This window comes from Ammospiza nelsoni, chromosome 7, assembly GCF_027579445.1.
Source record: "Ammospiza nelsoni isolate bAmmNel1 chromosome 7, bAmmNel1.pri, whole genome shotgun sequence".
Lineage (NCBI taxonomy): Eukaryota > Metazoa > Chordata > Aves > Passeriformes > Passerellidae > Ammospiza > Ammospiza nelsoni.
This window is the reverse complement of record NC_080639.1, coordinates 3,086,381-3,156,039: the sequence shown is the minus strand read 5'-3', so window position 1 is coordinate 3,156,039 and position 69,659 is coordinate 3,086,381. Positions and strand designations below refer to the sequence as shown.

The following is a 69,659-nucleotide window of genomic DNA, read 5'->3' as shown; positions in this document are numbered from 1 at the left end:
TCCTCATCAGATTTGTGCTCCAGTCCATTCCCCAGCTCTGTTCCCTTCACTGGACATGCTCCAGCCCCTCAATGTCTTTCATACTGTGAGGGGCCAAAATTGAACACAGGATCCAAGATGTGGCCTCAGCAATGCTCAGCCCAGGGGACAGTCACTGCCCTGCCCTTGTGGCCACAGCATGGCCTTCCTGACCACCTGGGCACATGCTGGCAGCAGCAGCAGAACTGTGCCCTGCACAGGAGGCACTGCAGCAAATCCCAGCATCAGGAATGTGCCATTTTGAAGGACACAGCTCAGCCAGTGTCTCGTTACAGTTCAGGAACCCAGTGGGTTTACTCAACCAAATTAAGGCAAGCCACAGCTCACAGTGGGGAAAAAAAAAAAAAAAAAAAAAAAAAAAAAAAAAAAAAAAAAAAAAAAAAAAAAAAAAAAACCACAGAAAACACAGAGATGCAGACACAGAGATCCAATAGTGGTCCATACACAATCCACGCGCATGAGGGAATCTGTCACTCAGCTGAGCTGAAGGATGTGCCCCTAAATTTTGTTCTGTACTCCCCAAGAGAACAGTTCCTGGGGATATTTCAGTGTAAGGGTAAGATGACAACAAGCCTGTGCATGACAGGCCCATCCAGAGGAACTCACAGGAAAGCTGGGAAGCCTCCTGCCAGCACCACGAGGACAGAGGACAGCATTTGGCTGCTGGTAAACCTGCTGCTCCCACTGGGATCTGGGAGGAAAGATGTGAAACGCCAGCTGCAGCACCACTGTGGCCTGCCAGCTCACAGAGGGAGCAAGAGCTCTCTTGGATCTGCCTTTGCCAGCTCCTGGACAGGAGGAGGGCTGCCCTGGGAGCAGCAAGTGGACTCTGGAAGCAATAGGACAGCAAGTCAGCAGGCAACAGCCACCAGCACATAAACAAAGCCAGGCTCTGTAACAGGCTCTGCTCTCCCTGGGCTGTGCTGAAGCAGCTGCTGAAACTCAGCTCCTCCATCTGCACAGAGCTGATCCTGAAGGATCTCAGATGCTGCAAAAGGCAGATGTTCCAGAGTCAGGCTCTGGGGACAAAGTTCTTCCACTAAGGCACAGGACCATCCCAAAGATCAACTTTGCTCTGTAACCAAAGGCAAAGCACAGCCCAGTTCTGACACTTACAGGAAAACACCTGACACAGCAGCAATCCCACTGCTTCTGGGAGCTCTGGAGAACTCCCCGAGCTCAGCCTGCCCAGGCTATTTCAGGAGCTGGCCAGGGATGGGCTGACACCAGGACTGAGGTTACAGCAGTGCTTGCACAACTGTGGGTCGGGCCCGAGCCAGCTGGGGTGGACACACACACAGGCTGCTGTGGCCTCACCCTTTCACACCCCGAGGGACCACTGGGATCCCCTGTCCAGACTGGAGCACACATAAAACCTCAGGGAGGAACAGGCCATTGGGATGAGAGAGGCCACAACACCCAGGCAGGGCCCTGTGGCGTGGAAGGAGCAGGTTTGTGCCAGCAGCCTTCCAGCAGCTTGCTTTTCTGATTGCTGGGAGTGAAATGTGGGAGCTATGAATTATTAAAGGTCTCCTCTGTGAGCTCCCAGCCTGCTGCGCTGGAGGTGAGAGATAAAAATAAACGTGGCTGAGAGGAGAGCAGCTAAAGGTGCTGCCCTCTGCTCAGGGCTCTGGTTTAATTGCTCAATATCACCCCTGCAAACAGAAATCTTCATCTCAACCACTGCCTAAAACCAGGCTATGCTATCAGCATCTGGGCTGTGGGGCCAGAGGAGACACACTGACAGCAGAGGACAGTCCTGTGTCCTCTGTGGGGATGTCTGCCACTGCTGAAGATTGCAATGCAAGATGTTTTCCATTCCCATCTGTATGGCAGATCACCTTTGTCAAGTGGGCAGTTTGCTTTATCTCTCTCTCTGAGTGACCACATTCACACCTCCCTGGGGAGGGGACATTGCTGATAACAGACTATTGAATGTCACTGCATGGCTGATAAGAACTAGAACATCCCATTGGGAGATGTGAGCCCAGAGGGAGGAGCCAAGCATTGCTACCCAAATATAATCCAGAGGTGTTTGGGACACCAGCACGGCTTTCTCCACGGGATTCCCCAGAGGAACAGCAGCTGCCTCTCCTTCCACTGGATCTTCAGAGGAAGAATACATCCTTCTCTACAGATCCCCCTGCTCCAACAGAACCACCCCTGACACTGCAGGAGGGCTGAGCCACATTTCCAATGGGACTGCCACCAACAGCCTGACCCACAGGGTGTCAGGCTGGGTTCTGACTCTGTCACTGTTGTTCTAGTGTACTGCATTGTTTGTTTCATCCTTTTACTTTTCTTCTTCCCTATTAAAGAACTGTTATTTCTGCTCCCATATTTTTACTTGGGAGCCCCTTAAATTAAAATTTATAGCAATTGGGAGGGGTGGGGAGGGTTTACATTCTCCATTTCAGGGGAGGCTCCTGCCTTCCTTAGCAGACTCCTGTCTTTCCAAACCAAGACAGCCACCAAACACAATTCAACCACCAGGGTGTGAGGGTTAAATCAGAATTCCAGTGGAGGCTCCCCAAAGAGGACAGGCTCCTGGCTGTGGCCACAGCAGGCTGGCACCCTGCCCGGTGTCCCCCAGCTTTGTGTGTCCATAAATAGCCCCGTGCAGCCCCTGGGGTCAGCAATTCAGCAGAACTGTCACAGCACATCAGGCTGACGGAGCAGAAGGAGCCGGGGAACCGCCACATCCTCTCTGCTGCGCGCATCCTGCCTAGAGCTGGGACCAGGAAAAGGGGATCCATCCCAGGCACAGGGCTCTCCTTCACCCACGGCAGCAAGACCAGGTGCAGCCTTTGCCCCTCCTGCACAACTGGGGACAGGCACTTGCAGGGAAAAAAGAGAATAAAAACGAGAGAAGTGGCTTTCCCTCCCTCTGGCCACCAGTGTCACGTCTGTGTGGTATTCACATTCTTTGGAAAAATCCCTTTGCCCAGGATTTTTCTCCTAGGAAGCTGAGAAGGCTCAGAGCAAAAAAAAAAATTATTTTATTTGATTCTCTTCTGTTTTGTTCGTGTGGAACGTGTTTAGAGATTGTTTCATTAGATTCTGACGTGAATTGTTTTCATCCATGAGCTAATTAGTGCCAAGCTGTGTGGGGACTCTGAAAAGAGTCACAAGTTTTCATTATTATCCTTTTAGCATTTTGCAAGTATCCTTTCTGTATTCTTTTGGTATAGTATTCTTTAATATAATATAGCACCATAAAATAATTAATTAGCTTTCTGAGAACACAGTCAGATTCATCATTTCTGCCTTCATCTGAGCACCCCTCAAATACAACACCTTTGTTGCTGGAGGTGAGAAAGGTGAGAAGCTGGTCACCTGAAAGCAGCAAGGCTTGCACAAATTTCATGCTATTTCTTCCAAGAAACAGCTCCTGCCAGGCCCTGCAGGCTATTTGGCCACAAAGAGCTCCATCTCTAGATGCTTGAGCCTGGGAATCTGTTTCATGTGGCGCTGCAGGGACACCTCACTGCCTACAGAGTTTGCCAGTGAACTCCTGAACCTGCCAGGGCTTTGCAGACCTGGGAAATCCCTGCAGCACCAAGCAGGAATTAACATTTTTGAGAGGATATCTCCCAGGCCCCTTCCCTCCACACAGCAAAAGCTCCTGGTGGGAGCAGGGCTTCCATCAGCCAATGACTGCAAAGGAGAAAAATGAAAACAACTCGATCCCAAACCTGCTCCAGGTGTTGATGAAGGAGAAGGACTGAGCAGGCAGTGAGGACAGAGCGGAACAGAGAAGGATTTTGGTAATGATGCTCCCTACAAACCTTCTGCCAAACACCCCAGAGTGCACAAACCACTCTGGGGGAAGGATTGACTGATTTCTTAACAAAACTGCCTTTTATCCACCTCTCTCCTTCTGTGATTTGTGCCAATCCCCTGAAGAACTGGTCTTACCTCACAGTAAAGTCTCTACTCCCACAAGTGCATCTCCAGATCTCCCTTTTCCATCCACTTCTCCAGCTTCTCCTTGCTCATGGGCAGAGGGACCTGCAGCTCTGTTGCTCACATCAAATAACCCCCTCAACATTGCTTTTTCCTACTTTTTATTGTTAGTAAGAGAGAAAATATTGGAAATTCAGAAAACATCATGTAAATGGTGAGGGAAGTGGGCACAGGTTTGCTGACATCAGAGCCATATTTTTCCTGCCTTGCTGAACCATCAGCTGGATTCTCATCAGTGCTGTTCAAATCCCATTTTCCAGCCACTCGCAAACAGTTCCTGACTTTCCATTTGTTAATTCATAATGGATACCGGGGTTTTTCTTAACTTCGGACCTGCCACAGTTCCCTGTTGGCAAAAATTTCATTAAACAGATGCATTATTTATCCCTGCCTGAATGGTGTGGATGCCCTGCTTTCCAAGAACCACACTCGTGGTTAATAATGGATGGCCTCTTAAAAGATCTCACTGTGCTTCTAGAACCAAGGAGGCCTTGGCTACATGGAGCTTTTGGTTGTGTCACTTGGGTCTCAAAGGGAGAAAAGCACGTGCAGGAGTTGAAACAAGGACAAAGATGACAAGGACCTGACAGATTTTCCTTCTTCCTGCAGCATCACCAACTGTCTGAACCCTCCCTCTCCCAGTGCTCCTCCCTCAGGAGCTTTAGTGTCCATCACAGAAGGGTTTGGGTTGGAAGGACTTTAAACACCACCTGGTTCCACTCCCCTCCTGTGGAGAGGGACCTCTTCCACCAGACCAGGAAGGATCATCCCAGCCCAAAGCCTCAGCCTGGGGTTTCTTCCCAGTCCTGCTCCCCTGCCAGCCCCCAGGAGCCTGCTGTGAGCCCCAACAGCTTCCCTGAGAGTCAGGGGGAAACACCTGGCAAGGAAAGCACACAGCGGGAAAACTGCCTGCCTAAGGAAGTCACAAGAATTCTCTGCCTTGAATTGCGCCTCCAAGGTCAGCTCATTACCCAGGCAATTAAGAGAGCACAGTGATCACAGGACCAGGCTTTGTTTTTCTTAAACCAGCCCTCAGGCTTCGCTGCTACAGCTCTCTGCTGTGTTTGACAGCTCAGGAGGAGGGAAGGCTCACAAGTGAAGGGATGAGCAGCCTTAGTCCCACACACCCCATCTCGAGCCCTCATCCCTACGCAGAGGTTTCAGGGGCACGCTCATATAGCCTGTAATAATTATATAATTAAAAGCACTTTTCCAGCCTGACCTGACTGCAGCTCAGGCACTTTTGGGGCCACCACAGCTCCAGCAATAACAATCTGGGTTCATATCGCAGTTCAAAGGGTGAGGCTGAGCCCGGAGGCTGCACATTGATCCTGCAGCAGCCACCAACGATTATAAGAGGACTCTGGGAAAATCCCAAGCCCCCAACAACCCCAAGAGTGTTATCTTTTAAAGACATGGGAGAGAAAAACTGCTTAAGTTCTGGATACACGACCTTAAGCTTCTGTATGGAAGAGACCCATGCAGAGCTCAAACCAACACAGAGCCCAGAACAACTCTGACCCACAATCACAGACTGTGCAACCAAAAGTTTGTGAGGTGTTTCCCCCTCTCCTCCCAGTGATGCACAGAGAGCCAGGCAGGATGCTGCACACAGGCAGAGGTGCATCTGCATCCCCTGAGGATTCCCACTTCAAGGCAGGCCTAGCCCATTGCTATGGGGTTCAAACTGCTCCTGGCACCACAGACTGACCTCTTCCTACAGCTCATAAACCCTTGACTTGATTCAGAGCATCAAGAGGAATCCCACAGATGAATCACTGAGCATCAGGCACAGGGCTGTGACAGGCATAGGGCGCCCTGGGGACACCCAGGGACAGGTGAGTGCCCAGCAGGGGCTACACTCACACACCAGAAGGGCCAGTCTTGCTATAGGATGGGAAGCACAGCTCGGACGAGCTTCCCAGCACTCTGCAGGAACAAACTGCTAGAGATGCTTCTCTAAAGTGAGCCCTTGACCACTGTGACATCTACCAGCTGGCCTCTCACCAGGAGTTCAAGTGGCCCAAGACACAGAGATGGCACCTGACAGACACACCACAAGGCGCCTTTGAAGCATCTTTTTTTTTTGGTAAGAAATGTTCTCGCAGAGCAAGACAGCAAACCTTCCCCTGGAGCACCCTTCCTTCTCTCTCCATTTCCAGAGGGTGAAGGAGGTGGAAAAGACAGGGACCCCTCCTCCTCTCCCAGCAGCGTTTGTTTGGCCCTTGCTCCAGGAGGTGGAACAGGGAGGGATTAGAGGGGAGCAGCCCGGCCAGGCACCACCACCGGGATAAGCTGCTGGCACACAGCTGGTGTGACAAGCTGTGCACCCCCTGGAGCAGTGACAGCAGCGCACGGGCTGGGAGGGGACAGGGAGGGGCCCTGCAGCACAGCCCCACCTCCACCAAACCCCAGGAGTGAAAGAGCCTCCAGCAGAGAAGGGAGGAAGGTGAAGGCAGTGAAAGAGAATTAAAAATACTTGTGAGCCAAGGTGTGATGGTGTTCACAGGGGTTCTTGGATGAGGGAAGAGATGAGGATCTGACTCCATGTTTCAGAAGGTTTGATCTATTATTTTATGATATATATTACATTAAAACTATACTAGAAGAATAGAATAAAAGGTTTCATCAGAAGGCCAGATAACAATAGAAAAAGAAAGAATGATAACAAAGGTTTGTGGCTCGAACTCTCTGTCTGAGCCAGCTGGGCTGACTGGTCATTAATTACAAACATCCAACATGAGACCCATCACAGATCCACCTGTTGCATTCCACAGCAGCAGACAATCAATGTTTACATTTTGTTCCTGAGGCTTCTCAGCTTCTCAGGAGGAAAAATCCTAAGGAAAGGATTTTCCATAAAATATGTCTGTGACACCAAGGCGGAGAAGAAACAAGGCATTTGGGAGGACTGCTGTAAGGGAAGAAACCTGGATGGGAAAGGAGGACAGACAAGCCTTTAAATCAGCTGGCACTGATGTTTGGATAGGACCCTCAGCTTGGAAGCAACCTCAGCTCCTTTTGGCCCTTCTAGTCCAGGTGCTGGGTTCTGGTCAGTGCTGCTTCTCCAGCAGGATGGATGTCAGATGGGCTGGGTATCTTGCTCCCTAGCAGGACACCTCTCCCAGCGTCTCCATCCCTCCTATGCTCACCTCTTCCATGGCAAGGAAGCACTTGTGTGAACCTGGGATTGCAAAGTCAGGCAATGAGGGAAGGGAGAGGCGCCTGAGAATCTCACAGAGGACAGCACTGCTGCCCCATCACAAAGGGAGCCTCTTCCACCTGGCGTGGATCGGGAGCAGACCTTGGCTGAGATCCCACCTCCCCCCGAACCACCGGACACAGCTGGCACTGAGCTGCTTCCTGCTTTGTTCAACTGGAGAGATGCGAGTGGGAAAAACGGAGTGGAATCAGCCCACAATCACACAGAGGATGCTCCTGCCCGCTGCTCTCCCAAAGCCCTGCAGAAAGCTGGCACCAGGCTGGCAGCAGAGCCACCAACACACAGCACATCAGCCTGCTGGGGGATGTTTTGGGTCTGTTTGGGTAAATGACCCCGCTCAGCACAGGCAGTGCTTGATGATCCTAAACCACTCCAGAGATAAAACAACACTGAGCAGCCTTAAATCCTCCGATTCCTGTTGCTGAACTGCAGGCCTTGAGTGATGCCCCCACACAGGCACAGCTCCCTTGGGGCCACAGAAAGAATAAAAATCCTCATGTCCTCGGGAAAAACACATCCTTATAAAGCTCAAAGACCTTCAAGCCCATACAAACTTCCACACATATCAGCTACGCATAAATCGAGATGGCGAAGTAACATTATGTGCTGTTAATTATTAAACCGATTAATAATTAATAAATCAATGATTATTTATTTATTCCGGCTGGGGATGGGCTGGCATACACCTGCTGGGTGAATTGCTGTCAGCAATCATGGGCAACACCTGAGACCTGCTCCAGCTGTTTCTCCTCACAATCCATGGCAGCACATCCCAGGTTTTGTCCTTGCTTTCCTGAAATCTTATCTTAGGGAGCACTCAAGCAGGGTGGATAGATAAATAAAGTCGGTTAAAATCAATTATTTTGTTGATAAGCTTGCCCAGAGTTCCATTTAAGGATTCTTTTTTAATTGGTATTAAGCATCACAAAGGACTCAGCTTGGTCTGCAATCTCTGCTTGCATCTGAAAGGCTGAAGCTCTCCTCCTTCTTTGCCACACCTGCCTCAAAGCCATCCAAACTGGATGGACAAACTGGAAATCGGTGTCATGGAATTAAACCAGGTGGAACGACAAGGCGGGGAAAAAGGACCCAGAACAAATGAGACGCTCTCAGAACAGTAAATGATGAGCTGGCTCTGCCTCAACCCTCCCGCTAAAAACAGAATTTTACCTCAGGAGAACCCACAAATAATCAATTTCACCCCTCCAGACCCCTCTGATCCCACGGCAGGGTGGAACACAGCTCCAGCCCGGCAGCTGAAGACGGCACAGCAATGAAATGTTGGCTAGAAAAGGGGGGAAAGCAATTCCAGGGAAAAGAAACCAAACTTCTGAGGGGTAAAAAGATTAAATTCTAGGGCAGGTAAAGAACAAAATACTCGCGGGGGAGAGGAAAACAAAATTCATGGGGGGCACGGCAAAATTCCAGAGGTGTAAAGCAGGAACGACACAAAATTCGAGGGGGTAAAACCCACCAGAATTTGAAGTGGAAAAAATAAATAAGGGTGGGAGGGAGCCCCCAAAATCCAAGGGGGACGGGGAGGGGAGAAACCAAACCCAAAATTCGAGGGGAAAAAACCCAACCCAAAATTGCAGGAGAAGAGAGAAGTCCCACAAAATTCAAGGCGGAAGGAGGGGATCAATTTCAATGGGAAACAAAAAAAAAAAAAAAAAAACCCAAAACAAAAATCATTGACGCGGTTAGAGACACAAACATTCGAGGGCGGAAAACCCACACAATTCAAGTGGGGGAAACCCGTCAAAATTCGAGGAGGGGGGAAAAAAAAAAATCCCACAAAATTCGAGGCGGGATCGACACGAAGCTCCTGAAAGTGCAGAGGAAACCCCAAAATACTACGGGAAAAAAAAAAAAAAAGGCACGATTCTGGGAGGTAAAGAAAACAAGTTTTTGGTTGCAACAACATCCCGGGAGGGGTGACAGGGCTGTAGGAGGAGGCAGCCGTGAGGGAGGAGGGACAGCACAGAGCTCCGGGCGAGAATTGCGGCAGGGGAAGCGGGGAAGGCACTCATCCCTTACCGCCCAAGAAGCTCCTGGCACGCAGAAAGCCGGCGCTGAGGCGGAGCACCGAGAGCTTGTCCAGTCCGGCCACTACGTCGGGCGGGAAGGGCAGCAGCCCCGCCAGCCGCTCCAGCTCCCGGTTTAGCCGCTCCCGGTGCCGCTTGGACGGGTTGGAGCCGCCGCCTTCGGCCGGGCCCGGTCGCGTCCTGCCGGGCAGAGCCGCGTTAGCGGGGACACCCCTCAGCCCTGCCCCGGTCCCCTCGCCCTCACTCACGCCCGCGGCACCGGCTTCCTCCGCCTGCGGCCCGCGTACATGGCCGGGCCGGCAGCGCCCGAGCGCCCGCCACTCCCTCAGGGAGAGAGGCAGCGACAGGGGCAGCGGGAATGGGAGCGGGAATGGGAACGGGAACGGCCCGCCCCCGGCGAGGGGGGAGACGGGGGATGGACGGGGATTTGGGGCTGCGGGGGGTTGGTGTATGATGGAGCTGAGAAGGGATTTGGGGGCTGAAGAGGGAGTGGGAGCTGGCGGAGGGAAAGGGTGATGGGCGGGAGGGATAGCGAGGGTTAACGAGGAGGTGGAGGGGATGGTGAAGGGGGATGAAGGAGGATTTGGGGCGTGAAGGGGCTGTGGGTGGGGATGGTGAAGGGGGATGAAGGAGGATTTGGGGCGTGAAGGGGCTGTGGGTGGGGATGGTGAAGGGGGATGAAGGAGGATTTGGGGCGTGGAGGGCTGTGCGTGGGGATGGTGAAGGGGATTATTGCAGGCTGTAGGTGGGGATTTGGGGCGCTGAGGGGAGGTGCGGACCGGGCCGTGGGTGCTGATGGCTCGAACAATCCCCCTGGTGCTCTGCCAGGTGCAGAAGGGCGCACACCTGAGGCTTGCGGGTAAGCGAAGAGGCTGATAAGAGGCAAATCCTGCGATGTGCAGTAAGGCTTTATCATGCCAATGTTCTCCCTCACGTCATGGCTCAGCTGTGAGAACTCCTGTTCCTAAGTCCGGGGACATTCACACACAAGCTGAAGGTGCCCATCCCGACTGATGGGCCATAATTAATTTAACTACTCTCACTTGTAGACAGCTGCGACATCTCAGAAGGTGTAAAGAGTCCCCAGGTGTCCCGTGATGCACAGTATTATCCAGTGTGAAGCTCCCCGCCCCAGGGAGATGTTCCCACCTAGCCTCAGCAGGACATAAATCCCATGGATGTGATGTGTGTTGGACTCTTTCCCTTCACTCGATGGATGTAGTCTGCAGTCACTTTCCACCCTCCTATCTTTTCCCTCTCTCTTCCCCCCCCCCCCCCCGCGCCCTCACGCTTGCTGTTAAATAAAAATCCATGCTATTGGCATTCATATAAGGTGTCGTTTACACCTTATTTTGGGCAGAGGCATCTCTGTAATAATTTTTAGTAGTCGGATATTTAAAACCACGTGTGTCAATGCCGAGTGTAACCCTGCCTGTGAGTCCCACAACCCCACAGGGCAGTTTGAGGGTGCAAAGGGGGGACACTGTCACACCTCTGCTGCCGTGCATGCCCACAGTAGCTGGGGACAGTGACGAGAGTGTCACACACCCAGCACCAGGTGTGTGCTTGGGCTTTTCCCAGCACTTGCTCAGTCAAGGAAGAAATGGAGAGACATGGTTTTGCTATAGATGGATCATGAGATGATTGGCTCTCGCAGTTAAGGGATAACTATTGTGTGAATATTCAGAAAGGCTGTAGTGATGTGTAATTATGTTATTGTGGTTTAGATGCCCTCTGTTCTCCCCACAGTTCCCTTTCCCCCCTGTATTGTTGCCATCAGACAGCCTGGGCTGTCTGGGACAGGTACAATGAAGGCTACACATGTGTCCCTTGCATGGGGCAGCTGGGAATGGAAAAGCTTGGTGCTTAGGGGGTGCAGCATGGCAACACCTGACCCCCAATCCAGTTATAAAGCAGTCTGCACTGATAAATGGCAAGGAAGAGCTGACTGACAGACTTTGGGAGGGCCAGGGCTGGCTGATGCAACCCCCAGGTGTACAAAAGGCTGAGCATCCATCTTGAAGACAAACCAGCCACAATGTTATACACGAGGGGCAGTTCCCAGCACTGCAAATTTTCCCTTATGTAGTCCTTTGTTGTATTTCTGTCAAGGCTTAATAAACCTTTTTAAATTTTCAAAGTGAGCAGTGGTTTCTCACAGTTTCGGATCAAAACAGACATCAGCACGAAGCAAATCACCCTTTAATCCATCACCAAACACAGGCTATGGACAGCTCTTTTCTCCTCAGCACCTTCCAGCTGCCACCAGCAGCACAAAGAAATCACAGAGCAGAAAATGAGATGCTGCCACTAGAACAGACTTTATCTGTACAGCCACGAGGTACAGAGAGATCAGAGCACATGGGGGGACTGTCACAGCCCCAAGCAGCAGTGCCCCACCCCAAGGCCCATCTCTGGCAGCACTGGGAGCCCCTGGTATGCCCCCAAAACCATCTCACCAGTGCCAGAACAACAGAGGCTGGTGAGCAGAGTCCATCCTGCTGCTTTTTGGATCTGGGTCATGGCCAGTCAACTCCTTGCCCATCCAAGGTGCTCCTCAAAGCCACCTCAGAGTGGTCCAGCACGTTTCAGCATTGCTCTGCTCCCAGCCTGCAGAGAGGAGCTTGACCTTTCCCAGGCCCCATGAGCAGAGGCAAAGCTGGGCATGAAGGAAGAGACCCAGGGAGATGAGGCCACGCTACACCAGGACATGTGGGCTTGCTGCTGGCCCTGCACTAATTACCTGATTTAATTTGATCTGTAAATACCTAACACTGGTGTGCCAGGCAGATGTGATGCTCAGGGTGCATCAGGGGAAGGTGTGAATGTCCCCGAGCACTCTGGTCTCTCTGACCCAATGTTGCAAGTCATTGTGGTCTCAAATCATCCCCACCCTCCCCAGTCATTGCTTTTTTTTGTGGGTTTCCCTGATGGATCTGCAAGACTTTGCATTCATGGTGGGGAAAAAACAATTCATTCACATTACAGGTTACATATATAGAAAAGGAAGAGAATTCAACAAAGTGGTTGCTCTGGGCTGCAGAAAAAATGGTTTGAGGGGCATCAAGTGGGTCTGAAGTGGAGAGGCAGCCAGTGGTCACCGCATCCCTTCCTGCCTTTCCTTCCCACTGTTTTGGCAAAACCACAGGGGGAACCCCGACCCTTCTCTGTCCCACAGCACCGTGGAGCAAAGAGGACGACAAGGACAAGCCAGTGACAAACCCAAGCGGAGCTTGGCTGGACCTTCCCCACTCTGCATCCCAGAGAGGTTACAATGGCCTGGTACCCACCTCCCCCAAATTCCCCTGGGAGGCTGCTGGAGAGCCCAAATCCCCAAGATGCCTCCACTCCCATCAAGACCCTTCAATGCTGCTGAGCTTCTTGAAGTGCTTGGTAACATCTTTTCCAAAGGATTCGGGAGGGTCTCTGGAGGAGATGGAGAGCAGAGGAGGAAAAGAGGCTCAGGTTGGCAGAGATGATGCAGGGGACTAAGCAGCATGACAAGGGTGGTCCAACACAGGAGATGAGGAGACCACGCTGTTTTGCTGAGGAACAGCAGTTCAGTGCTATCTGCCTGTGAGGCAGCAGCTCCATCCCCAAGAGGCTGCCCCTGGCCCAGCAGCATCTCCCTGAAAGACTCCTCATGGAACAAACCACTCAATCTTAGACTGCCTGACAGCATTGGATGACAAAATCCTGAGAGACCAAGGGGCACCACTGGCAGGTACGACAAGAGCTCGCAGCTGCTGGTGGTTTTCCAAGACAGGGCTCCTGGTTCACAGTGAGCTCCAAACCAGGCTGCCCACAAAGGATGGCATGGCTGCGCCCCTGGCAGACCCCTTGCTCCCTCCTCAGGTCCTGCAGCCCTCACACCTCACCTTGAGCTGAATCTCACAGGCACAGAGGGGCTGCCCAGCTGAGAGGGGAACTGATGGGCAGCCAGGGCCCTGCCCGGAGCACGGGGGGGCTCCTGCACCCACCTTCACAGGGAGAGCTGCTGAGCACCTTGGAACTGAGCCTGGTGAGGAGCAGGGTGCTCCAGGGCGGTTCTCAGCAGGGCAAGGCAAAGCACCTGGCTGCTGGGGAAGGGGTGTTTGAGCAACATCCCTCAGGAACATGCTGTCATGCCTGAAAAGGCTGTTTCCATACTGGCACTCGGACAGCACAAGGCAGTCCATCTGGTGGGCACTGGGATCCGTGCTGGAGCCCGGCTGGAGCCCACTGTGGTGCACTGGAGCTGCCCCAGCCTGCAGGAGCCACGGCTGTGAGAACCACTTCTCCTCTAGGGGCACTGCCTGCTGCCCCTCCCAGGAAAAGCTGGGCTCTGCATGGCCTGCCAGGGGCTGTTTGGGGAAGCCACCATGCCCTGGCAGCTGCCTGGCTCCTAAGGGGGCAGGGAGAGCTACCTCCACCTCACAGAGCTTCCCATCCCCAGAGAACAGGGACTCATGCAAGCCCTGGGCAGGGCAAGGAAAAGATTGGGAGGGGGGTGGCAGCCACAGCCCAGCCCCTGGGGGATTCTCAGGGCTGCCACCTGGCAGAGTCTGGGACTCCAGGTATGCTCCTGCAGCTTCCAGCTGTTTTGGAGCTACGGCCAGCGAAGCCTCTGATGGGCAAGTGGCTGGGTTTGCCTGGAGGGGGACACTGTGGCACAGAGTCCCCAAGGTGTTTGAGTGCACCAGCTGGCACCCAGGCTGGCTCTGAGCATCAGGAAGAGTGTTATCTACAGGAGCAGAGAGGGTGGCTTCTGCCTGAAGGGCTTGGTTTGCCAGCTGCAGTGCTGCAGAGGATTTGCTGCTGGAGATGGGGACACCCAGCACAGTCCCTGCCACCAGCCTGGCTGGGTTGAACGGGACCTGCTGCTCTGGCTGGGCAAAGCTGCCCTCAGAGGGAGCAGAGCCCATGGAGCCCACAGCCCCCTGGCCTCCCCATGTGCCCGCTGCCTGGGGCTCTGCTGGGAATGCTGAGCCAGCTGCCCAGCAGCGCTGGAAGTGAGCCACAGCACTGCTTTCCCCATGGCAGCGTGGGAACTCCAGGCTCTTTCCAGCACCCTCCCTGAGGAGCACCTGCCCCACACAGGATGGCACCTTGGTGCCAAGCCCCTGAGCTGGTGGCTCCTCCTGTGCCCCCAGGCTGAGCACAGCCTCCTCCCACTGCTGCAGCTCCATGCTGTCCACATTCAGGCTCTGACAGGCGTTTCCATCCACCTCGCTCTTCTCAAAGAGGGTTTCAATGACCACCAGGAGGGAGTTGCTCTCCTCCTTGGCACTGCTGGTGTCCTCATTCTGGGTCAGCCCATCAGGCTCAGGGATGAAACCTGGCAGGGAGAACTGAGGCACGTTATCCGTGTGGGAGTTGTATATGGATGCATCCTGCTTCATCATGGCCCCAAGGAGAGAGTTGGGGTCTACCAAGCACTGCTCTGAGCTGGAGTTTGCTTGCACCTGCAGCTCCTCCTTGGCTTGGAACGAATCCAAGAACCCAGGAAGGGCATTCCCATACAAGACTGCTTCCCCTGTGGCAAAGCTGAAAGGCAGCTGCAGGTTTCTCTTGTGGAGATGCTCCTCCCCTTCTTCATTCCTTCGGCGTGGAGGCAAAAAGGGATGGAAAAACAGCATGAGCATCTCCTCCAGGCCAGGCAAAACCACCCTTCTAACATCAAGGGGGTGGGGAACTCACAGCTTTGCCCTGGCTTTTCTAGAGGAAAAGGGGGCTGGATTGGGCTGGCTACAAGAGGGCTCTGGGGAGCCCACAGAGAGGTCTGCATCACTCAGGAGGACAAATGCCGCAAAGTGCCAACCTCACCTACACTTCCCTCCCCCTCCACAGCCACTGCAGGCCTCGGGCAGCCCCTCAGGCCCAGAGCGGCTGAAGGGGAACAGCAATACTCACGACAGGGCTCGCTGGCGGGCGATGATGCAGTCGGGCCTGTCCCCTTTGTAGACCAGCCGTGCGTTGGCCTGCACCCACACCCAGCTGCCCCTCTTGGTCAGCAGCCGGAACACCGTCAGCCCGCTCTCGCCCGTCTTCATCACTGGGGCAGGGACACAAAAGAAGTGCCACATGCAGAGATCCTCCATGGGGGCAGACAAATGACACGTGCTGTGATGCCACAAGGTTGGGTATTGCCTCGTGGCCGTGCTACAGGAGCAGGAGATGCAGCATGCTGTCCCTCTGCCAACTCCCTGAGCTCATCCAGGAGGAAGAGCCTTTGTCACAGCTGCTCCAGCCCCAGGACAGACAGCACCAAGGAGCAATAGTACAGCCAGGCCAGAGCCTTGAGGCACCCCACAAACACCCCCCAGCACTCACTTCTCACGTGGTGCTCTGCGCAGTGCATCATGTCGGCCGCGTGCACAAACTGGTATCCGGATCCCCTCCTGCACAGCTCCACCTCCGTGTATCCCAGGACAACCTTCCCCCTGGAGACAGCACAGCAATGCAGTGACACCAGGGATGCATCCCCCACAGCTGCACCCCACTGGCCAGACCCTGCTTTGGGTGGGGCAATGCTCCACCCTGGGCTGAGCTGCATCCCCTGTTCCACAAAGCACCCAAACCACAGCAGACAAGAAGTGCTGGTGCCCAGTTAACCTGCTCCCCCCCGTGTTACTGGGGGCCTGCAGTAGAGAGACAAATACATCAGGCCATGGGAGCTGGGTCAGGTGTTCCTCGTCCCCACCAGGTCTAGTTTTCTGTCCAGCACCAGGATTTTGCCGCAGGGAAAGTGTGAGATGCCTTACCGGGAATCACAGGCCATGGGAGTGAAGTCCAGCTTGTGCTTTGTCTGGAAGATCAGCGTTTTGGTCCGGAGCTCCAGGATGGAGAGAGGCTGGAGGAGTGTGGCAATGGCAAAGAGAGCAACCGGGGACTTGTCTGCTGCTGACTTTTGCTGCCCAAGAAGGAACTTCAGGCGCCCATGGAAATTCAAGGCCTTACATGGATTAGAAAACATGGGTGTGAAGCAAACAGGGTGGTGGAAACTGGCTGTGCTCTCATCCCTATGGGACACAAGAGGCTCTGCGGGCCCAGGAGGAGCAGAGGGGTGTCCCAGCATTACCAGGAATCCCGAGGAGTTATCCAGCAGGCAGCGGAAGCGGCAGGTGAAGCTCCTCTCCACAAAGGATCGCTTCTCAGCACAGAGGCGCTGCGAGCCGGCGAGCAGCAGCTGTTCAGGGGGAAAAGCTGGAAAAGCAAAGGCAACAGGAAGCTCTCCAAGCTGTGCTGCACACACCCTGAGCTCCTGGATCAGAAGTGCTCGAGTGAAGTGCTGCAGGATCAGCCTGGCACTCACTGTCAGCAGCATGCACCGGGGGCCCGTGCAGCTGGCGGCGGAAGGAGGCCCTGTCGTCCGCATGGATCAGCTCGTACACGCTCTGGTAGATGAGATCCGACTGGAATGACAAAATAGAACAGTGTCTGCTCCTGGACAGGCTGGCACAGGTGTCAGGAGGAGGGCAGGGCAGAAGGTTTCCCTTCCTGAGAACTAAAAGTGCAGGATTGAGTGTGAACAACAGGCAAATTCCAGCTCCTTCCCCTTTGGAAGGAGCTGGTGCCCTTTGGGAAGCTTTGCTCTCCATCTGCACCTCCTTCCCACACCAGGACTGCATCCATCTGTTTCCAGCCAGGAGAACACGGTGCTCACCTGGTGGAAGCCCAGGTAGTCCTGCACGGTGGGGGAGATGTAGAAGATGTATCCGTCCCCAGTCACAGCGATGACAAATCCATTGAGTGCCTGAAAGCAAAAGTTCAGCCCAAACTTACTCTGCCCAGCTTCCATCCAGCTGCTGAACCATGAAATCCCCCCCAGCTGTTTCTTCAGCATCCTTCTTCCCCAACAAGGAACCCCACAAAGGACAGCACTTGATAGCCATGCAAGATCCACTTCTGTGGAGTTTCTCGTTCTCAGCACGAGCAATGATCCAAGCTGGACTGACCACTTTCTCCAAACCCTCCATGGAACCCCCTCTCACTGCAGGGCAGCTCCTGCATCAGGAGGGACCAGCTAAGGAGAGGTTCCGTGGAGGATCTGGAGTCCTCGTTTCCATCTGGGAATAGCTACACTCTCCTAGGGCTGTGCTTTGGACATGATCATCCTCGTGGGTCCCTTCCAGCTCTGGATATTCTATGATTCCGGTGACCATTTCAGGCTGATTTCTCCCAAAAGCAAAACACTGCACTAGGTAGTAACTCATGCCCCCTGTTCTTGGCTGTGATATGTTTAATTTATTAGTGAATGGAAGGAGAGAAATTAGGGAAAGAACACCCTAAATGGAAACCTAGCATACAGATCCAGCTTGCTGAGGGACTAGTTCCTTCCCTTTGTGTGCTACAGCCCCCTGAGGGATCCCAAGCCAGAGATTTCTGCAAATCACAATATATGCTTAAAATGATCTTCGTGGGGAGGAAAAAAAGCCACCAGACAGCTCAGCAGGGGGATTTCTGTCACAGTAACACCTCATAAGCTCTCCAGATGTCTTCAATCACTCCAGCCTGCCAATGCTCTGATGTTGATGGCTCAACAAATTGCCATCACATGGTCCAAGCCCAAAGCCCTGGGGAGTGCTCGGGAGCAGATCCAGGCTGGGGCAGCCACGGGCTCCCTGCTGGTATCCAGCTGCTCCTCTGTGACCATCACACTCACACACAGCTGGCACCGTGGGGGACCTCGTGTGGTGCAGGATTCACTGCCAGAAGTCACACGGAGCTCCCAGGAGTCACTGCCTGGCCAAAACCCCACATGGAGACTCCTGCTGGGGGGGTCTGCTCACACTGCCTGCTGCCTGGAAGGGAGGGCCCTGCAGGAGCAGGGCTGAAGCGACCAAAGCCAGGCTTAAAGAGAGCCAAGCATCCATCTGCCGGTGTCTGGAGAGGTGGGAGAAGAGGACTGAAGGCCCAGAAAGCCTACAGGAGAGCTGAGGGTGGGCAGGCCCTGGCAGCACAGGGTGTCCAGAGCAGCTGTGGCTGCCCCTGGATCCCTGGAAGCGCCCAAGGCAAGGCTGAACATTGGGGCTTGGAGCAGCCTGGGACAGTGGAAGGTGTCCCTGCCCATGGCAGCTCATCACAAGATGAGCTTTGAGGTCCCTTCCCACCCAAACCATTCTGGGATTCTCTGAGAGCCCAGGCACAGGAGATGGCAAGAACATGGCATGATTGAAGACCTTGGCCAGACTCGCCCTGCAGCCCCAGTGAGCCCCACGTTCCTCAGCTGATGTGCCCAGATGTTTGCTCAGCAGTCAGCCTTTCCACGTGACCTGCCATGCCAGGCCCTTCCAGCTCACACTTACAAATGGCAGCCCCAACCAGCAGCGCTGTGGGAGGCTGATTCACCAGCCCCTGGTGCTCTGAGCTTCACTGTCAGCTGTTTGATGAGACACACGTGGCCTTTCTACAAAGCACAGCTCTCACTTCCCACTGGCTTTGTCCACCACTGTTTTCCAACATCCAACTGCTCTTCTTTTCTCCCCCACAACCTACAAAGCTGGCTTTTCCCATCCCAGGCAGGCTGTGAACTCATCCCCACAGAGCTCACACAATGCCCCAGTAGGGCAAGGAGTTCCTGGGGGTTGTTTTGTCCCATAGCTCTCAACATTCTCCTCTTGCCCTTTGCTAAAGATAATGAACCAGCCCAGCACCTTGGGAACTACTCAGGGATCCATCCTCACACCACCACATGACATCCCTGAACCTCCTGGTTGGGATAGAGCTTGTGTCCATGAGATGTAACACAATCAAAGGGGCAGCAAATTGCAGTGGGATGAGAGGAAACGTTGGGAATGGGGATCCGGACCCATCCCAGCCAGGCAGTGCCACTGGTCTCTGTCCCCAGGAACTCAGTGCCTGCTGGAATCACAGTGAAGCAGCTCTGGGCAAGGCAGGGTCTCTTCCCACTCCACAAAAAGCTCCAGAGCAGTTTGGGCAGACCCCAAATGACCAAGCCATACCTGGAGCAGCAGCTCTCCCTCAGGGAACAGCTCCCTGTCACCCTGCAGCTCCGTCCATCTGTCCCCTCCTGGGTGTCTGGGCTGACCCACGCAGTTGCCAACGTTTGGAGCTGTGGCTGCAAGTGAGAAGGCAAGAAATCAGTGTGGAACAGGTGTGACGGTGTTCACAGCGGTCTGAGGATGACAGGAAGAGATGAGGGTCTGACTCCATGTTTCAGAAGGCTTGAGTTATTATTTTATGATATATATTACATTAAAACTATACTAAAAGAATAGAAGAAAGGATTTCATCAGAAGGCAGCTAAGAATAGAATAGAAAGGAATGATAACAAAAGCTTGTGGCTTGGACTCTCTGTCCGAGCCAGCTGACTGTGATTGGCCATTAATTAGAAACATCCAACATGGGCCAATCATAGATCCACCTGTTGCATTCCACAGCAGCAGATAACCATCGTTTATATTTTGTTCCTGAGGCTTCTCAGCTTCTCAGGAGGAAAAAATCCTAAAGAAAGGATTTTCCATAAAAGAAGCCTGTGACAGAAGAGGCAAACCAGGAGCCTCCTGCTCCTCCTCCCCACCCCAGGGCTGCTCATGCAGCTGCTGGGTGGAAGGCGTGACCATCACTGGGAACTGGCACAGAGCCCACTCACAGAGCCATGCCCAGCTTCTGGGCTGCCCAGGCTGGAGAATGTCAGGAGCCAGGACATCCCTCTGGCTGTCCTGAGCAGCCAAGACCCTTGCCAGGGGGCTCAGAGACCCTGGCACAGAGCCCAAAATGCCCCTGTGGTTTTGATTATGACCCGTGGAGCAAATGACCAACCTTGTATGAAGATCAGCAAGCCACAACAGTTTAAGTAGGATATCAGTGAAGTTATCATGGGGTGGAAAAGTAGATTTTAGGGTTTTTGGTATGGGGGTTCAGGAGGCAAGATGGAGGGAACTGGGTATGTCCAGCCTAGCTCCTTCTTTTTCTTGGCCTCCATCTTCTGCTGTGATGGTGGCACTTTTAGATTGGTTTAGAGTAGAAGCTCACTGTCTAACATAGGTCATAGGCATTGGAAAGTAATTGTAAACATTGTACAAGTAGTTTTTAGTATAAAGACATAACACAGCTCTGTGGGCAGGCAGAGTGCCTGGAACTGATTTGCTGAGCAGGGCAGGAGAAAATTTTTTATAGATAAGATAAAATAAACAACCTTGAGACTGAGAAATTAAGAGCCCTGACTCCTTCTTCAAGCGCTGGGCTGGGAAAAGAGACTTTTGAACTTATCTTGGGGTCACTCTGACCAGCTAGAGATCCCAACACTGAATCAGCCTGGGGAGCTCATGGCAGCAACTCCTTGCTTCCAACCAATCTAAAAGTGCCAACATCACAGCAGAAGATGGAGGCCAAGAAGAAGAAGGAGAAAGGCTGGACATGCCCAGATCCCTCCATCTTGCTTCTTGAACTCCCATACCAAAAACCCCAAAATCTACTTTTCCACCCCGTGATAACTTCACTAATATTCTGGTTAAACTGTTGTAGCTTGCTGATCTTCATACAAAGTTAGTAATTTGCTCCACAAGTCATAATCAAAACCACAAGCATTTTGGGCTCTGAGACCCCTGGCAGGAGTCTTGGCTGCTCAGGACAGCCAGAGGGATGTCCTGGCTCCTGACAATTCAGGAGCCTCCTCATACTTCAGCACTGGATGCCTTCCACCCTTGGGTGCAGCCAGCATGAAGCTCCTGCTGCCCTGCTCACAGGACTCCCACAGAACCAGCTCTTGAGGGAACAGGAATGAGCACAGAGGCTCCCAGGGACATCTCCAGCACGATCCTTTATCTGCTGATTATCACTGGAAAAAAAAAAAACTCAAACCAGCAAAAGGATGATTTTCAAGGCATGTTTTTGCGCCAGCTCACACCAAAAACAAAACAAAACAAAACAAAAAAAAAAAAAAAAAAAAAAAAAAGAGAAAATCACAGAAAGGCTCAAAGCAGCTCCTGTGTAGGAACCACCCCACCCCTGCCACCACCAGCAGCTTGTGTAGCTCCCTGAGGTCTGATACCCTGTGTAACTCACATCCCAGCAGAGAGCACTGCCTGCCCAGCTCAGCCCTGGGTGTCAGGTGGTGCTGGAAGCAAAGGGAAAAGATCCTCTGAATTCTGGATATGAGGAGGCACCTCAAACTATCCATACATTTAGTTTTCTCCATGGCAGAAGCTCTCACTGCACCACTGAAATGCTTTAAATGTTTGTTTGGTTTCTTCTCTGGTAACCAAAACAATTTGGAATCTAAAGAAGTTTCACGTGCAACTGCTGATCTGGGACACTTTGCTCTGCAGAAAAAAAAATGGATTGGCATGTTTGAATTCAAAACTAACTTGGAATGAAAGCATCCCTGGGATGTATTTACACCTGGAGCCTGAGTGCCCACAAGCACCCACCCGTGGAGGTTTCATCATGCAGGGCATGGATGCAGCAGGGTTAGGGTAACCAGCTGCAGGTCTTGCACAGGGTGACACAAACAGCAGTGCAGAGGGTGCTCTGGAGCAGAGTCAGCCCCCATCTCCATTGCTGCCAGAGCTGGGGCATTTCCTGCTCCCTCTGACCTTCAGCACTCCTTGGGGATGCTCAGGCAGCATCTCCACCTCGTCCATCAGCCACGGCTTCTGCTCTTTTCCCTCCTGTGCTGTCAGACCTGCCTGCTCAGGGCATGTGAGACCTCTGGGAAAGATGAGAGTCAACAGAATCTTTGCTTACAGACACCAGGCAAAAAGTGTGATTGCCATGCGATCCCCAAGGGAAAAAAATCCCATCTGGACCACATGGCTTCAATTTGCACCTCATGGAGCCTAATAGTTTCAAAATGAAACATCGATTCTCATTTAAAATTTGATTTCTTTTGAAGGGCTGACTCCTCTCTAAAGCATTGAAATGAGGCAGGCTGGCAGGGGATTTCAAAAAGAAACAAGTTCTCCCAAAATAAAGCTCCAAAAGGGCACAGAACTTTTTGAGAGCATGCATGTCCTGAGAGCATCTGGCCTCCAGCTCTCTCCCAGTGACCACCAGCAGCATCTGCAGGGAAAGCTGGGGAGAGCTGCTGTGGCTTTCAGAATCCAGCGGGGAATACCCATTTTGGGCTTTCCAGCAAAACTTCTTCACCTCTCCCACTGATCTCAGGAAGGGGCTTTTAATCTCCCACCAAAGGTGCTCGCTTCCCCTTCCCTCAAGCACAGAGCAGTCCATTCCTGCACAGCTGAGCTCAAAAATCCTCCAGAATCCGTCTCCCATGGGACACACCTGACCTGGGGAGAAGGTCTGGAGCATGGAGAGAGGGCAGGAAACTCGGAGAGATGTTGTCTGCCCCCAAAGTGCTGGCGGTGTGGAGCAGCTGGTGCTCACAGCCAGCCCAGTCCTCACCATCCACAGCCAGGGGCCCTGCTGTTCCTGTGGCGCTCCTCCTCCAAACAGGTCTCTGAACTCATCCTCGCTCAAACTGCCAAGAACCATTGGGACTGGGAGCAATCCCAAGGGAAACCCAAGCACTTCCAGGCAGAGGACTCCAGGCCCATGCAACCACCAAGGGTACAGGGGCTATTCCAAGTCACTGTTTTGTTGTCTTATTTATCAAGAGTTTTATTATCATTATGGTGCAAGGGTTCCATACCACCAGAGTTCCGTAACTCCTCGATGTTTCTCGTGGGTATTTCCTCTAAGCACTGACAGCTCCTGGTCCTTACAGTAATCATCATCTGACTCCAGATGCCACCAATCCACTCTTTTATACCACTGTTCTTACTTGCTACAGGTGTGGCCTGTTAACATCAGGCCTGCTCCTAATCTTTAGTAATTGGTCCAGCTGCAACTCGTCGGGGGATAAGATTGCATTCTATACCACCTTCATTTATCCATAGTGTATCCCCAGACACTTTTTGACTTGGAAGGGAAAACCCCAACATTTTAACCATATCCCAGCTGACTTACAACACAGGAAACCTCATGTGAGGGAGGGGGTCACTCCTGAAACAGCCCCTTGCTTGAGACAAGATGGGGAGATGCCACCCTCTGGAATCCCACCTGGAGCCATGTGTGACCGTGTTCACAGGGGTTTTTGAATGAGGGAAGAGATGAGAATGTTGACGCCGTATTTCAGAAGGCTTGATTTATTATTTTGTGATATATATTACATTAAAACTATACTAAAATAATAGAAGAAAAAGTTCTCATCAGAAGGCTAGGTAAGAATAGAAAAGAATGAATAACAAAGGTTTGTGGCTCGGACAGAGAGAGAGCCAGCTGTGCCATGCTTGGCCATTAATTCCAAACATCCACATGAGACCAATCACAGATGCACCTGTTGCATTCCACAGCAGCAGATAATCAGTGTTTACATTTTGTTCCTAAGGCCTCTCAGCTTCTCAGAAGGAAAAAATCCTAAGGAAAGGATTTTTAATGAAAAGATGTCTGTGACAGCCATGGATCCCCCAGCCTGCTGCAGCCAGGTCTGCAGGGGCCAAGGGCTAAGATGGACTGGAAACAGTGGCTGGCAGGGAGAAGAGACCCCCACTGGCTGCCAGGCAGCACAAAGCAGGTGAGAAGCTGTATTAAAAGCTGGCTAATTCATCCCATTTAACACACTCCTTCCAATAGAGCAGTTCAGACTCCCACACAAAGCAGCTGAGATCACAAATTAATGGGATTAAAGGAAACCGGTCCAACGTGTATCCAATCTGTAATATACCCACAACAACAAAACTAACTGGGTAAAAGGACAATTCGCTTTTGCTGTTTGTGCCCAGTTTTTCCCATCTCATGCAGTGCATCTTGGACAGTTAATGGGAATTAACACCTGTCTGGGGTGCTTAGGGACATGGGTTAGTGGTGGGCTTTGCAGTGCTGGGTTAATGGTTGGATTTGGTGATGGCAGAGGTCTTTCCAAGCTCAGTGATTCCATAATTCCATGAAAAAGACCATGGCAGAAGCCATCTGCATTACCAGGTAAGTCCCAGGCATCTGCTGGGGCAGTGTGGTCATCACCTACATTTTCAAAGTGCTGTGACAGAGGCTAAGTGTAATTTTTAAGACAGTAGGGGGAAATCCAGCTCTGTTTCAAACCCCAATACCATCCAGAGCACTGCAGGTTTCCTGCTGCTGGTGTGATCCCCAAGGACTGCAAGGTTTTCACTCAGCCAGGGAAGATGCCAGACAGGATCAGCAGAGCTTCCAGCATCAATGAATCAGGATGGGCCCCATACATCCCCAAGAGCACCCCTGTCGCAGACATCTTTTGTGAAAAATCTTCTCCTTAGGATTTTTCCTCCTGAGAAGCTGAGAAGCCTCAAGAGCAAAATGTAAACGTTGGTTATCTGCTGCTGTGGAATGCAACAAGTAGATCTTTGATTGGCCCATGTTGGATGTTTCCAATTAATGGCCAATCACAGTGAGCTGGCTCAGACAGAGAGTCCAAGCCACAAACCTTTGTTATCATTCTTTCTTTTTCTATTCTTAGCTAGCCTTCTGATGAAATCCTTTCTTCTATTCCTTTAGTATAGTTTTAATGTAATATATATCATAAAATAATAAACCAGCCTTCTGAAACATGGAGTCAGATCCTCATCTCTTCCTGTCATCCTAAGACCCCTGTGAACACCGTCTCACACCCTCTTATGGGTTGGCTTTCTTGCCTCTGCAAGGAGGTTCCTAAGCCCTGAAATGGAGGAAAAATTCCAGCAGAAGAAAGACAAAGGGGCAAAGTAATCTAACCCCTTCACTTTTTTGCCCATCACATTCCCTAAGGAAAACGTGACAAGGCTAAAACACATCCCTTGCCTCTGGCATAGATTTGGTGCTGAAAATAAAAGGTTATTGGTAACCACCCCAGAGCCAGATCTGCTCTCTCAGACTGGGTTACACTGACAAGCTTCATCCATGGCAAACAATTCTCTTTGAACAGGCTCTAGAGGTGCCTGGCATCCAAAAGCCAGGAGCTCCTCCAGCAACACCGAGACACACACAACCATTTTTGTCTTGGATCCAATCCCAAACCCTGTCAAATCAGCACCAACCTTTGCCTCCTCAGCTGCTGAACAAAGGCACGGTGCCAAGCAGAGCAGGCTCGTGCCATCCAAGTGGGACAGACAAATGCCAAACCCACGGATTAGAAACTCCATGGAAAAGTCACTCAGCGTCTTCTGAGGAGCACAGAAATGCCCTGGGGAGCGCTGGCATCCCCAAATCCATACCAGCCTCTCCAACCTGCTGCTGCAAACCTTCATCCCACACAGTCCTGCAGGATCTTGCCCGGGGACAGATTTGAGCTCGACTCCTTTCACTGCCTCAGACCCCTGCAGCTCTGGCCCAACAGCCAGCTCTGGTAACAACAAACAAAGAGGAGATGAATAAAAAAAAGCTAATTTAGTGCTGATTGCAGCGAGATTACCCAGGGAGACCTGCTGCCAGCTGTACTACAGTGGAGCACTGGGGAGGGAGCTGGTGAGACCAGCACCAGAGGGGGAAAGGACCTGGTGAGGCCTCCTGAGCTCCAACCAGGTGAGCTGCATGGGGAGGCAGCCCACTGTTCACTGTTTGCTAGGAGCTCTTAGATATCCCGAGCTTTGCCAGACTCCAGAGTGTGGTCTCACACCAGGACATGGTTTGCCATGGATTCTGAAAGAGACTGGGTTAGGTTGGATGCTGGGAAAGAATTCTTCCCTGTGAGGGTGGTGAGGCACAGATTACCAGAGCAGCTGTGGGTGCTCCATCCCTGGAAGAGTTTCAGGCCAGGCTGGACAGGGTTTGGAGCACCCTGGGATGGTGGGAGGTGTCCCTGCCCATGGAAGGGGGTGGGATGGGATGAACTTCATTCCAACCAAAACCAGTGTGGGACTCTGTGATCCTCTCTTCTCCTAGGAAGAAGGCATGGCAGCACATTTCCTAATCACACCCTCTCCACCTCAGAGAGCATTTTAAGTCCCATTTTCTTGCTCACCCTTGGCAGAGCCACATCTGCAATCCCAACATCTGCTTCCTTTGCTACAGGAACCATAGGACACACAACTCTCCAGCTATCTGGAGCTTTACCAAGCCACTAAAAATCCATCCAGGATTTTATGAGATCTCCCTCTTTGCAGCAAGTCACAGCACAGAGAGGCCTGAGCATCGTGGCAGTCGGCAACAGAGACACCAGCTTTTCTCCTTGGGCTCTTGCTCTCATCAGCAAAGTCACTCCAGATCTGTCTGGGAGGCTGTCACACACAGGTCCAAGTAGCAACCACTGCAAATTGGTTTGCAGACAGAGCTCAGCACAAATCTGGCAGTGAGGTCCAGCCACTGTTCACACGAGTGACAAAACCTTTAAAGTGCCTTTGAGGCAGAGGCAGTGATAGCACCAGAGCTGTCACCACTACGCAGGCTGGGCAGAGCTCGGGCAGAGCAAGCCATGAGCCCCCTGGTTTTGTGCAGGGAAGGCTGAGATCCCAGGCAGCAAAGAGCTGTGCATCACCTGCAGTGTTTGCCCTGGGGCACAGGGGAGTTACAGCGTGCACACCTGTGATGGTGTTCACAGGGGCTCTTGGGCTGGGGGAGAGACGAGGATCTGACTCCATGTTTCAGAAGGCTTGATTTATTATTTTATGATATATATTACATTAAAACTATACTAAAAGAATAGAAGAAAAAGTTCCATCAGAAAGCTAGCTAAGAATAGAATAACAAAGAATGAATAATAACAAAAGTTTGTGTCTCGGACAGAGAGTCCGAGCCAGCTGACTGTGATTGGCCATTAATTAAAAACAACTCCTTGAGACCAATCACAGATCCACCTGTTGCATTCCACAGCAGCAGATAACCATTGTTTACATTTTGTTCCTGAGGCTTCTCAGGAGGAAAAATCCTAAAAAAAAGATTTTTTCGTGAAAGATGTCTGCGACACACCCTGAATCAGCCCGTGGAGGCATGGAAGGAGCTCCCAGAGCTTGCCTCTCTAGGCCCGAGGCTTATCATTTCCAGCAAACTACTAATTAGTCTGGTTTCTCATTAAAGCACAGACAGAGGAGAATATTTAAAAGCAAAGCAGACTCAAAGGACGATGCAGTGAGTCAATACCCTGCAATGGAAACCAGGATCCCATGCAGATTTCAAGTCCCTTTCCTTGTATCCCCTGTGGAAGCAGGCACAGATACCAGCACCCAAACCCACTGTGGTTGTCTGTCGCAGACATCTTTTTATGGAAAATCCTTTCCTTAGGATTTTTCCTCCTGAGAAGCCTCAGGAACAAAAAGTAAACATTGATTATCTGCTGCTGTGGAATGCAACAGGTGCATCTGTGATGGGTCTCATATGGTTGTTTGTATTTAATGGCCAATCACAGTCAGCTGGCTTGGAGACTCTGTCCAAGACAGAAGCTTTTGTGATCATCCTTTCCTATTCTATTCTTAGCTAACCTTCTGATGAAATCCTTTCTTCTATTCTTTTAGTATAGTTTTAATGTAATATATATCATAAAATAATAAATCAGCCTTCTGAAACATAGAGTCAGATCCTCGTCTCTTCCCTCATCCTGAGACCCCTGTGAACACGGTCACTGCTGTCCTCTGCTCTGCCCCACCCTAAACACTGCCCCAGGCTCCTACACCCCATTAAACAGGTCTGTTCCACAGCACCCACACCTCAGAAATACCAGAGAAGGTGGAGAAGGCTGGAAGCCCCTTCTCAGATTTCTCCTGGTGTTAGCAGCCAGACAAGACGCAGACAACACATGCAGGCTCCACTCTAGGGCTGGAGAAAATGCAGCACAAGGGGAAAAGGAGCCTCAGGGCATCACCCTGCAATTGGTCTCTCAATTGCCTGGAGATAAGGCAATTACCACTCTATCAAAACATCCATCTCCCTCCTGCCTGGAGATAAGGCTGGGCTTGGGCTGTGGGTGAGGATAGGGATGCTCCTCAGATGATGCCATGCTCTCCCTGCTGCAGGAGAAGAGCCTGCACAAAGCACAGGACAGCAAACCTGAGGCAGAAAGCAGAGCACAAGGGGTGCCAGCACATACCCCCAAAATTCCCAACAGGAAACACCAGCAGCATGGGGCTGCTGTGACCTGCAGCTGGCACGGGTCCTCACCAGGCACGCCTGAGACCCAGGCCAAGCCTGATGTATCTGGGATGATCTGAAGTCAAACAAGATGAACTTCAGGGCAGAGCAAGGGGAAGGAGCTGGCAATCACAGCTAAGTGGCCAGATGGGAATAATTGGCCTGGCAGAAGGGGGCTGCAGAGCCCCTGCAATGCCAAAGGCTTTTCCAGAGCAGCTCTCTCGCTGGGAAGCACACGCTGAGCACATCCACTGGGAACCAGCTCCTGCTTGGATGCACAGCTCCCAACTGGAGAGTTTGGCACCGGAGTCTCCTCCTGGAGCCCAGCATCCCAGCTGGAGAGGGCCCTGGGAGAGCCCAGAGGAGTGGGCACGAGGGAAAAACCAAGGGAGCCAAGTTTATCCAATCTGCCGTGGGGAGAAGACACAATAGGAGCCTCTAAATATAAAAAGCTGCTGCTGCCTTCCTGCCCCATATGCTCTGCATTCCCCAGTGTCCAGCTCCCATTCCATCAGGCCCAAGTCACTGCAGAGGGAACATGTCCCTATCCACGTGTGCTGGTGACTCCTGGGAATGTGGTGACTGCCCCCAGCCAGGCCCTGCATCATATGCAATGTTAAAATTTATTAAACACACACTGCAACTGTAATAATAATAAAGGGTTGAAGAATAACAGAGAGGGTAGGAGGGAGAGAAGGAATATGGAATAAATATAAGAATGCCAAATATGGAATAAACAAGGAAAGACAGAATATGAAATACAGTAAAAGGGAACATGTAATATGTATTATATCATGAACATTCAATTATTTAGTGAATTTAATTTTGAATTCCCATTCCAGTCAGACGAGGGCATTGTTGCAGTTCAGCAAGACACACTGCTTTACCCACCTCTCTCTTCTTCTCCACAGGGTGCAGGGAGTGCGACAAGGAGGAGTTTTGGACATAAAGGCTGGCTGGATTGTTGGACATAAAGGATGGCTGCTTATGAGATGAAGGAACTTTTCAGGAGGTCTCAGCTGCTGGGCAGGCCCCCAAGTGTCTCCCACCATCCATGGTGACATTTTCCTGCCAGCATCAACATCCAAGGGCCTGCTCCTATAACTCACCATCACGCTTCCCTCAGGAAACACAACCTCCCATCTCAAAGCTTGGGATGGAATGTCACAGACATCTTTTTTGGAAAATCCTTTCCTTAGGATTTTTCCTCCTAAGAAGCTGTGAAGCCTCAAGACCAAAATGTAAACAGTGGTTATCTGCTGCTGTGGAATGCAACAGGTGGATCTGTGATTGGTCTTATGTGGTTGTTTCTAATTAATGGCAAATCACAGCCCAGCTGGCTCGGACAGAGAGCCGAGCCACAAACCTTTGTTATCATTCTTTCCCATCCTATTCTTAGCCAGCCTTCTGATGAAATCCTTTCTTCTATTCTTTTAGTATAGTTTTAATGTAATATATAAAAAAAAATAATTAATCAGCTTTCTGAAACATGGAGTCAGATCCTCGTCTCTCCCCTCATCCCGGGACCCCTGTGAACGCCGTCACAGCGGAACACCCGCTGTGCAGTGGGGATCGATCTCAGGGGCTTTTCCCCGCTCCCAGCACAGACACTCACCCCTCAGGTAGCTCTTCACCCTCAGGTAGCCCACGGCCAGGCGGAGGATGGAGAGTTTATCCAGCCTGGAGCGCACATCCTCGGGGAAGGGCAGCAGCCCCGTCAGCTTGCTCAGCTCCTGGTTCAGCCGCTCCCGGTGCCGCTTGGAGGGGTTGGACTTCACACCCTCGGCAGGGGGGGCTTTGGGGCTGCAAGAGGCACAGGGGAGGGTAATCAAGCTGGGATTGTCCAGCAGGCTCTTTTCAAACCCAGCACTGGCTTTGGTGCAGCCACAACAGTGAAATGCTTAAGATTTTTACACACACACACTGCTCCTCTTAGAAATCACAGAGTAGTTGGGGTTGGAAGAGACCTCAAAGCTCATCTTGTTCCACCCCCTTCTACTATCCCAGGCTGCTCCAAGCCCTGTACAACCTGGCCTGGAACACTTTCAGGGATGGGGCAGAATGAGATGAGCTTTAAGGTCCCTAACCAACACAAACCATTCTGGGATTCTGTGACTTAAACAAAGGGACATTGCATAGGGTGATTCAGGGCACTGCACTGTGAAAAGAGCCTCTCTTAAAAAAAAAAAACAAAAAAAAAAAACCAAAACTTTTGTTTTCTTCCAATATTCTGATTTCTGTCCCTTTCAGATGGGCATTTCCAAATTAAACCAGCATTTGATGCCAAACTTAGGAGGAACAGTGTCCAGGAGATCAGCCTGAAGCCTACACGAGGTCCCATCTCTGTGAGCAGCACTTATTTCACCCACCCCAGCCAAAACCCCAGCACAGCAGTAAGAGCTCAGTTAATAGCTTTAACAAGTCCTGGATGTCAACCTGTGTCCTTCATTTTTTAATGCCAATCTGAATTTCACAGCTCAAAGACAAACCCAGATCTCTATCCCCTAACACACAGCTCCTTTGGTTTGATGTAATTTGTCTAACCACAAACTCGCAGCCTCTTTTCAGGAAGGAGCTTTGGATAACAGGACCTGCCAGTGTTTAGCAGCAATTTAAGCTCCCTCCTCTACCATCACTCTCCAATCTCATCTGGCAGGGCTGCTCGCATGTGTGACACGAGAGGAAATGAGCATTAAATGAAATGCACCGAAGTGCCTGTTGAATTTGCAGCTCAGGGAGAGACTGAGGGGTCTTTTAAGGCTGAATGGAAAACTGCAGCATTTTCCCAGGAAAGCTGAAGCCTGTTGGGTTATAAGAGCTGCATCAGGAGGGATATCCCCTCTCTCAGGGAGGCTGGCACAATCCAGCTCCAAACTAGTCCACACAAGCTGGGTAAAACACACTGGCACTGTTTACAAAGCTGAAACACTTTTGAAATCACAGTCATGCACCAGGAAGGAGAAAAATTAAATTAGGTTTCAGAAAATTTGTCTGAGATTCCTCAGATATCCTTTAAAGTCTTCTGGCCACTCACCATCCAAATCCAGCTCCAAACATAAAGAAAGAAGAGAAAATGGGACTGGTTTGTTTTTCCCCAGCTGCTCCTTGAACGGGGGAAGTGTATCCCTTCTGCAAGCTGGCAAGTACCAAGGGAGATTATTCCTGACAGTGGCACTTGCCTGAGCTGATCTATTAATTTTCAAGAACAGTTTTTTTGAGTAACTAAGAAGGAGAAACCCCTCAGACCATCCTCCCTGTCACATCCCACTGCCACCAGCCCTGCTCCGCCTGGCTGCTCCCAGCAGGATCCCGCTCCAAGGTCTGACCCAGCACAGAGAAAATGAGTCTCTTCCCATTCCCAAGGCTGACCTTGCAGAACTCAGGGAATGAGGGCCCTTCTGCTCCAAAGAGACACCTTCTCCTGCCCCCTGAGACGCAAAAATCCAGCCCAAACCCTCAGGCTGGTGTGCTGAGGGCTGGAATCACCACTTTGAGACAAACAGAAGACAGGTTTGTGGCAAAACAACCATCCTTCATGTTTACTCAACAAGACTCTCAATTAAATACCCAAGAGAGGCTCAGGGTCACTTCGCCACAGGTTTAAAGTATTGATGCTCCCTCCTTCATCCTGGGCTTGGACTCAGCTCATCCGTGTCCTTCCCCACAGCCTCCCAGAAACAGACACCCACCTTTAGCTCCTATACACCTGGAAAAGCTGAGGTTAAACAGGCTGGTGGGACTTGGGAGCTGGGAAAGGCAGGAAACACCGGGGACACCGAGGGGGATGTTATGCAACAGCTACTGAGCAGCGCGGTAATTAATAATTACAGAATCGAGGTGTTTTGGTAATTACTAATCGCTGTACGTTTGATTTAGGCGGGCACCAAAAACAACCCAGCCTGCAAATCAGCGCCGAGCGGCTCAAACTCCGCGGCGAGCTTACGGAGGACGAGCATCTTCGGGATTTCTGCTCTCCCACCAGCGTGCCGGAGCCGGCAGCTCGTTAGCTCCAATTAAACCTGATTAAACCCGGCAACCCAAGCGTGCTGCTGCTGCTGCCGCCGCCGCCGCCTTTGGCTCCCCCAAAGGCACTTCCCAGAGCCCAGCCGGGCTCTCGCTGCCCCGTCCCACGCACCCACCTCTTGGGCACCGGCTTCCTCCTCTTCCTGCCCGCGTACATCCCCGACACCACCGGCAAGGACAGCGGCGACAGCGGCACCGCGCCCGGGGCGGGGCTCCGGACACCGGCACCGGCCACGCCCTTGGGGACACCACGCCCTTGGGGACACCACGCCCTTGGGGACACCACGCCCTTGGGGACACCGAACCCACGGAGCGCGGTCCCTAGTGTCATAAATGAGGAGCTCGACACTTCTTATTTATGACACTATTCAAGCAGCAGAGGTAAAGTGTGAGCAATGCAGCGCTGGGTACAGCGGGGGAAGTTTTCCCTCTCCAGCTGCACGCCCATAGTTGAGCTTTACAGGTATTTATTTATTTATAGGGGTACTCACCAGCTTTCTCAGCAGTTTCTAGTCCCAGTTTTTACATCACAATTCTATACGCCGTTGTGATTTAGTTTGTCTCAGGATGTATCCCAAAAGGAGTATCCCCAGATGTCAGGGGTCCGGTTTTGGAAAGAAGAAAGACGAATCCCATCTGGTGAAGTCCAGCTCCCCAGATGTGGGTCTGTCGCAGACAACTTTTATGGAAAATCCTTTCCTTAGGACTTTTCCTCTTGAGAAGCCATGAGGCCTCAGGAACAAAATGTAAAAAATTATTATCTGCTGCTGTGAATGCAAGAGGTGGGTCTGTGATTGGTCTCATGTGGATGTTTGGAATTAATGGCCAATCACAGTCAGCTGGCTTGGACACAGCTGGCTTTGTTATCATTCTTTCCTTGCTATTCTTAGCTAGCCTTCTGAGATGAAACCTTTTCTTCTATTCTTTTAGTATAGTTTTAATGTAATATATATCATAAAATAATAAATCAAGCCTTCTGAAACACGGAGCCAACATTCTCATCTCTTCCCCTATCCAAGAACCCCTGCGAACACCGTCACATGGTTCTACCTTTTAGTTACAAGGACTGTAAATCTCATAACAGTGATGTCCACCTTCCCTTGGTCGAAACTATTAATCCTTGATTTGATGTTCATCTTCCTTTCTCAAGCTGTTTTTCTCTGCTTTATTAAGGTGTGAGATAAGCATGCTGCCTTTATATATAAATTCCAAAGCTATGGTTTCAAGGATACAAGCAATATTCTAAAATTATTCTTCAAAAGTTTTCTATTGTAGAACTTGTTATGAATAAGAAGCTTGACTAGGCCAATATTCAAGCAGCAATCAATTTATTAATTATTTTGGTCAAGTATGAGCAATACAGCGCTGGGTACAGCGGGGGAAGTTTTCCCTCCAGCTGCACACCGATAGTTGAGGGTTACAGGTATTTATAGGGGCACTCATCAGCTTTCTCAGCAGTTTCTATTCCCAATTTTTACTCATCAGCGGTTTATAGCCCCAATTTTATGTCACAATTCTAAACACTGTTGTGATTTAGTTTTTCTCAGGATGATCCATGGCCCACCATGCTCCAAGAATGTGGGGATTACCGTGCCTGTGGGCCATTGTCAAGGGGACACAGAATCCTGGCAAACACCATGTCCATGCATCACCATTCCAGAGCCTGATGCCCCTTCAGGAAAAGCCAGCCTGTTTTTGCCTTTCCCTGAGTTAATGTCACCCAAAATATTTGCTCTTCCCCCAAAATCAGCTCCAGCTGCTGTGCTGAGGCTGGCCAGGGAAGCTGTGGCTGCCCCTGGATCCCTGGAAGGGCTCAAGGCCAGGGCTTGGAGCATCCAACGAGTCTGGCTGCAGCCAGAGCTGTTAAGGAAAGCTGGACACATCCTTTGTGGATTGTTTGGCTGGGTTTTTCAAGCTGTTTGCAAATTCCAGGGATAAATCCTTGACATGCAACTTGATTGCTTCTTGCCAGGGGGCAAAGCAGAGGCCGCTAATGGTGTCACAAATGCGCCAGCTCAGCAGAGCCGATGTCACTTTGATGGGAAATGTGGAAAACGTTTGGTTGCGACCTTCCCAGGCCCAGGAATTTAATTTAATGCGTTTAAACGACGGCTCGGGTCACTGCACACGCTGCCAGCCTCCAAGCCTGGGGATGCTGCTCCAGCACCTGGAGCAGGGTGCGGAGGGAATTAGGGCAACTGGATGTGCAGGTATTGGGAAGAGACCCGTCCCAGGCTCCCTCCTGTGGGGACCTGCGGGTGGCACAGTGCAGGCATCCTGTCTGTCCCTATTCCTGGCTGCTCCCTAACCCGGCTGTTCCCTATTCCCACTGTGAAAAATGCCTGTATTCTATGATTGGCTTTTCGCAAATATTCAAATGAATATCGTATGTGTTGTGTTAGAAAGTAGTGCTGCATTAATTCTCTTAAGAAGTGTTGTTAAGTACAGTTTTAGGTTATAAAAAAATGTTAAAATAGAAACTATGGTGTGTAGGATGCTTTTTTTCTAAAGAAAGGACTCACACCAAGGTAGCAGCCACAGGACACCTGAATCTTTCAGAGAAAGAGAATTTATTGCTCCATTATCAGAAGAAATGAACTTCTTTCCGCCTTGAAGGCACTGTCAGGATTTGGAGGAAGAAGCTGATACTGATCAGACAGAATCCTGTGTTTGAATGGAATTTATGCATCATGTATGAGGTGTATGAATATGCAACAGGCTGTTGCTTTTAAGGGTTAATCCTCTGTTAACGTGGGTCCTTTTTCGGGCTTATTTTGCCCAGAAAAAGGTACCCGGACCATCAGTAACTCTTTGTTTCTATTGTCTCATATTGTCCTAATCCAAATTGTCCAAATTATTATTACTCTAATTGCATTACTATTTTTATAACCATTTTATTACTATTAAACTTTTAAAAATTTAAAAACAAGTGATTGGCGTTTTTCACACCACCTTCTCCCTAACCCAGCTGTTCCCCATTCCCAGCTGCTCCCTAACCCGGCTGTTCCTTATCCTGCCGCTCCCAATGCAGGCTGTCCCCTGTCCCACCCGGCTCCCGCCTGTTCCCTATCCCACTGCTCCCTGACTCGGGTGGGCCCGGTCCCACCTTCTGCCCGTTCCTATTCCGACCGCCATTCCCAAACCAGGCTGTTCCCTGTTCCTAACCCGCCTATTCCCTATTCCTAACCCGGCCGTTCCCATTCCCTAATCAGGCTGTTCCCTGTTCCTCACCAGGCTGTTCCCTGTTCCTAAACAGGCTGTTCCCTGTTCCTAACCCGGCTGTTCCCATTCCCTAACCCCGCTGTTCCCTGTTCCTAAACAGGCTGTTTCCATTCTCTAACCCGGCTGTTCCCTGTCCCACCTGCTCACTGACCCGACTGTCCCTGGTCCCGCCTAGTGCTTGAGCCCTGTTCCTTGGCCAGGCTGTTCTCTGTCCCCCCTAGTCCCTACCCCGGGCCGTTCCCGGTCCCACAGTCCCCGTCCCTGTCCCCTCTCCCGCCAGAGCCCTCACGATTCGTGGGCGTGGTCTTTCTCAAGGGGGCGTGGCCATGGGCGTGGCCGCAAGGCGCTTTCCTCACCGCGGCGCGCCGCCTCTCCCGCTGGCGTCATCGCCGCGCGCCGCCGCCCTCCGCCATGTCCTTGTGGGTGTCCCGGCTGGGCCGGGCCGCGGCCGCCCGGGGCCGCTCCGCGCCGGACAGCGGCTCCATCCTGCTGAGGGTGAGTGCGGGCGGCTGGGCGGGGCTGTGTCCGGAGCGCTGTCCTGCTGGGGTGGGTGGGCAGCACAGCCCGGGGCCGGAGGTGCCTCTCCCCGGGGCTGGGAGCTGGGAGAGGCGGAGGAATGCGGGGCAGGCTGGAGCAGAGGCCGGGGAGGGGAGTGCGGTGAGCTGCGGTGGCGGCTGTGGGCAGCGGTGCTGCGGGGAAAGGAGTGTTAGATAGGGATGGACGCCGCTGTGTGAGGGAGGTCACTGCGCCGCTCGGAATGAGGTTTGTAGAAAGGCGCTCAGAAAGGCCCTGCCTTCACCTCATAGCTTAGGTGGGTCCCTCTTGCCGCCTCTCAGAAATCGTGCAATAGTTAAGGCTGGAAGCGGCGTCCAAGCTTTTGCCCACTAAGCGATATTGAAATGAAGCTGTAACTCTCCTGAGAGCGAATTTAGTGTTATTACATGCCCCAAACCACAGAAAATGCAAGCAAAAGTCTAATGTGGGGTCTCTCTTGGGAACTCTGGGTGTGATGTGTGTCTGGCCTTCAGACTGGAAGTTGTTCCGTGTTTTCTGCCTTCTCAGCCTTTAATTTCATGAACAACTTCCCAGCCTAAGCACTGCTGCAGCCGCTAAGCTGAAATGACAGTGCCGAGGTTACTGAGCAACAATTCCTTGTATTAGATATATAAGAGTGTGTCCTGTGTGTGTTTTTAGCTAAAGAATCCCTCCAAATCTGCTGATTTCTATGGGTTTTTCCTCCAGGCAAGAATCCACACCAGCCCTGAGCAGAGCCGGCAGTATGGGTGGCTGTCGTACATGCTGGGAGAAAGGACCACCAAGAAGTTCACAGAGCACAGCAAAGTCTTCACAGTGGAGGGGAATCTCTCTTCTGGGAAGGGCAAGCTGGCCAAGCAGTTGGCAGACAAACTGGGTATGAGTCACTGTGGCTGCTTCCCTGAGGGCTGACAGGGTTTGATGGTGGCTCCTGTGCAGAGGAAGCTCACCAGAGCAGCAGCTCCTGCCTGGGGAATGCTGGAGGGAGTGGGGAGGGTCTGTGCGTGGTGCTGGTGAGGCTTGTGATGGGGATTTGTTGTGAGTGAGGCTTCAGTTCTGATGGAGCCTTCGTGCTCCTGGAGAGCGTGGGTGTTCCACGTGGGTGTGCTTGGAGTGGCTCAGCTCTCCGTGGGCTGGGGCAGAGCTCAAGAGTTTGGGTTCTGCTGTGGTGGGCACAGGGACTGGGGCTGGGTGGGAGCTGGGCAAGGAACAGGAGCAGGAGCTGGGGCTGTGTGGGAGCTGGGCACAGGGGCAGGGGCTGTGTGGGAGCTGGGCAAAGAGCAGGAGCTGTGTGGGAGCTGGGCAAGTGTCACTGCCTGGGGGTCTCTGCACAAATTACCAACAGGACAGGGCTGCTGTGGAATGTGCCTTGAGCTGTTTTATTTTCCAACATCAGTCTCATTACATGGTTATGGCAATGGGAAGATGCCAGCAGCTCACAGCCCTGACACCAGACCAAGAACTTCACGTTACAACTCACTTTAAAAGTTTTTTGACCAATCACACAAAGCAAAAGCACACTGACAGTAGTTCTGTCCGACCACTGTAAGCACACGTACCTTCAGTCAAACAATATTGCTTATTTTGGATACAATACCTGCTTGTAAGCATTAAAACACAGTGGACAGAGCTCCATTATTAAGCTTAGAACTTCCTAATATCTCAGATATACTTTTCTGTAGCTTAATGAGTTATTCTAGCCAAGCATTAATACACAGACCCTTTTTCTATTTGTCCTTATTTTTCTACTTTTTACATAATTTTTCAGCCTACCAATCTCATGGCTACTGCTTAGCTCTAATCCCAGTTCTGCTGTCTCTGAGGCCTGCCTTTTGCAGCTTTCCCAAACCCCTCTGATTTTCTGGATTCCCACAGGCAATGAGCAGCTGTGTGCTCATCAGCTGGAGAGGCGTTAGCTGCAAACAAGCACAGCTCATTCCCGCTGTGGGTTCCTTTTCAGGAATGAAGTACTTCCCTGAGGCGGACATCCACTACCAGGACAGGCTCTCAGGGGACGGGCAGCTGCTGCCTGAGAGGTTCGGTGGTTTCTGCAGCCTGGAGAAGTTCTACAACGAGCCCAAGGCCCCCGACGGGCACTCGTACCGCCTGCAGTCGTGGCTCTTCGGCAGCCGCGTCCTGCAGTACGCCGACGCCCTGGAGCACCTGCTCAGCACAGGTTGGGCTCAGGGAGGGTGTGGGCTGGGAGGGACTGTGGGCTTTGTGAGGTTTCCAGGATGAGGTGAGGGAGGAGAATCTGACCCCACGATCTCAGAAGGCTGATGTATTATTTTATGATATGGTATTATATTAAAAGAATGTTATGCTAAAACTATACTAAGGAAAGAGGGTACATCAGAAGGCTCAGCAGGAATGAAAATGAAAGCTTGTGGCTGACTCAGAATCTGACACAGCTGGATTGTGATTGGTCATTAATTAAAAACAAATCGCATGTGTGATGGTGTTCACAGGGGCTTTTGGTTGAGGGAAGAGACAAGGATCTGACTCCATGTTTCAGAAGGCTTGATTTATTATTTTATGATATATATTACATTAAAACTATACTAAAAGAATAGAAGAAAAGGTTTCATCAGAAGGCCGGATAAGAATAGAATAGCAAAGAGTGATAGCAAAGGCGTGTGGCTCGGGCTCTCTGTCTGAGCCAGCTAAGCTCTGATTAGTTATTAATTACAAACATCTAACATGAGCTAATCACAGATCCACCTGTTGCATTCCACAGCAGCAGATAATCAATGTTTACATTTTGTTCCTGAGGCTTTTCAGCTTCTCAAGAGGAAAAATCCTAAAGAAAGGATTTTCCATAAAAGATGTCTGCGACACCCATGTTTGGAAAACAATCTCCAGACCACATTCTAGAGTAGCAAAACATGGAGAAGCTGAGGATTCTCATCTTCCCAGGAGAAGAAATCCTGGTGAAGGGATAGATGGTAGATCAGAGAAATTCCTGGTGTTTTGCAAATGTGGCATTGCAAGTACACTGTGTGGAAGGCAAGCTGGTTAACAGCAGGGATGATCTCCATGGAATTTCCCAGGAGTTTGGAGCGGCTGTTTGCCCATGCACTTGTCTGAAACTGTGGACATAGATGCAATAGATTGTTCGAGGAATACAACAGTAACCAAGGACCTTGCAGCTCCTTCTGTTCCAACCTGGAGCCTGTTCTCCCTTGCAGGCCAGGGCGTGGTGCTGGAGCGCTCTCCCTACAGCGACTTCGTGTTCCTGGAGGCCATGCTGAAGCAGGGATACGTGCACAAGAGATGTGAGTTCCTGCCAGCACAGGGAAGCTGCTTGGCCATAATCTCTCAGAAGTCTGGCAGTTAACTTTGCTTTAAAAAAGAAACAAAACATTCCTGCTTGGAAGGAGGGATTTCTTGAAGTGTTCAGTGTTTGAATGTTGCTGGGTTGAGCTGGTGTGGTTTTGGTGGCAGTGAGAGGACAGAAGATAAAGGGCATGAATTGAAATTCAAAGGGGAGTCAAACCCTGGAGCAAATCACCCAGGATCTCCCCCTTGGAGATACTTAGAGTGCTGTGGGTGGAGTTCTCAGCAGATTGGTTGAACTGGGTGATCTGGGGATGTTCCTCCCAACCTGAGTGATTTGGTTTGGGGTTATGGGCACTGAGCCTGTTCTTAGTAAATCTGTTCTTTTGGCTGCTCATGAGGTGGATGTCACTTTTCTGTACTGTCTCCTGTTTTTGCTGTTGGATTTAAGAGGTGTGTATTTGTTTTTTGCCACCTGCTCTAAGTTACTGGGTGACTTTGGGAGCTGATTATAATGACCTGTGTCTGCATTGCTGAGACAGCAAAGCCCAGCAACCCACAATTTAATACAAAATCCCAGTTTGGATTGTACTGGAATCCTTAGGGAACAAACATCTTGATTAGAGCTACTGCTGCTTATTGTCTCTAAATGGTGGAGGAGAAGCTGAGATTCCTGTAAACCTGAGCCAGGAATAAAGTCCCTCTTTGATACAACTGGGTTGAGATTCTTAGATCTCAGTGCATGAAACTTCTCTGGAGATTAGTTTTTCTGTAAACTTCCTAAATTCTGTTTGAGGAAGAGCATTAAGCGTGACCTTAACTTCCTCTGTGAGCCCAGAGGAAGAGCCTGCAGATACAAACGTGGGGAATGTGATTTATTTGTGTTTTACACAGGCCTTGATCACTACAAAGAGGTCAAGGAGATCAGCATTTCTGAGTTCCTGCCACCTCACTTGGTCATTTATGTGGATGTGCCTGTCCCAGACGTGCAGAAGAGGATTCAAGAGAAGGGCAAGGTAATTTGATCTCTGATTATTGCCTAATTATCTCTTTATTGTTACTTGTCTCTCACAATTGCTGCCTGCTAATGTCTGTGAGATCTGGGTGGTGGTGGTGACTCTGTGGGTATTCTCTTATGCTTGCATAAAAAAAAAAAGGCAAAAAAACAACTTTTTTGTGTGACTGCATCAATATGTTGTCATTTGTGGAATGAGAAATTGTTTTAAGAGCAGGTGAATTTTTATACCTGGCTGTGTAGCTGCCACTTGAAGAGCTGTGGGCAGGTGATGTGCTGCTTGCAATGCACTTTGAGGTGATTTATTTCTCATTCCTGAGTGCCAGGAGCCCAGCTGGGCTCCCTGGCTCCTGCTTCCCAGTTGACTGCTTCCTCACACCTCTGCTGGGGTTCATGTGTGAGTCACCTGGGATCAGCAGGTTCACTTATCTCCCTGACATCCAGCAAATCACTGCTGGGTGACTGCCTTATTGAGCTAGTCTTGGCCCTGGAGACCTGCAGGGTGCTTTTGGGGAATGACTAATCTAAGTAAGGTTTGTAATTTGGGTTTTTTTTACCCTCTTTCTTTGATACTTAGGTGCGTGCTTGTGTTTGCAGATGTGTTGTGAGGATTCAAATATAACACAATTTGTCTTGCCTTGTTGAAAGGCTATGGGAAATGCAGTTTAACTCTGGAAAACCTGGTAGATTAAAAGATAGCTTTGATTTATTAGAAAGAAGTTCTCAGTTAAGAAGTTCTTCATGTATTGGGAGAGCCTGTGAGTTCTTAGCCCTTCTGAGCATGAAAATCAGTGGCATTTTTGAAACCTGTGGACAGAAATTGCTGATGTAACTTGTACATTTTTGGGTCAGTGGCAGTGCTGAGCTCTGTAGGAGTTGTTTGGGGAACACAGGGTAGATCAGAGAAATTCCTGGTGTTTTGCAAATGTGGCATTGCAAGTACACTGTGTGGAAGGCAAGCTGGTTAACAGCAGGGATGATCTCCATGGAATTTCCCAGGAGTTTGGAGTGGCTGTTTGCCCATGCACTTGTCTGAAGCTGTGGAGATAGAGAGGTGCAATTTTGGCCTCCTTGTGGAAAAGGTGGACTCAGACAATCTTCTCCTGTTTTCTGGGTGGCTATTACAGCTCCCTGGAATGTGGAGTTAGCAGGGATGAATCAGTCCTTGGATAGCTGGGGGCTGCTCTAGGTATTTCATGGCATGTAAGGAATTCCAAACACTCCAGATCACACTCTCAATTCTTTGAAACTTTCACTGATGTACACGTGGTTCACTTGGATGTTTGGCTGCTTATCCCAGAGTGAGCCCTTTGGCAGGTGGTGGAGCAGACCTTGGGGTCTGTGCTGGTGGGAAAAGATAGAAATATAATTCCACAGCTTTTTCTGTTTGTTTCTTTGTAGCCATATGAGAAGAAGGTGTCTCCTTCCTATCTCCAGAGCATTGAGGATGCTTACAAGAAGACCTTCCTACCAGCAATGAGGTTAGCAAAGAAAAATGCTTTGCCTCTTAGGTCTTTGAGCAAAAATGGCTGCAAACCTTAAAATCTGTGCCAATATCAACAAATCATGTGAAAAAGCCCTTGTTGTGCTGCAGGGTACAGTACTGTGCCCCAGTGAGGGGGTGCTGCAGTCACAGCATGAGAACTGAGTGGAGTTAACTTCTGCCAGCCCAGGAGCCTGATGCCAGTGCTGGAAGATGAAAATGGGTTCAGGAGTGGTGTGCACAGTGCCACAGCTATGGCTCTGTGTGTCTGCACAGCCTGAGGAGAGAGTGAGGCAATTCAAGCTTTTCTCAGGCCTTTTTGGAAGGCTTTAGGGCTTTTCTCCTCAGAAAGTCCTTTCGGTTGTCACAGAATCCCGGAATGGTTTGGGTTGGAGGGACCTTAAAGCTCATCCAGTGCCACCCCTGCCATGGGCAGGGACACCTTCCACTGTCTAAGGTTGCTCCAAGCCCTCTTGGGCACTGCCAGGGATCCAGGGGCAACCACAGCTGCTCTGGGCACCCTGTGCCAGGGCCTCAATGCCCTCCCAGGGAACAATTCCTTCCCAATATCCCCTCTAACCCTGCCCTGTGCCAGTGGGCAGCCATTCCCTGTGTCCTCTCTCTCACTGGGTTCCCCTGGCTTCCTCTAGCTGGGAAGCAAAACCATGTGCCCTGTAAAGCTGGGATGAAACAGAGCCTCCCAGCTCTCCCAGTTCTTACAAAAGAGCTCTAGGAAAATTAAAACTGGTCCAAAAATCTAAAAGCAGAATTGTGGTCCCTCATAATTCTGGGAGGGAAGCTCTCAACGGGTATCAGATGAATTAACTGTGAAATTGATTGTGAATGAGTTAACTGTGAAGCTGTGTTGTGGTGTGTGCAGAAGGCTGATATAAATCAGAGTGGATTCCCAGGTGCTTTGTAGCCTGCCAGTGTCCCCCTGTGCTTGCTCCATCTCCACAGGTGGGTCAGTGGGTGGCTCTGCCAGCTACTGAAGTGAGTAACTCGATGTTGAGCTTGTCACTCATGCAGGCAGGGCTTGGTGCTGTCACAGATGGTCAGTGGCCTCTCTGTGTGTCCCCACAGCCAGCACATGGCTCTTGGAAGGGAAGGGGAAGCCTTGGGAATGTCATCCCCTGAGGGCAAAGTGCTGCAGTCACTGGTGGGAGCCAGCTGCTGCTGTTCTCTGGAGCACAGCCAGCCCTGTGTGCATCTCATGGTGCTCAGCCAGGCTGAACCTGCTGTGATTTCACCTCCTTGCCCTCTGTGTGGGCATGGGCAGTGCCCCTGGCAGGCAAACCTCAGCATCCTGGCAGGGTTTGGGCTCCCAGCAGCCTGGCACACTGTGTGGGCTGTGTGGTGTTTTCTGAGACCCCCGTGGAAGGAGGGAATGATGAATCTGACTCCATGTTCTTAGAAGGCTAATTCATTATTTATGATCTATGTTATATTAAAGAATGCTATACTAAAACTATATAAAGAAAAGAAAAAGGATACAGACAGAGGGCTACAAGATACTACTGAAAACTCATGACTCCTCAGAGTCCAACACAGCGTGGCTATTGTTGGCAAATAAGTAAAAACAATTCACATGCTGGATAAACAATCTCCAACCACATTCCAAAGCAGCAAAACACAGGAGAAGCAAATGAGATAATATTCTTTTCCTTTTTCTCTTAGGCTTCTCAGCTTCCCAGGAGAGAAATCCTGGGCAGAGAGATTTTTCAGGAAATATGACTGTGACAGATCTGTGTCTGTGCCCTGGCTGTGGGGAGCTGGAAGTGTGTGAATCCAGCTCTGTGCACCTCAGGGTGGCTCTGTCTGGGGTAAATGCTGAGGACGCAGCTGCCTTAACTGTTTGTGTGCTGGCAGGGCTGCAGGGCTGTGTTCATGCCTAGCTGTTACCTCTTACCCTGCCTAGTTTGATTCCCTGACTCCTGGTGCTGCCCAAAGTCTGGTCCAAACAGGCTAGAAAGAGTTGTTATAGACTGCTGAGCAAACTCCTGCATGCTTTCCTTGTTGAAGTTTGTTTGCTTGCTCCTTGAAAAGCAGTTTGTTACTGGGCAAAACTCCTGTTATCTTGTGCTGTTCAACTGGAGCAGCCTGGTGCTGCCTAAAGTGGTTTATAGGGGGCTTTTGCTTTAAAATTGCTGCTTTCTTTCCAGTTGACTTGTTATGAATGTCTTTGTTTTTATATTGGTGGTGAGATTTGTGAGCTGGGTGCTGTGGCAGGTTCTGCCTGGTGATCTGGAGCAGTGTTTGGGTTCTGTTTGCTTTTTCTCTTTTCCTGGAGCAGAGCCTTGAGTTTGGTAATGTTCTCTTTCATATCCAGCACTGCTTCCACTGAGCAGCTGTTTTCTCTTAGGGAAAGCTCTGATAATCTGCAGAGTCACTGAGCAGCTGTTTTCTCTTAATGAAGCCCTGATAATCTGCAGAGTCAAATCAAGAGATGGGATGAAGTGATTTGATGAGCATCCTTGAGGCAATTGCTGGTGAAGGTTGACCTCTCCCTTGGGCTGATATTGAGGAGAATCTCTTATTCCAGGTGCCTGCCCCATCCCTGGAAGTGTCCAAGGCCAGGTCCTGCAGGACCTGGGGCAACCTGGTGTGGTGGAAGGTGTCCTGGAACAGGATGAGCTTTAAGGTCCTGTCCCACCCAAACCATCCTGGGATTCTCTGAGTTTCTCTCCATGCTCCTAAACTTTGCTGTGTGATGTTTGATTTCATGTCCACATTGGGCAGCTATTCCAGGGCCTTCCAGGTTTTCCAGCTGGAAACAGCTCTTGCTGAACATGTGAGGTGTGAAAGGTTCATGTAGGAGCTCCTGTTGTGGTTCTGCTCTGCAAGTGCCTTTTCTCTGAAGGCAGCTGGCTGATTAAAAAAAACCATCTTCTAACCAGGAAACATTGCCTTTTAAAAATTATTTTTACACTTACAGGCCATGCTGCCTGCATTTGTATTCATTCAGCTAGCTCAACCTGAGTAAATAGTGATAAATGAATGCGTTCTTCTCTTGAGGTGAATCACAGCTAGTCATGCACTTGGAAAAAAGAAAATCTACCACAGTTTTGGGTTACACTGAAAATTTCACTTATTTTCAGGTAGATTGGGGCAGTTGTAATAGGGGCAAGTATCCACATTAATTAAATGAAAACAAATTCACATGTGTAGTTTTTGAGGTTTTTTTTATCTGAAGTTATGTTGATATCCAGACCATTTGCCCTTTAAAAGCAACTCTCCAGCAGCAAAGAAGCAGCTCATAGGTGCAGCAGGAATTCTGTTGCAATAGCTAGGACCCATCTAAAAAATTGCAATCATTCTGGTTCAGTGTTTATGCCTTTTAACTTCATTTCTGTTCCTTTTGGAGCTGGGGGGGAGGATGGGTAGAGCAGTTTTATCAGGGGAATTAAATTTCTGTGTTCTTTGCAGTGAGAGCTGTGAAGTTCTGCAGTACACAGCAAGTGCAGCTGAGGATGTGGAGAAGGTGAGTTTTGCTTTTCTGGGAGTAAGTTTAAAATATTTCCCTTAGTTCAGTGAACTTTTTCCCTCATGGAGATTACTGGCAGGCTAACAGAAGCCTTTTGCTTGATCATTATTAACTTTCCTCTCTGTTGTTCCTAAGGGAAAGAGCACCAAAGTTTTTGAGACTCTGGGCAGGTTTTGGGCCCATTTCAGTTCTAGGGATAGATGTCTGTTAAGAGCAGTAATATGATGTTGACTGGATAATAACAATCCTCCATGGAAGCTTGCCAAGGAATCATCCCCACTTGGGAGGAGGGAGAGCAGACTTGCACATGGGCTGTCTCCAAGGGCTTTTTGGGACTTCATCCTAGTGAGGTGGCATTTTTACCCTACTTGTACACAGTCCAAACTCCCTCTCCTATGTTATGTGCAGTGTGATCTTGGCAGAGTGTTGAGTAATATATACATATGTGTGGTAGCCTGTACCTCATTAAGCTTATTAGCATATTCAGAGCATGCATTTTAATATTTAACTGCCCCTTAACAGACTAAAACTACATTTTTGCCTGAAGTGTCCTTCAACATTCTGGTTATGACTGTGTGAAGTAGAAAATATTGATGAGGACTCCCCTGGTCCTAAAATTAACACTCCATTTTCCCCCATAGGTGCACTGCTGCTTGTCTCTAGGCCTTTTGTTCCCTCAATAAGAACAGGGTTGTGTGCCACATTCTGGGTCCTCTCCTGTTGTGGATGGATTTTTTTTTATCATTATCATTAATCATTATTATTGTTATCATTAGTAACCTTTATTGTCAAGTGCAGGTTATCATCAATAACCTTTAATAAACCACACTGTGGTACAGTGTGGGTTTATACCCCTAAAAAAGGGCTGGTGGCTTCAGTGTGACAGCAGATAATAAATAGAAAAAATACACAAAAATTCAGGCTGATATGAACAAAAAAGCTGAGGTTGTGATGTGAATATAGAGAATATAGAGCAATTAATTTGCTTTTTCTGGGTAACAACATAGAAGCAAGGATAGGAGTTGAGGGCTGTGGTGTTTCAAGATGGGTACTTGGTGAATGAAAGGAAAGTTGGGATGGGGGTTAAATGCCTGTTTTTTCCCTGTCCTTCTCTCTGGACACATCTCCAAGTGATCATAATAAAGCTGGTTGTTTCCTCCTCAGATTGTTTTTGTAGTAAACCCCATTGCTAAAGATTTGATTTAATCCTTTCAATCAGGGTTTAAAGTCAGTTAAAGTTCTTATTGTTCAAGCAGTGACTCTCCTGAGCTCAGCAATCTTGCCATTGCTCTAAATAGGCTCATCAGATGCACCAGTGGATCCTTAATTTGCTTGGACAAATGTGGACTTGGGGAAGGATTATTATTTGGAAGTTAAAGTATAATGCCACAGAATGATTAAGGTTGGAAAAGACCCTGTAAGATTATCCAGCCCATGATGTCATTGTTGGGTGTTGGTGGTAGATACTGATACTTGGAAGAATTCAGTTGTTTTTTCCCCTTTTTCTGTTCAGATTGTTTCCCTTTGGGATGACACAGAAGAAATTTGGAAATAAGGGCTTTGGCTTGTAAGGTGTGTGTTCACACAGGTTGACAGAGAGCAGTGTTCATTAGCCCACTCCAGTCTGTTTGCTTAGGGATTTGGGAGCTGAATTTTTTTATGGCCTTATAGTTTAATAACTTTTCGTTTGCTCAGAGCACACATACGCAGCTTGGAAACGACTTTTTAAGTGTCCTAAAAAGGTCAGTTGGGGTTTCCTGTTGTAATTAACTTTGGTTGTGGTGGCTGAAGGGGTAATGAGTGCTGAAATGAGCTTCATTAGGATGTTTCACACTTGTTTAGCTTGAGGGTAAAACTGGGAATACAAAGTTAGCTGTATGTTTAATTTCTTTTAAAGCCTTGGATATTTGTTGATAATTCCTGGGGATTGGCAGGGCATTCCTTATAAATTAAGAATTTGTTCTTTTGTCCTGTTTGGGAAACTAATGCCATTGTTAAGGAGCTGCTGGGAGAGAGATCTTCTGATGTTACGTTAACAGTGAGCAAAACTAATTTGAATACAGATTCCTTTCCCCCTGTAGCATATTGTGAGCCCATTGTAGCAACTCTGATTAGTGCTGTGACCAGGTTCAGAGTTTCCAAAGCTTTGCTGTGGAGTGGAGAAGGAATTGCTTTTGTTCAGCTTGTCAATTAAATAATTCAAAGAAATAATGGCTGTTTGAACAAACTTAACTTACACCTCTTGTCCTCTTATCTTGGAGTTATGTTGCAGCAGTTTGTGCCTCAGAAGTGTTTATTCACTCATGTCCAAATAATTATTTCTTACCATGAAAATTCTGCTAAGATCTTTATAGTCAAAGCTACTTTGTCGTAGCACTTGGTTATCATTTTTGAAGTGGTAATAGCTGGGATTTAGTGTTTGCAGGGAATAATTGCCTTGCATTTAATGTAAAGAACTCAAGGATTTTTTTGTTGATCATTCTGTCACTTCATTGTGACATGTGCTCACCTGTCAATGGGTTGACAATGTGCCATGAGGAATTTGGTCATGACCTCGGCTTTATCCTTTCCCCATGGAAAAGGTCTCTGTCAAGGGATGTTTGGAGCTGTAACAATCCACTCCTTCCCAGCTTGCTCCAAGGTGCCGTCTCCACCTCATCAGGCACCTGAAGTGCATCTTCCTGACACTGGGGCTGAGCTTTCCCCTCAGCTCCAGGCAGCCAGGTGTGATAAGCAATTACCTCCTGGAGCAGCAAAGAGCTGTTGCCAAGTGGAGCCAGGCTGCAAGGGAAGCTCAAACCAGGGATTGATAAGTTTGGGGATGCTGAAGGAATGATTTGCTGAGCTGGCATTGTTTATTTGAAAGGTTCTGAGCTGTGAGTGTTACCTTTCCTTTCATGCATGGCTGGGTCCTGGTGGCTGGTGAAATCCTGAGCCCTTGGACTCCTCTCTGCAGCTCCTGAGTTTCCCAGCCTGAAATGTGCCTTTGTTTCTGTGCTGTGACCCACACAGCACTGAGGCAGATGCCACACCTGCTCCCCTGCCTCAGAGAATGTGTTACTGGGAATAAAACTGACCAAACTTTATTTTTGTAACAAAAAGGAGTTAAATTTAGACTTAGCTCCATTTCCTCCTCATTCTCCCTCAGGGGTGAGCTTGTACCTTCTTGGCTTTTCAGCCCCAGTGGCAGGTTAAGGAAGAATGGCTTGGATCTGGTAAGAATTTGGCAGCAAGGCACCTCTCTGCCAGTTGATTCCCTGCCATCCAGAGCTGAAAACAGCACAGGATGTCAGGAGATGCCCACGTGTGTGCCCAGTGCTCCTGGCAGGGCTGCAGCCTCCAGGAGTAGAACTGGGAGATGATCATGTTGTCTCTAGACATTGGCCTTGTTACCACAGCTTCAGCAGTGAAGCCTTCTTCATTTGTTTAATAACCTGTTCTGATTATTTCACTGATTTTTTTCACCCCTTAGGGAGCTTTCTTTTCTGATTCCAGGTCATTGAAGACATTGAGTACCTGAAGTTTGACAAGGGGCCATGGGAGGAGCAAGATGATGTTTCTTTCCATCACTTGAGACTTTTGTAAGTGTGACTTGTGTAAGATGTCATCCATCCACTGAGCAATCAGATCCCAGGGAAAATGGTCAAAACCATTAGTTTTTAAAAGTGGGGTTACATTTTGTCATATTGGTGCTTGCACTGGATCGTGGTGTAGCATTTCTGCTGTTGATTGTTGAGACAAGCTCCAGACAAGTTTAGGAGTGGTTTTTGTCAAAGATTCTTCTGTGCCCAGTTGGAAGAGATCAGACTCAGACACTGGAAAATAACTTGTTGGAATAGAATTTAATTTGATTTTAATAATTCTTTGCAAATGCATCATGTTGAATTTTTTTTATATAAAATACAAAGATGTATATAAACAATATAGCTGCACTTTTAAGGCTGTTAATGCCAGAAGTGAGACAGGCTCTCCATTTTGCTGCAACTTCATCTCCATATTGAATGTGCAGGGGGAAATTTCTGTATAGTTATATTTTTAAAACAAAATGTGAGAGTTATATTATTTTCATTATTTCCTGGTCATCTCACAGGTTAATAGAAACACAGATTTTTAAATTGAATATGTGCCCTTAAGTTTGTGTCTTTGTGACAGGCATCAGAGAAGCAAGTTAAACTTTTTTTTGCGGAATTGTGATATTTCTTGCATTTTACTTTTCTGTGCTATTACTTTAAATAACTCCTAAAAATAGAGATAATGCTCCTATTGTATGGTTTTTCTATCAAAGAATGAAGCTAGATTGCAGAAGAGCAGTGCTGGGTGGTGTCTGAGAGGAACAAGTCATGATTTGGGTGCATTTTATGGGTCAAAGATGAGGTTTTTCTGTAGTAGGATGACATCTGGTGAATTAGGCCCTAAAAAATGATCACAATCAGACTTCCTTTGAAAGAAGAAATAAGTTGCTTGTTTTCCTGTAGCTCCACACTACTACTGCAGGTATTAGGAAAGAATTATTAATTGTGATGAGTAGGAGGGAGTTGAAGGAAACCTTACAATTAGAGCAGTGTGTTAAGATACTGTATGAAAATTCTATTTCACAGTTGTAGAAGTGAATAAATTGCTTTAAGGACTCAATTTTTCATTAAACCTTGGAGGAGGGTGAGTCTCCTGCACAAGGCTCTTGTCACTGAAGGTAATAAGAAATTATTTATTCCTTTGGCAAAAACATGGCTGTCGCAGACATCTTTTATGAAAAATCCTTTCCTTAGGATTTTTCCTCCTGAGAAGCTGAGAAGCCTCAGGAACAAAATGTAAACATTGATTATCTGCTGCTGTGGAATGCAACAGGTGCATCTTTGATTGGCTCATGTTGGTTGTTTCTAATTAATGGCCAATCACAGTCAGCTGGCTCAGACTCTGTCTGAGACACAAACCTTTGTTATAATTCTTTGCTATTCTATTCTTAGCTAGCCTTCTGATAAAATCCTTTCTTCTATTCTTTTAGTATAGTTTTAATGTAATATATATCATAAAATAATAAATTAGCCTTCTGAAACATGGAGTCAGATCCTCATCTCTTCCCTCATCCAAGAACCCCTGTGAACACAGTCACACATGGGATTGTTTCAAGATCCCACAGTGCAATAAACTGGTTATTTAAACCACAGACTCATAAAATATCCTGTGTGGAAGGGACCTACACTGAGCATTGATCCCAGCTCCTGCAGTTTGCTTTTGAATCTTTTTTGTGCTGGGCTGCCAGAGCATGAGTAAAGGGGTGACAGCATATCCTGTGCCAATCTTGAGCTCATGCTTTGCTCAGCAGAGTGAGGGGATCCTGGACAGTGTCTTGGGCAGCCTGGGAAGAGCCTCTTAGTACAGGTGTGTGTTTGTACCTGCTCTTTTCCATGGTAACCCCAGAGGGGCAGGGAGCCTGCTGCAGGCCAGCTGTACTGGATTCAATGCCCAGCCCAGGTGTGAGTCCATGAGCCCTAAAGGTGATGCCTTTTCTCCCTTTTTCCAATGCCCAGGGAGCCTGTGATCCCCTCAGATGGGCAGATAACCCGAGCCCATGTGCGTTGTTCCTTTGGAAAGGGCTTTTCCTGCAGGCTCCTGGTGTGGTCCCTGCAGATGGGCAGGTGTCCTGAGCCCACGTGTATTGTTCCTTTGGAAAGGGATTTTCCTGCAGGCTCCCGGTGTGCAGGCACATGCTTCCCTCTCCTGGGTGTTCCTGGCCGGCTCCAGCAGCCACTTAGGATCGTTTAGGTTGGAAAAGCCCTCTGAGATCATGGAGTTCACCATTCTCCCAGCACTGCTGAGCCCATGTCCTCAAGTGCCACAGCCACACGGCTCTGGAGCACTTCCAAGGACAGTGATTCCACCACTGCCTGTTCCAATGCCTGACCACCCTTCCAGTGAGGAAATTTCCCCTGTAACAGTGTTCACAGGGGTCTCAGGATGAGGGGAGAGATGAGAATGTTGACTCCATGTTTCAGAAGGCTTGATTTATTATTTTATGATATATATTACATTAAAGCTATACTAAAAGAATAGAAGAAAAAGTTTTCATCAGAAGGCTGGCTAAGAATAGGAAAAGAGAGAATAACAAAGGCTTGTGTCTTGGACAGAGAGTCTGAGCCAGCTGACTGTGATTGGCCATTAATTAGAAACAACAGCATGAGACCTGTCACAGATCCACCTGTTGCATTCCACAGCAGCAGATAATCGACGTTTACATTTTGTTCCTGAGGCCTCTCATCTTGTCAGGAGGAAAAAATCCTAAGGAAAGGATTTGCCATAAAATGTGACATTCCCCTAATACCTAATCCAAGTTCTGCCCTGCTTGGTTTGCCATCTGCAGTTGCTTCCTTTGCTGACCTGTCAGCCCTGCTGGTCTCTTCCAGCCTCAGCTTGTACCAGTGTGTCTGGGGGACAGGGCTGGGTGAGCAGGGCTGAAGAGAACTTTTAATTGCACATGTATAGGGTGTAATGCATGGAAACCCCAGCAGGGCCTCTGAGTGATTAATGCAGCTAATCAAACTGGTGAGCCCAGCCCATGGGCAATCAGTGGCAAAATGATCTCTTTTCTCTCCCTGCTTGCCCTTACTGCTCTCCCTTGCCCTGACAGCGTGGCTGTGGGATCTTGGGAAAAGGTTAAATAGGGCTGCATTTGTGGCTTTGGAGCTGGAGGTGTGTTCCAGAGGATGTTCTTCACATCTTCCCTTCCTCTCCAGCTGCCTAGTCCAACAGAAACCATTCTGGCTTTTTAAATGTCTCAGGGAGCTCCTCTGCTGCCACTGCGCTGTCTCAGGCATGTTTTTTATTTGGGCCCTTCCCAGTGACATTTGTCTGTCTGCACATATGGCAGAATAAATGCATTTGGGAGGAGGAGCTGCAGGCTGGGTGGCCTTGCCTGTGTTTCTGATCAGCTCCTGGGGGAGAACTTGCTGTGCTTGTTGCCTCAGACAACTAAAGCTGATCTGTCCCTGCAGCTCCTTCAGAACCTGGCAGCTCTGCTCCCCAGTGTGCCTGTGCCTGGCAAAGGGAAGAAGTGTCCCTGTTTAAATGGCTGATTGCCAACAGCAGGACTAGAGAGGCTGCCAAGAGATGTGTTGGACCTGGCTTGGAAACTTCTGTCGTGGAGATTCCAAAAGTCTCATGAACTGTTAATTGTGACGGTGTTCACAGGGGTCTTAGGATGAGGGAAGAGATGAGGATCTGACTCCATGTTTCAGAAGGCTTGATTTATTATTTTATGATATATATTATATTAAAACTATACTAAAAGAATAGAAGAAAGGGTTTCATCAGAAGGCTAGCTAAGAATAGAAAAAGAAAGAATGATAACAAAGGTTTGTGGCTTGGACTCTCTGTCTGAGCTAGCTGACTGTGATTGGCCATTAATTAGAAACAACCAACATGGGCCAATCACAGATGCACCTGTTGCATTCCACAGCAGCAGATAACCATTGTTTACATTTTGTTCCTGAGGCCTCTCAGGAGGAAAAATCCTAAGGAAAGGATTTTTCATAAAAGATGTCTGTGACAATGAATTGTGGAACTTCTGGTGCTAGAAGCTGTTTCCTTTAGCACTCTGGTTCTCTCTTTACCATAAAGGGGTTTGGGTTGAAAGGGGATCTTAAAGCCCATCTCAGCCGTCCCCCTGCCATGGGCAGGGACACCTTCCACTATCCCAGCTGCTCCAAGCCCTGCCCACCCCATCTTTTTGCTGCAGTTAAAACACTTATTTTGTGATTTCTGCTTTGCAGTGGCTTTTCTAGGTCTGAAGAGCTGTTGTTGCACCTTCTCCCCTGTTCTTGCAGACCTGCTTTTTTTTGGAAGTACTTTTTTTATTGTTGATGTTGAGTGTTTGCTCACCAGGGGAGTGGCTGTGCCTCACCTTGGCCGTGCCATATCTGTTCTGCCTGGCTAAATGAGGGAATTGGAGTCCCTTTGGCAGAAGGAGGAATGTTAATTTCCTCTATCAACACAGAACTTATCTGGAATGGTTTTGTGATGTTGGCTTTTAGGCCAGTGAATGCTTTTAGGTCTCTCTTGTCACTTGAGTTTTTGTGACTATGCCAACATCAGGCGTTGAGAAATCACAGCCCAGGCTATGCAAACTCAGGTGGATTTTTTTGGGTTGCCTGGCTTATTAATTTTTTTCTAACCAGTTTCCTTCCCTTACCCCACCTTGCACTTTTGGCAAGGTGCTGCATGTTGAGAGCTCCTTCAGGAAAGTCTGGTAAAGGGTCAGAAAAGAACAAATAGTGATAATTTTCTGCTGAGGGACAGAAAAAAAAGAAAGAAACATAAAAACTGTCTGTAAGTGCTTCCTGCTGAGCAGGGAATTAGTCCTGGCAAGCGGCTGTGGTTTTGTGGTTAGACATTGTTGTGGCAGGTGTCTTTGGGTGTGCTTTTGCTTAGTATTCCAAATTATTTCTGAAGGTGCAGAGAACACAGAGAAGCCATCAGTAGCTTTCATTATTTTCTTGTGCAAAGAAATTTTGGGAGCAGCAAGTTTGTCATTTGGCCCTTAACTAAATTAATTGTACCTGGGAATTGTCCTTTCTAAGTGGCCACTTGGCTGAGATGTGGGAAGGAGTGGATTCAGTGCAGAGTGGATGACCACCAAACCTTATTTCTTTTGTGCCTCTCAGCATGTGAAATACACATTTAATGTTGTAGAAGTTAAATATTGTTGTAGTTAATAGGAAGCATCTTTGGTGTTGATCCTGATCTTGGGAGAGGGCATTAATCCTCACCTTCTCCCATCTGAACTTCCACTGGGTTATTTTATTTCCTTACAAGTCTATCTGTACTGGGATAGTTTGCAGAGGGAATATCATGGTATGTTAGCAAACCAGTTCACTTGCTGGAACTCTTCACTGCTGGGAGGAAAGGTCCCAAAATTTATGATTTGGGGGGTAAGAATAATTGCTCAAAGATGATGAACTTTGCTTTGCTCAGGGAATGTGCTTGATGTACATGTCAGCATTTGCTGAGCAATGTAATTCAGTGAAAGCAACCCAATTTGCAGGGTTTCTGGTGTTGGATGTAGGGTTTGGCCAGTGCTGACTGGATTGGCATGTGTTTTTGCCAGCCACGTGCAGGTGGCACTGTCGGCCTGTGGATAACCACAGGCAGCAGGAGGCTTTCTAGCAGTTTCTCAGGCATTTTAAATTTGGGATATCTGAACTGCTGGTGCTGTGCAAAGTGGTGGGTTCTGAGATCCATCACTGGAGCTGCTGCGGCTTCCTCCAGGTGTTCCAAGGCAGGATGCTGCCTCCTTCCAGACCCTCTCACTGTCTCAGTGCTGCTCCATTTAGCATGGGAATTTAGCAGGGTAGTGTGTGGCATTCAGTAAAACCACTGGTTTTTACAGTGCTTTCATAGAAAGAAAAAAAAGCCAGAGGGGATTCATGGAGAACGGTCCCAGGAGTGATGGAGCATCTCCAAGGAGGGGAAATGGAGAAGCAGGAAGTTGGAGCAGGAGCAAACTGGAGGCAAGGATGAGGGGCAGTACATGTTTGGAAAACAGCCCAAATCTTTGGAAGCTGTATTTAACACAAAAGTAGCTCTTTAGTCATAGATGATGATAATGAATCCTAGAATGGTTTGGGTTGCCAGGGTCCTTAAAGCCCTGCCCGTCCACCCCTTGCCGTGGGCAGGGACACCTTCCACTGGACCAGGTTGCTCCATATAGCTTGGCCTGGAATATTTCCAGTGATGGGGTGGGTGCAGCACTTGGCTGTTGGTGGGGCAGGGTGTGACCTGAGTGCTCCTGTTGCCCTCAGCGTGCAGGACAAGGCTGCAGTGATGGATGCCGTGTCCATCCCGCGCTTCATCCCCGAGATCACCATCGGCGGCACCGAGTTCGACAGGATCTACTACGAGTACCGGGCGGTGAGTGCTGCTGGGGACACTTGGGGACAGCTGGGGACACTGCTGGGGGCTCCTCACTGCTGGGGACGTGGCCGGGGGGCTCCTCATTGCAGGGGACATGGCCCAGGGGTCCTCGCTGCTGGGGACAGCAGTGTCATGCTTTTTATAAGCTACATGCACACAAAATTTGGTGGATGATTGATTGATGATTTATGATCATGGTTTGTGTTTTTGTTTGGTTTTTTTTGGGGGGGGATCAGTTCTGGGGTTAATTCTCTGTTTGTTTAGGGGTGGTTATGGAGTGATGATGGTGGTTGGTTATTGGTTTTGACACTAGGAAATATAGAAGGAGGTTAATTGGAAGTGTATTGATGATAAATGGTTTGGATAATGTGGGGATGTATGGCTTAATTATTTAATAAAAAAATAAAAATGTCAAGATAAAAAAAAATGAATGCGTTAAATGGGATTTAAATATTAGTTCCTAATAAATGATAAAATAATTATGTCCAGCAACCATTGCATTATCTGTTGTCTAGAGGTTGGTAGCAGCCAGGGGGCTCCTCACTGCTGGGGACACCCTGCCTGCCACCTTCCTGCCCACTGCTCCTGGGAACTTGTGCATTTTGCCCAAATCCCCACCTTTTTTGAAGTCTGGCTTCCCCCCGCCAGGGGAATAATGAAGCAAATGGTTTGTTTCACAAGCTGATTTTTTTTGGTTTTTGGGTTTTTTCATCTTTAGATGTGGACTAAAGGATAAATGGTTTTCATTTGTTTCTGTTTCTTGTGCCCTGATAAGTCTGACCTCTGAAATCTGAAAGAGTCCCTTAAGTCAAACAAGAAAATTGGGAACCCATGGCGAGTCCTTATCGAATGCTGAGGGAGGGGGTGTTTTTTCAGAGGAGGAATGAATGCTGCCTCGCTTCCCCAAAGTGCTGTTGCTTTAAATAGAGTGTTTCTGCACGTGGGCACACATCCAAAGCCTGTTGTGCCCAGTGCTCTCATACACCTCATGCAGGCTCCCACACAGGGTTTTAATTAGCTCCTGCCTTGCTGCTTCTGGAGACAGCGGCTTCCAATCCCCCTGGAGCTCTGCCCTCGTGCTGCTCAGTGCTCCCCTGCCATGGGGTCCTGTCCCTTGCCTAAGGCCCAGGTATTGGAGAAGCTCCTTGGAGAAGTTGTGGAGCTGATGGTAATTAACGCTGAGTGGCCAGAGTTACAGGTGAGCCTCTGTTCTTATTATTTTCCAAGCAGTCCTGAAGACAAAGGGAGGAGTATACAATATAAATTGTTAGAAGCCATGGTTTGCATCATCCAAACCCTATCATTTTTCTTTTCCTGGTAGCATACAGTCTCTTACTGAGATGAAAATGTAAGCTACAGATTTATGGACTTGTTTGGAAACTGATGCACCAATGTTTTCTTCTGGAATGGACAGAATATTCCAGTAATTTGTTTCTCTTTGGCTGGCTGTGTAGTGGATCCTGGGCTCACACTGTTCTGCCTCATTTGAGATGTGACCTTTCCAGCTTGTAAAAGGGGCTAAAGCTAAAGGTTAAAGTAGCAGAAAACATCTGAGGTTATCTAATGGATTTGAAAACTCCCTGGTCCAGCTGAGAAATTGCTCTCAGAATTTCCTCCTCCTTGCTGTCACATTCTTAAATCCAAAACTTCAAGCTCAGGATTGTTGGAGCCCTGCCCTCCAGGAGCTGCCTGTGCTGTGCACACAGATTTGAGCAGGATCTGCTGCATGACTCGTCTCTAGCTCACAGCATCCATCTGCACTGCCTGTGCCTTTCTTCCCTGAGATGAGAGGGCTTTTTTTGGGGCTGACATGTCCCTTTGCAGTGGAGCTGGGAATTACTGAGGCTGCCTGACACACAGCTAGATGTGACCTCGGTGCTGTGTGCTGAGAGCCTGGGGTGAGACTTCTGAGAGGCTTTTTTCCTCTGCCTCTACAGCAGCACATGCTCTTTGTGCTGGCAGGAAACTGAGAATGTCCTGGCTCATCCACTAGCTGGCTGCCAGGAGAAATTTTTTTGACTTGCCTTGCAGATGTAGCAAAGGGATGCTTGGGAGTTGGGAATCTGGGTACCTGGGAAGGAAAGCTGTGCTCTTGGATGGCTCTGCTCCATGCCAGTTAGTTGACAGCTGAAGCTGAGCAAAAAAACCACCATTTCCAAAATATAATCTCCCTTCTGCAGCCTTGTTTGTAGGCCCTGATTCAGGAAAGTGCTGTGGAAAGTGATAATGTCCTTTGGAATCAGGAGGAGTTGCTTGTTTCAGGAAGTATTCTGTTAAATTTAGACTACTTTAATACTCATTTTCTCTCTCCTAAATGCTTGAATACTCCTTCAGTGCTGTGGGGGGTATACAGGGATGGTGCACAATGCAAAAAATGCTGAGTTTTCCTGTTTTCCATCAGCTACTGGAATGGGAAGCACAAAGCCAGCCCCACCTGCTGTTTTATGTTCTTATGTGAGGATTGCATTCTTTGTGCTGAAACTTTGAAGATCTGGGGGTTTTTTTTGTTTTTTTTTTTTTTTCTTTTTACCTTCCAACTTTGTTTAGCAAATGAAGGCCTGAATTTTTTTTCTCAGGCAGAGGTGATGGAGCGAGAGGCCAAGCAGCACAGGCACAGAGAGCAGATGAGCTTCCAGACTCACAGATTTCGGCTGGGAGATTGTTTGGTCTGTAAAGAGGGAATCACTGGCCCCTGCCTTGCCCATGGCTGTGCAGGAATGGTTCCCAGCTGTGCTGCTTTAGAACTTGAAAATAAAGGGTTTAGGCTCACTTGTAAGTAAAAGTTTAGGCTGACTTGTAAGCAAAGGCTTAATTATGGGATAATTACAGAAGTTTAACTTTTCCTTGTGGGAAATGCCTGCTTTTAAAGTTGGTGTAATGATGTTTACCACATAAATACAATGATTTGCATAGGGGATTTCCCCCCCCCCCCCCCCCCCCCCCCCCCCGTACTACTCCTAAATCCTTGATCTCTCCAATAGGCAGCAAACTGCTGTGCTTTTCAGAGCTCCATGCACACAATTCATGCTGCCTAATAATGGTGGTTTTCAGGGAGTTACAAATTCCAGGTAGAAGCTGGGTTTTGTTCAAAATATTCATTAGAAGCAACGAGGAAGGAGGAGGACGAAGGAACACTCTTCAGAGTTCAAGATTTTAGTATGTGTGCTTTTCCACAGAATAATGAGATGGCCACATACAGCTCCAAATACTCAAAACTCACTTTTTGTTTTTAATGTATATCCTCTAAATTTCTTCTGTAAGGGCTCTTTTCATGTGTGAGAAGGTGGCTTTCTGCAGCCTTCTTATACCATGAAGTCCTCAGGCAGGGTCCAGCAGCTCTGCTCGGGCATTCAGAAACTTCTAAGGATGCTCTTCTGGCAAGGGAAAAGCAACCTATCAGTGAGGTTCTGTAGATCAGAGATAAGCACGTTCATTCTTCAGGGAAGCAGCATTATTTTAGGAACTGTCAGACTAGTAAAGGCTTGACTACCCTTTTTTTTTTTTTCCCTTTAACAACTGCTGTATCTCTGCCTTTCTTCCAAGCGCACACAATCCCCAGGGATAATGCTCCAAACTCCGTGTGTGCGCCCTGTGGAGCTGGAGAGCTGGAGCACTTAGGCAGATGTGTTTGCAGTGGAGATGAAAACAAATGGCTCTGTTTAATGGAATCAGTGTACTTAAATAATGTGCTGATGTACTTCACACTCCTGCTGCATCTCCTGGAGTGGGGAGAACGGCGGCTCTGACGTGCGTGTGCTTTTCTGTGTACATAAAAGTGCAGCTGTTTGCTGGAATTTGCAGAATCAAAGAATCACAGAATGCTTTGGAGTTGAAAGGGACCTTAAAACTCATCTCATTCCCACCCCCTGCCATGGGCAGGGACACCTTCCACTATCCCAGGCTGCTCCTGCTTCCACTATCCCAAGCCCAGTGTCCAGCCTGGCCTTGGACAGGGATCCAGGGGTGTCGCAGACATCTTTTCATGAAAATCCTTTCCTTAGGATTTTTCCTCCTGAGAAGCTGAGAGGCCTCAGGAACAAAATGTAAACAATGGTTATCTGCTGCTGTGGAATGCAACAGGTGCATCTGTGATTGGCCCATGTTGGATGTTTGTAATTAATGGCCAATCACAGTGAGGTGGCTGGGACAGAGAGCTGGGACAGCTGCCTTTGTTATCATTCTTTCCGATTCTGTTCTTAGCTTAGCTTGCCTTCTGAGATGAAACCTTTTCTTCTATTCTTTTAGTATAGTTTTAATGTAATATATATCATAAAATAATAAATCAGCCTTCTGAAACATGGAGTCAGATCTACATCTCTTCCCTCAACATAAGACCCCTGTGAACACCGTCACACAGGGGCAGCCACAGCTGCTCTGGGCACCCTGTGCCAGAGCCTGCCCACCCTCACAGGGGAGGATTTCTTCCCAATATCCCATCCATCCCTGCCCTCTGGCAGTGTGAGGTGATTCCTCCTTGTGCTGTGCCATGGAAAGGTAAGACAAGGCTCTCATTTTAATTCCCTCCCTGTTTTCCTTGGTGGAAGGCTGCTTTTGGGATATAGGGATGCTGAGCATGAGGCAAGGAGAACTCAAGCAGATATCAAAGTCCTGGCTGCTGCTGGGAGGTGCAGTCCAGCTCCTTCCACAGCATCTGCACAGCTCAGCTGCCTTGCCTTGCTTCCTCTTTGTGCCCTGCTCCTCATCCTCCTCCCTCCTGCCTGTGTGGCTGGCAGGGCCCTGCAGTCCTGGGTAGCAGCAAGCAGGAGAGAGGGAATCCCACACTCTTTTCACCAGGCTTTTCATCGTTCCTTTCCATAAGGATACAGCCTTAGGGGGCAAAATCCTCCCATGTCTGCCATGCCTCCAGGCTGGAGGGGCTGCAGGGCAGTAGCTTTGAGTGGTGGAAGGTGAGGCTGCAGCATGAGTCAGCTCTGTGCCACAAGCCAGCACTGGGAATGCTGGAAGAGCTTGTGTTTGCAGTGGAAATCCCAGCCAGCCCCACAGGGAGGGTGTTGAGGGAAGGCTCTCCAGGCTTGAGGGGCCCCAGAGCTGCTCTGGCCCTTCCTGGCAACTGTGGGGCTGAGGGTGGCCCCTGGCAAGCACAGGGCCCTTGGCTCCCCATCTCTGCTGAGGGACCTCTGCACATAAAAATCTCCTGAAGCAGCTACAAAAGGAATGCTTGAGCTTTCAGAAAGCCAGAGTCTGGATCAGCAACAGGATCAACTCCGGCCTTTGCAGGAGCAGGGAGCTTAGGATATCTCTCATTCTCCATGTTTGCCATCGTTGCCATAGCTGCTGCCTTTGATAGAACCTTCTGTTTTCTCTCTCCTGCCATTTTTTTCTTGGCTTGATGAAGCTTTCACTCTTTTTAGGACCAAGATCTCCTTTCCTAATTCTGTTTCAAAGGAGGTATTTGGCAGCTGTAATGCCCAGCCCTATCTGCTCTTGAATCCAGGAAGGAATGAAAACAGACACACAATAAATTAGAAGAGGATTCATTTAAGGGTTGTTTTTTTTTCCTGTTTTATCTCTGCAGAAATATTTTTGGCCCTTTCTAAAGTACCAAAATGTTGCCTAGCTAGGTATCACTAAGACCAAAGGAATAACAAAAACCTGGGAATGACAGAGCTGTTGCTCAAGGATACCTGGATCTGCTCCTCTTCCCACCTTCCCACTTGTCCTCTGCTCTCACCAATGCTGTCCATATGGGGAGAGTGTGAGAGCATCCCCTCTTTAAGAACAGGCAGCTTTTTCTACCCTGCCTGCCCTGAAAAGTATTATGGACAGTTGGCAGGGATATCTATCCCAGAAACAGTAGGGGAGGAGCCTGACAGACCTTGTAACAAATCTTGGGTTTGATGGTTGTGTCTGTTTTATTTTAGGGGTGTCTCTGTGAATCAGAAAGACAGTCAAATCTCACTGGCATTAAAATAATCCATTTTCAACTTGATAGTCTGTCCCTGTGAAAGGAAACGCTTTTTTATGTGGGAGAACATCCCCCTCCCCAAACCCCTCTTAATCCCATACCTGTGGAGGCATGTGATCCCCAGGGCAGATCTCTATTAAATTAAAATTAATTGGAATATAATTTAATAGAGGGGTAGCATCTCCATGGATCTCACACTGTGAAGTAGAGTCAGTTTGAGGTGTTTAACTGTGCTGTGTGGCTTGGATTAGTTCCTTGGCTTTTCCCTGCACTCTCTAGTGGATAACTGATCCTCTTATGGGCACTTCTCTTTCCAAAGGATTTTTATTGTCTGTTTTTTTAGTGAATGAATGAAGGGCAGAACAGAAGTCATTGAACAGTTCCAGCAAACTGAATTGTTTTAACCTCAATTCAGCAAAACTTTTGGGTGCTCTTGATTTTTGGGGCTGTGGTGGATGTTAACAGCATTGAGGGCTTTATTTGAGTAAGGGATGGCAGGAGTGAGGCTGTAACAAACACCTGAGCCAAGCCATGCACACCTCAGGTGTGTTTCGGAGGGGGAATTGTTCCCTTCCTTGCTTTAACTGCTGCTCTGGAGCACAGGATCAGTGGTGTTGGAGAAGATCATTGAGTCCAACTTAAACCCAGCAGTGCCAATGCCACCAGCAGCCCATGTCCCCAGGTGCCACATCCACATGGCTTTTGAATCCCTCCGGGGATGGGGACTCCTGGGCAGCCTGTGCCAAGGCTCACAGCCCTTTCCACGAAGAATTCTTTCCCTAATACCTGATTTCAATGTCCCCTGATGCATTTTGAGGCTGTTTCCTCTTGTCCCTTGGGAAGAGAGACTTGACCCCCCCTGACTGCAGAGGGGAACCAAAGGAGGAATAATAAGGAGCAGTCGGGAACCAAAACCCTCGCAGAATCCAGCCAATACCTGCATCTCCATGCTCTCAGATTCTCTCAGGTTTTAGCTGTGTGCCCACAGCACTGTCAGCCTTTGGAAGGGAGGATTTCTCCTGTAGGAAGCAGGAATGTGCTCCCAGCAGGGATGGCAGGGGCTGTTGTTGTGGCTGTTCTAAGCAGCCTGGGGATATTGATGAATGAGCCCAGCTCCCAGAGCAATGACTCTGCTTTTAAGAGCTCTTTGATCAGTGCTGCTCCAAGCAGGCTATTTATAGAGCTCCTGGAGCTGTGGAGCCCAGCCACCAGCACAGAGCAGTGAAGGAATAGCAGGCAATAATGGCAATTCTGTTGGTTCCCCAAAGGCTGCGAAACAAGGCAGGCTCCTCCTCAACAGCCTTTCCAGGTGGGTAGAGCCCTCCAGAGCTCTACCTGCACGTGCCTGCTGTGGAATGGTCTGGAGGAAGCAGCTCCAGCTGCTCTTCCCCAGCCTCTGCTGCTTTATAGGGCTTTTCATCATGTTTATGGTTTTGACAGGCACTTCTGTGGCAGGTTCTTAATTTAACTGATGAGAGGGTCTTGTTTTCATCTCTTTTCCTCATGTTCTTTTAAAGCTGAGCAGTTTGATGCCTTTGAGCTGGCTCTGCCTTTGGGTTCAGCTCATTTCAGGAGTTTTGTGCGCTCTTGTGTGGTGGATTTTATTCCATCCCTCTGGAAATAATCCTCACTGCCAACTTTTGGGCTCTGTGGAGTGTAATGCAGCAGGCCAAGGCTTCATTCTCACTCAGTTTCCATGGAGTGGAAAAATCTGTTCCTTGGTGACCTGGCAGGAGCTCAGCCTTGCCTCCTGCTGCAGGGATGTGGGGGAGCTCTTGGGGCTGACTGGTGAGACCTGTGTGATCAGAAAATTGTGGAATGGGTTGGGTTGGGAAGGGACCTTAAAGGATCTCAGCCCTTCTGCTGACACCTTCCACCTCCAGCCTGGCCTGGGACACTTGCAGGGAACTTGTACTGCAAGAGAAGGGGAATATTCAGTCCCTCTCTGTTGTCTCAGCTGCTGGCAAGTCCCACAGAGCTTTTTCCTGTCTCCTTTCCATCATCTCTTGCAGCCAGGCTGCCCAGCCTGGACAAACCCAAACTGCCTGATTTCCATCCCTGCCCTTGTGCTGGCCAAGGGCAGCCTGGCAATTTCAGCTGGGGGCACTTTGGAGCACCAGCCTACCCAGAGCCAGCACATCTTCCTCCTTGTCCTGCATCCCCACACCTTCCCTGCTGCTCCTATAACTCCTCTCTGCAGAATCCTTCCCTGTTCCAGCCTTTACTGCAGTCACAGCTGGAAAATGTGGGCTTTGAAGAGCAGTGGCCTGTGTCATCAATTCCCATCCTTCTGCTTCCTAGGTAATATGGGAGTTGTTTACTTCCCTCTTCCCTTTTTTTTCTTCTTCTTTTTTTTTTTTTCCTTCTTTTTGGCTATTTTGAAAGCTTAGCTAGTTATGGATGAATACTTACAACACTTGCTTTGATGTCTTGCATGTCTTTAACCAAAGGCACACAGGGAATTTGTTTTGGACAATGAATTTGAGTTCTGTTGGGGTTGAATATTGTAGCTTTTTAAAGAGGGCAGACGTACCCAGAAACAAAACTGTAAACTGCTGTATTTTCCCAGAGATCTCCTGTTGCTTTAATAATCTACTTATCTGGGAATCTCTTCAAGTATCAAAGGGCCAATTATGTGCTGCCTGGAAAGGACCAGGGAGAGCTGTTTTTGTGTCACAGGAGGTCTCATGTCCTCCCTGGCTCACTGCTGGAAATCCATGGGGCAGAGGTAGTAATAATTTATTTTCATCTCCCATCTCCTCTTTGCTCAGTGGGGGGAACTCTCAACAGGCCTGTGTGCTTTCTGCAGATGTTTAGACAAGGCATTAATTGAAAAAGCTCAGAAAAACTGCTCACAAATGGTTTGTGACAAGGCAGGGTGGGGAGTGTCTTGTGGAGGGGGTCAGGTCTTCTGTCAGCTTGATTTTTAGGGAAAGAAGTGTCTTGTTTTTTGACATTCAAGTGAGTATAAACACAGTTCCCCTTCCTCAAAACAACAGGCTTCATCTTTTATTAAACAGTTCATTTTTGTGGCCTGAGTACAGATTTTATCAAGAGTGCATCTTGCTTTTCTCTGCAGGGGCAGCTCTCACCGATAGGATCCTCTTACATGTTTTTTGGAAAGCAAAAATCCTCAGGACAAGTCTGGGGTCTTGTGTGAAACCAGTGTTTGTTTGGAGACAGAGCAGATGATCTGTGCTTAATTACTTGGAGAGGCTGCCAGCAGATAGCTTATTTTTAAAGGAAGGGTTTGATTACAGCATCTTTGCTGCCTTCAGCCTTTCTCACCAAACTCATTGGGTTTTTCTGGTGCTTTGCTTCCTGGGTCCAGTATTGGAGCTCTGAGGTGTTCTGTTCCATTTCTTTTTGGCTCCTGGAGGTAGGAATGGATGTTCTGGAGGTGGATTCTGCTTTTGGAACCAGGATCTCACCATCTCTGGCATTCCAGGTCATGGCCAGTACCTTCCAAAGGGCGCTGCTTCAGCACTGAGACTCACAGGCTGCTGCTTAGGTCCCAGGGTCCTTGAAATTTGGATAAAGGCTTCAAAAATCTTTGGGTTTTTCCATCAAAAAGTGGTTCCTGACTTTGCTGATGAAGGCAGGCAGATACTGTTTTTGCTTTAATGAAGATAAGTTCAGCTCTTGAAGGCTAAATCTGCAGTTTCATTTGAACAGTTTAATTTAATGTGGTAATTAACTCAGTATCTCATGCATGAAGTATTTCATATATTTAATAATGTGTGTGCCTATTTTGGAATGACATTCAGTTCTTCTCCTCCATGATACAGTTTGGGGAGCCATCTCACTCAGGCTGGGAGGGGCTGGATGAATCCAGGTGGAATGTGGTGCAAAACTCATTGGCCTCATTTTCATACATCTATTATGGCTTTTGTATAGTGGTTTTTGCAGTCCCTCCTTCAGGTGCATGGCTCAGCCTTTTCTGAGAGCCTGATTTTTCTGTAAGTTTGATCGTTACAATGTCAAAAGAGTATTTCATGTTGTGTAGATCCCACGTTAGAATGTTAGAGGGGAGTGGGCAGAGTTGTGACTGAGCTTTCTGCTTTCTTCAGCTCCCCGGGCGCAAGTACGGGCCAGGCTACAACGCGGACATTGGGGACAAGTGGATCTGGCTGAAATGAAATCCTGTCCTGCTGGAGCCCTGGCCAGGATGGACCACAGGACCTGAGGGAAGAGGAGCCACGTTCAGAGCACCGAGGAAACACTGCTTAAATCATTTCCCATCCCCAGCAGAAGGGAGCAGACTCCCAGAAGGAAAATCACTTTATTCTGGTTTGTTTTTCCCTGAGTTCCTCAGGGATGTGTGATAGTCAGTGTGGGGGTGGCCAAGTGAGCTGGGGCAGGCTCAACATCAGAGCTGAATTGTCTCTTCCTCAAGGCTGTGGCACATTATTATCCAGGATTGGTGTTGTTCTGCTGATTCAAGAGAAATTAAACCTGTACCCTCCTGGCTCTCACAAACTTCATTTCTTATTCTGTCACGTGTGGTGTTCTGTGAGGTTCATTAGAAGCAACAATGTGTTCTGAGAGGCACTGACTGGACCTCAGCAAAGCATAAAAAGTTCATTGAGACATAGAAATAAGTTATCTCAGTCAAAACAGCAAAAATCTCTGCTTAAAATTCTAAAAAATAGTCAAAATAATTTCCAGCAGTTGTACTTGCAGCTTCTTGCTTTGATTCCACTATAGAGTGAAATGTTTGTTGGGTATAAAAGACGAGTGTAATTATTATTTTTGCAAGTCCCTCAAAGTCCAAGTTGGAAGGGTTTTTCTAGAAGAAATTATTCACTTAGTACTAGTCACAGAAATGAGGTGCCTTGGCATTGGTTCAAGCACCACTGTCCAGATTTAGGCTGCAGTTAATTTTGCATTTCCAGCACGGGGCTCACTGCTTCAGTCACTGAGGAAAAGGGCTGCCAGGCATTCCAGAATTTAGGGCAGAGCCTTGGAGTGAAGCAGCCAAGTCCTGCTTGTGCCCGTTCCTGTATCAAAAGCAATCTGGAGAGTCCCTTAATGAGAGCCTGGGGGCTGCTGCAGGAGCAGTGGGACACAACTGGGGCTCTTTCTGCTGATCCTGTAGTGCTTTGCTTCTGCGTTTCATGTCTCATCCATCTGTCCTCTGGGAAGGGATGCCTGAATCCTTCAGGGCTCCCAGGCAGTGCAGTGAGATCCTGAGCAGAGTGAGCCTCCTCCACCTGCCCAGAGCACCATCTCCCAGCTCTGAGGGGATGAAAGGAGCACCTGCTGTGCTTTGGGGATTCCTCTGGAGAGTGCAGCTCTGTTGGTACACGTGTCCTCCATCCTGGTGTTGCTGACTTCTCCGGGTGCTGGAATTCACTTGGCAGTGTGTGCAGCCCAGTGGCAGATCCGGAGAGGTGTTTTGTGTCCCCAGTGGCAGATCTGGAGAGGTGTTTTGTGCTGTGGCTAAAGCTGGGAGGGGCTCACTGAGGTGCAGAGCAGCTTTAGGAACCCTCCCCACCCACTCCAGCAGCATGGAGGGCTGCGCTTTGGACATAAGAGACTTTAATTCCAGTCAGGAAAAGCAATGCTGGCAAGCCCTGTGGAATGACAATGTGCATCTCAAACACACTTTTTAAAATGTTATTCAGACTTTAACTCTGCTTTAAAACTGTTTATAAGCTAAATCTGTGAAGGAAATAACTTTCTCTCCCCTTGCTGTAGGAAGGAGTGCTAGCTTTTCTCTTCCCTCCTCTGTTTTTCTCTTCCCTCCTTCCCACTCCAACACCTCAAGCAAAATCTCTTAGCAAACCAGCTGTAAAGATTTGGGTTTTGGATGCTATGCTGTGCCAGTTGGATGAATCCATCTCCAGTTCTTACTTAGATTGGAGAAGATAATACAGCTCAAGTCCTCTCCATGCTTCTGTGTAGGGGCATGTGTGAAACCATCTGTAGTCTGTCCTCTTATCCCAAATTCCCATTCCCTGGGCTTTGCCTCTTGTCTGTCCTGTCCTGTGTTTGGCTCTGCCTGCTTTTCCAGGGCAAATTCTCTGGGGAAGGTCACATTTATGGGCAAAGCCACCACCAGCTTTCCCTGTGGTCACTCCAGTTCAGCAACAAGCTCCCCCTTGGCTTCACTGTGCACAGGAGGGGAGGATGGAGAGGGGGGATGAGTGACTGGGGCTGGTCTGTGCTGTCCCAGTGTGTCTGTTAGCAGCTTCCCCCTCAGCTGGGGCAGGCTAGGACCATCCAGGCTGTGGGGATACCTGTGCATGGCTGAGCTGCTCCGTGAGGAATTGGCTCCTCAGCAGTGACAGCGAGCCTGGGGCTCCTGTGCTCCTTCACAGTGAAATTCTGATGTTTTAATTACAAAATGACAGAAGGGGATTGGGCTGGAAGGAACATTAAAGCCCATCCTGTCATGGGCAGGGACACCTTCCACTATCCCAGGTAGCTCCAAGCTCTGTCTGGCCTGGCCTGGAGCACTTCCAGGGCTGTGGCAGCCAGAGCTGCTCTGGGCAATGCAGTAGCAGGGAGGTTTCAGTATTAGCCCTGCTGCCTCAGTTCTGTTGTGTCCCCACCACAGACAAAGGTTGGAGTGAATCCCTTCTGTGGAAGAGCCTGCTGAGCAAGTGGAATTTAGGTGCACAACAAATGCCAGCTGGCTTCCAGCGCTGCTCACAAAAGCAAAATGAATCAGTTTTGTGCAGAGTGAGTGGAAGCAACCAAAGCAGAGGGGAGATGGGATGGCACAATATCACCTGATGGGCTGCTTCCCAAAAATGTGTCTGTGCAAGTTTAGTGTGAGCTGAGTGTTTATGGAGAACCCCAGAAGCCATCTGTGTTCAAGGAGGGCTTGGGGGAAAAGGAAGTCTGGAGATCAAGGAAAAATATGGACTCTCCTCCTTGGGGTGGCCTTCTGTTGATTTGCATTTGATGTGAGGGTGACAGGAGAGGACATCACGAGGGAGGGCAGAGCTTGCTAGAGCAGCAGTGGCTGCCCCTGGAAGTACCCAAGGCCAGCTTGGATGGGGCTTGGAGGAACCTGGGGTGGTGGAAGGTGTCCCTGCCCATGGCAGGGGGATTGGAGTAGAGCTTTAAGGTGCCTCCCAGCTCCAACCATTCCATGGTTGTGTGATACTGGCCAGAGCTCCTTGGGAGTGCCTGGGAGCTCCCATCCGTGTCGGCCAAGGCTGATCCCATCTGATGACGTCTCTCCCTGTGATCCTGCTGAGCTCTTACACCTGGCACCATGGGTGGCAGGATGCCATGGAGCTTGCTCTGGTTCCCAGCCCAAAGGCTCATTCCCAGCGAGCCCAGCCCGGCGCGCTGCCTCCCGCTGTCTGTGATTGCTATGCAGGTGCTGGAGCCCAGCCTGGCTGCTGCTATCTGATGGGACCACTCCTGCTGTGCTCCCTCCCTCCTGAGCCAAAACTGCAGCTACAAATGAGGCTTTAGTTCCCCGTGCCTGAGAAAGCTTTGTCTCAATTAGCTCAGAGCCGAGCACCTTCAAAGGCAGCCGGGGCGGGAATTGGCGGCGGGCGCTGCGCTTCCCTGTGGGAGAGGCAGGCACCGCTCCTCATCCCTCCACCTGCTCCTGGCACAGGGAGCACACCTGGGAACAGCTCCTGGGGCAGTGGTGCAGTGCCAGGGTGGCCCAGCAGTGCCCCTCTGCAGAGCAGGGCATGGGGTTTAACCAGTGTGCTCTCTTCTGCTTCCTCTCCTGCCTACAGGAAGGTGGCTGCTCCAAACATTGATACAGATTTCTTTCTCAGGAACCAAGTGTGGCTGTTCCAAACATTGATACAGATTTCTTTCTCAGGAACCAAGTGTGGCTGCTCCAAACATTGATACAGATTTCTTTCTCAGGAACCAAGTGTGGCTGTTCCAAACATTGATACAGATTTCTTTCTCAGGAACCAAGTGCTTTGGTACAAAGCTCGCAGGAGAGTTTCTGGTGTATGAAAGGAGTTGACGCATGCAAAAAAAAAAAAAAAAGGGCACAAAATGGCAGTAAGATACAGCAGGCATGACCTGTGCAGCCCTGGCGGGGTCCACAGCAGCAGGGTCTCCCTTCACCTCTGGGTGCTTTGGGAGACAAGGTTGATTCATTTCATGTCACAAAAGGTGAGGGTGTCAGAAACTGGGCTGAGATTTGCTGTTAGGACACAGACTCCGTTTAATGCTTTTTGGGTTTTGGTTTCTCTTGCTTACAGGAGACACTCGAGGCTGAGGGAGGGAGGTACTTGATGAAATCAATTTCCACTTTTATCTTTGGGTATGGGTAAAAATCGAGCTCCCATTGCCCTCAGTGGCAGCTGAAGCAGTCCTGGAAGTCAGGTTGGTATGGGCAGGGACTGTACCTTCAGTGAGGAAGGGAAACTAAAGCCGCCACAGACTCCGAGGGGTCTCTAGTTCCCTCTGACTTCTCTCTGAGGTGTTGTCAGCCAAGAGAACTGCTCCCTGGCCACAGGCTGGTTGTGAGCTGGTGCTGCAGGCAGGAGCAGGGCTGTGAGCACACCAT

At 49.3% G+C, this 69,659-nt stretch overlaps 3 protein-coding genes across 3 annotated transcripts in view; 1 reads left to right on the top strand and 2 right to left on the bottom strand.

Annotated features, from left to right (window-relative positions):
• LOC132075822 (aryl hydrocarbon receptor-like) overlaps positions 1-9,590 on the bottom strand; it is a 20,179-nt gene extending 10,589 nt beyond the window's left edge. Inside the window, exons 1-2 of the mRNA XM_059476528.1 lie at positions 9,522-9,590; positions 9,266-9,453 (exon numbers count right to left, since the gene is read on the bottom strand). Coding sequence (XP_059332511.1) covers positions 9,266-9,453; positions 9,522-9,562 — 229 coding nt within the window. The 5' untranslated portion in view covers positions 9,563-9,590. The remainder of the gene's footprint in view (positions 1-9,265; positions 9,454-9,521) is intronic.
• A 3,534-nt stretch (positions 9,591-13,124) lies between these two features.
• LOC132075451 (uncharacterized) lies at positions 13,125-32,470 on the bottom strand. Its single transcript, XM_059475894.1, has 10 exons — positions 32,430-32,470; positions 29,906-30,093; positions 19,218-19,333; positions 16,919-17,008; positions 16,568-16,667; positions 16,334-16,458; positions 16,017-16,207; positions 15,586-15,695; positions 15,166-15,307; positions 13,125-14,853 (listed from the first exon to the last, which is right to left on the bottom strand). Exons 1-10 carry the CDS (start codon positions 32,468-32,470, stop codon positions 13,125-13,127), a joined length of 2,832 nt encoding a protein of 943 aa, XP_059331877.1.
• A 3,453-nt stretch (positions 32,471-35,923) lies between these two features.
• Positions 35,924-65,638, top strand: NDUFA10 (NADH:ubiquinone oxidoreductase subunit A10). The gene is made up of 10 exons (XM_059475750.1): positions 35,924-36,030; positions 36,778-36,946; positions 38,030-38,245; positions 39,258-39,344; positions 40,240-40,361; positions 41,762-41,841; positions 45,270-45,324; positions 48,823-48,908; positions 55,122-55,230; positions 65,230-65,638. The coding sequence occupies exons 1-10, from the start codon at positions 35,947-35,949 to the stop codon at positions 65,296-65,298; spliced, it is 1,077 nt and encodes a 358-aa protein (XP_059331733.1). The 5' UTR covers positions 35,924-35,946; the 3' UTR covers positions 65,299-65,638.
• Positions 65,639-69,659: the final 4,021 nt, after the last annotated feature.

Coding starts and splice junctions, on each gene's coding strand:
- NDUFA10 (XM_059475750.1), top strand. CDS start 35,947: ATGTCCTTGTGGGTGTCCCGGCTGGGCCGGGCCGCGGCCGCCCGGGGC. Junction 39,345..40,239: donor GGGATACGTGCACAAGAGAT/GTGAGTTCCTGC, acceptor TGTTTTACACAG/GCCTTGATCACTACAAAGAG. Junction 41,842..45,269: donor ACCTTCCTACCAGCAATGAG/GTTAGCAAAGAA, acceptor TGTTCTTTGCAG/TGAGAGCTGTGAAGTTCTGC.
- LOC132075451 (XM_059475894.1), bottom strand. CDS start 32,470: ATGTACGCGGGCAGGAAGAGGAGGAAGCCGGTGCCCAAGAG. Junction 30,094..32,429: donor AGGAAGCCGGTGCCCAAGAG/GTGGGTGCGTGG, acceptor TGCCTCTTGCAG/CCCCAAAGCCCCCCCTGCCG. Junction 15,308..15,585: donor CGCAGAGCACCACGTGAGAA/GTGAGTGCTGGG, acceptor TCCCTGCCCCAG/TGATGAAGACGGGCGAGAGC.